The 60,948-nt window shown below is 40.2% G+C and overlaps 1 long non-coding RNA gene across 2 annotated transcripts; it reads left to right on the top strand.

Moving 5' to 3' along the window:
- Nucleotides 1-20,983: 20,983 nt before the first annotated feature.
- Nucleotides 20,984-29,115, top strand: LOC120436499. 2 transcript variants are annotated; one of them, XR_005610500.1, is made up of 5 exons: nt 20,984-21,086; nt 21,565-21,677; nt 27,824-27,878; nt 28,058-28,148; nt 28,418-29,115. It is a non-coding gene; the product is annotated as an uncharacterized LOC120436499 (long non-coding RNA). The 2 variants fall into 2 exon arrangements; XR_005610499.1 differs by having other exon boundaries at nt 28,414-29,115.
- Nucleotides 29,116-60,948: the final 31,833 nt, after the last annotated feature.

Below are 60,948 nucleotides of genomic sequence, written 5' to 3'. Positions count from 1 at the left end.
TAAAATAATTATTGTGGGTGATTTTAACATCCATGTAGATGCTAAAATGACAGTGTCAACATGGCATTTAATCTGTTATTAGACTCAATTGGCTTCTCTCAAAATGTAAAAGAACCCACCCACCACTTTAATCACACTCTAGATCTTGTTTTAACATATGAAATAGAAACTGAACATTTAACAGTGTTTCCTGAAAACCCTCTGCTGTCTGATCATTTCCTGATAACATGTACATTTACAGTAATTGATTACACAGCAGTAAAGGCCCTGGTGTGGTGCAGATGGCCCCAGCCAGCAGAACAGGACCCGTGCAGTGAGATGGCCTCAGAAAACAGCACAGGCCCTGGTGTGGTGCAGACAACTTCTGGTGGCAGCAGAGGTCCCCAAAAACATTTTCCAAGAATTTACAGAATAGTTTAAAATACTCTTAAAAAGCTTGTTAGAAAAACTAAAATCCATTTAAGATAGTAGAAGGAAAAAAACAACAACCTAAAATTCAAAGCAGACATTCAACAAGGAGACATGCTGCTGCCATCTTGGAATTCACAGAGTCAAGACTGAGCCTGATGATCATACTGAATCGCATGACAGCGGCAGGAATCTCTAAGTTCAACTGCAGATTGCAGATGCAATTATATTAATGCAGATTAATATAAACTCTTCAAGGGTCAAAATCTGCACACACATCATTCTGCTTAGTGAAGGTCAGACAATTTGTGCATTGATCTTGAGAAGTAAGACTCATTAAATAATAGTAATATAATTACACAAATGTTGAAAATTTATATTTTGAGACATTTTGTCAACAACAAAAAACCCAAGATGTGCAGGCACTGATAACTGAATCTAAAGACCTTCATTTTTGTCAAGATTTGCCTGATTTAACTGTTGTTACCCTTGCATAAGCCCCAAGAAGGGTATAACCTGGGTCAAATGTGTTATTGTGTCTGACACACCTACAAAATGAGGACTCGCAGAGTGACGTCACTATAACCTGGGTCAAATGTGTTATTGTGTCTGACACACCTACAAAATGAGGACTCGCAGAGTGACGTCACTGAAAGTGTGTTTAAAGTGTGTTTTGTTCCAAAACTGGCCAGTAGGCGGCGAAACTGAAAGTGAGCAAAAATGCTAAACACACTTAAACACACTTTTTCATAAAATTGTGATATTTCAGGACATTCGAGATTTTTGGTTTGGGAGCATGTTGGGAGCCTCTAGAACACTTTAGAAGGCTCGGAAAAATGAGGACCTCAAAAATGTCCTCATTTTTCCGAGCGTCCTCATTTTGTGAGTGTGTTATCATAAAATTGTCCTCAGATGTCACGAAAACAAGTACACACACACACACACACACACACACACACACACACACACACACACACACACACACACACACACAGAGTTTGGTGTTATGTTCTTTGGCTGCTGACTTGGCTTCTTTTGGACTGAAGTCACAACAAGAGAACGACTCATGTGAAGATGTGTTTACATCCACACAACCATGTTAGTTACACCTTAGGCTAGGAATTGTACCACAATTGCGAAATGTTGGTATTTTGGTTTCCAAGTCCTACCAATTGAATCTCCTTTTTTTCCCCAACCTGTCACCCTCAGTGTTTTAAGATCTGCCCAATTAAACAGAAAATGTGGTGAACGCAGGTTTTTTTTAGCTTATAGAGCAGCTTCGATATTTATGAAAAACAGACAACGCCATTAACTCTTCAACATTTTGTCACGTCATATTATATCACCATCAAGATCCCTGTTCACACCCACAGCGATTTCTTGCCATTTTCTTACACACCCTTTTCAGCAAAGTATGATAAATGTCTTGATGTATTGGAAGTGAAGTGGAAACTTTGCCTCCCTTATAGAAAAGGACTTGTTGTGTCATGATTTTGCATTTTTGACTTTTATTTATTCTGCTTATTCTGTTGATCCATTCTCTTTTTTCCTCAGAAAATGCTCCCAGCTTCCCTCTTTGACTTTATGCAATGTACCCAACCTTCACCAACAGCCAGATTTCTCTCTCCTTTTTTGCATCATTGTATACAGCATGCAACCATGCTTCAAATAAAATACATACCCAAATGTTGACATGAAAAAAATTTAAATGCTATGGTGTGTAATACTCCTTCGTCAGAATGGACTCTAATCAGCACAGTGAGAGGCTTGGGAAACATCAGTACAGAAGTGATTAAGAGGATGGATGTCAGAGTGTGTAGCTTGAGGAGAAAATGTGGTGCAGGTACATTACAAGAAGCTTCATTAAACCAGATTTGTGAGAGCCAGAATATGCTATTCTGCAAAGAAAGTAGTACACTCCAAGGTTTTTTTTTTTGCTTGTTTTTGTTGTTTGTTTGGCCAAAGATAACACAGTCTCACAACAATAAGATGATTTTTAAGCTCTATTAGCACAAAAAACATGTCTAATGTCTGCATGATGTGCAGTCTTTGCTTAAAATTTTGAGGAAATTGGAAAAGCAGATGAACAGTATCTGAAAGCCATGTACTTATGAAACAGGAATAAAAACCTGGCAAAAGTCCTGATAGATGCATCTACCCTTCCAGTTGATCCACCTACTGTTCACCGAAGCCTCATCAGAAATTGAAACACCGTTGTCACTGAGATGTGTGGCCTCAGGTACTTTGGTACTCTTGGGGGCTGTGGATGGCCTGGATTTGAACTTCCCACCCTCATTATCAAGTACATTTTGTGTCAAAGACATGTAGACACTCACGCTCATTTATATTTTATGTTTTAGAGTTTATTTTCATTTATATTTTTGTGTTCCCGGTGCTGTGTTTGTTTTGTCCCTTAGTTTTTTCTTACAGATGCAGCATGCTTTTCTATTTGTACTCTATCCTTTTCTTATATTTTCTCCCCTCTTCCTTTTTTCCCTTGCTTGTCAGCTTAGACATAGTGTGATTTCAGTTATTACATTATATGCGTAATATGATTAACTGAAATGAATACAAACAGCTAAAAGAAATACATGAACAGAGAAGCCTATAGAGAATAGATAGAGCTCATCCTGGAAAAGTAAAAAGTGTTTGGCACAACTGTGCTTTCAGATCATAATTCTGATTGCAAAAGACTTTATGATAAAAAAAAAAGAGAGAGAAATTGTCTCAGTGCAAGGGTGGCTGTCACGAAGCCATTCTTAAGGAAAGGAAACAGGGAGAAAAAGCTGAAGTGTGCCAATTCACATAACTGCTGGACAGCACAGGAAACTCAGTGGCAACAGGTCTGTTGGAGTAATTAATCCAAAATAAATCTCAAATTTCAATATGTACAGATGAGGTCAGGAGAGCGGTACAACAGTGAGTATCTGCTTTTAATTTACTTTTGTCATTAAGAAAATATAATATAATTTCTGTCTGCATGACTGTGGGTTAACTAGGAGAAAGCTGCTGTTATCCACAGGGAAGGCACAGAGTGGAGGTCATGAGTGTGCAATCTGCACCCACCTGGAATTAGATTTAAACAGCTGGCCAACATTAGAGAAGGGCTGCAGTTTACTTTTTAAATAGTTCACAGCGACCTCGTTCTTAGACAGAAGTATGAGTCACTTCTCATGCCTAATTTCAAAGAAGTCGCCGATGAACTGAAAAGAAAGGACCCGTCTTTTCAAATATGCTACATAAAAATGTGTCATTACCACATGTGTCAATGCTGAATCCTGATGCTCATTGCTTTCATTTCATTGACCAATCAGCAGGTGTATGTAAGAGACCTTCATTTTCCAGAAGCACAACCCAGACATGAAAAAAATGACATCTAAATGATATTAAATGTCCTACAAGCCACGAGCAGCTTCAACTTTTACTATATAAAAGAATTTGCATTCAAGCTGGTTATTGGACCTGTTTCAGAGACTTCAAAATAAATCCTGCATTGTGACCCATACGAGAGTATTCAGTGGCGCTTTATGACTTTTGCAAATTATTAGCAAATTTAGCTGAACACAGTGCTACATTTATATTTGCTCTACCTGCTTTAAGCAATAAGTATTGGGAGTTTTGCATGTGGATTACGCGGGGCAGTCAAAAACAGTCTGCAGCTGCATATAGCACCTGACGAGCCATGCGAACACTCAGCTGACTCGCTAAACTCTGCACAAACACACACAGATCACTCATTAGGCCTGTCATAAGATGGTCAACGAGGATGTCTTTTTTTGAAAAATCTGCAGGGGATTTGCTCTGTTCGTCTACCCACTAATGCTGTTATTATGCCTGAAAAGTGCAAGTGTTTGACCTTTGACCTCAGCATGCGCTTTGTGTATAAAACTCATAATGTTGGGCTAGAGGACTGACAAACAAATAGAGAAGAAAGAGGCACTTTTTCCATTCCACTGCTTTAATAAAGTAAGAATGTTTAATGCAAACTAGAAATAATGGGTGAAATGTGCTGTTACTAGCTAAAAATAACCTCTTTAACACATACCTGTACTAACCAGCCAATTTCTTAGATACACCTTTTTAACTGCTCGTTAAAGCAAGTATATAATCAGCCAATCACGTGGCAAAATACTTGGTACATTTAGGCATGTAGACATGGTTAAGACGACCCGCTGAAGTTCAAACCAAATATTAGAATAGGGAAGAAAGGTGGTTTAAGTGATGGCATGGTACCATGCAGGCTGGCCTGACTAATTCAGAAACTCTTCATCTGCTCGGATTTTCCCACACAGTCATCTCTAGGACTTACAGAGAATCATCCGAAAGAGAGGAAATGTCCAGTAAACGTCAGCTCTTTAGGAAAAAATGATGTGTGGATGCTTGAGGTCAGAGGAGAGTGGCTGCTTCAAGCAGCAGTAAGTCAAACAACAATTTGTCACATCCAAGGTATTTGCTGTGACATCCAGAATGGGGGGGAGGGTGACGCGGAAGCAGAATTTGGCATAAACAATATGAAAACATGGATCCAGCCTTTCTTGTAATTATTGGTCATGATGCTCGTGGTGTAATGTTGGAGGGGGTATATTTTTTGGCATAGCTTACCTGAGTATTGTTGACCATGTCCATCCCTTTATGAACACAGTGGTCCCATCTTCTAATGGCTGCAGGATAACGCAACATCACAAAGCTCAAATCGTCTCAAACTGGCTCTTTGAACATGACAGTGACTTCACAGTCCAATAGGGCACCTTTGGGATGTGATGTGATCTGAAATCTGCAGCAACTGTGTGATGCTCTCGTGTCAATATGGAGCAAAATCTCTGAGAAATGTTACCAGCTCCTTGTTGAATTTGTGCCACAGAGATGTTAGGCAGTCCCAAAGGCAAAAGGGAGTCCAACCTGCGACTCTATCTGGTGATTGTATATTAGAAAATGTCATTGGCTTGTACTTTTCTGCAAACATATACACAAACCATCAGTTAACACAAGCAAAGAATAATCGCTTACAATTGCCTTTACATAACTGTAATTACACTAACACTCCTGATGTGTGTGGTGTGCATTAAACAGGGAGAAAATAATGTTTGTCCTTGGTTTCCATGGGCGTGAGAGGTGGAATGTTAAGCGGCTCTACTTCCCACAGACTGGAACTTACTAACACACACACACACACACACACACACACACACACACACACACACACACACACACACACACACACACAGACGCCTACCCATAATCCCCTTCAAATGGCACGTGTGGTGTGAGAAAGCATAGGTGAAGGTCCCTCAGAGACTCTTACCCTTTGGGGTTTTATGAAAAAGTCTGCTTCCACCTACTTCACTTTTCAAGCATGCATCACACAAAGGGAAAGGAAGGTTATTCAAGGTGAAAATGTCATCATTTTAGCATTTGGAGCATCTGTTTTTCTGGAAAATTGCATTTATATTTTGCAAATACACAGTGGAAAGGGTTGATTCAAGATGGCAAGCTGAGCGTAGTCGATGAGTCAGCATTAACGCAAGCAGTTTGTTTAAAGGAAGTCTCTACGTCGGTGTAGGTCAGCGCTGCAAGCTGAACAATAGGAAGGGCCGAAGGTTAATGAATGTGCAGACTTTGCGAGGAAGATTATTCTCGCTGATAGATATATCTGATGCAATGCTTGACTTGGCAAGGCCCTCTTGAAGGAAGAACTGTGACGGAATACCTCAGGGGAACAATTAGCTCTACCATATAAGAGCTGGGCGACAGAACCAGTGAGGCCTGGGTGGAGGTCTGGAGGGTGTGGGGGGAGGAAGCGGAAAGCTTGGAAGGGAGGCTCCCCCTGTGAAGGAACCTTTTAGCCACAGCCAAGGAGATCTTTCTATGTTCTCACACACACACACACACTGCGCACATCACTCTTCTCCCCTGGTGACAGGAGCAACTTCCTCTTTCACACACACAGACAGGCCAATATCAATACGCCCACACTGTGTTTGATCTGCGCTAGGTCCACAAGAGCAGCCGTGGAGGCCAACGATCCCGATTCCTTCTGAGGAATCGTGTCTGAGTTTTTGTTAGCAGAAAACAGTGCTTGCCACGCCTTGTGAAAAACTGCTCCCTTAGCCCCAGTGCTTCATTTCAACCTTTGAATCTAAACAAACACACTTCCTGCCACGAATAAATCAGGTAAATCAAAACCATTTGGAGAACCTGACCATTCGGCCAGAGGTTCGGTATAGAGTTCTGCATTAGCATAATATGCCATTCACCATTAGTACCGCATGAGGCACGTGACAGTATTTAAAATGTCACTGTTAAGCTGATGTTTTTTAACCTAATAACACTTTATGTCAGTAGGTGCTATGTTACAGCTATATGACGTTTGAAGGGATGTTTGAGTCTGACTCACAGCACAGATGACAGTGAAAAATGGAGGTGTTTTTGAAATACTGTTCCAAACCTTCCACGGGGTAGTTTCGTAGAAACTCGGCCATGTGGTTCTGGTTTTCTTCTGAGAAGTCGCTGAGAGCACTGTCGTGCGGGGTGTTCACTGGTCGTGACTGCTGGACTGTCCTACATGCCAAAGATTGTCTTTTTCTTTTAAGATGCCAATGATGATGATGATGGCTATGCAGCTGTCCGCTGCGGTTACATATTTATTATTGAGTTTGGTCATTGGTGCTGAGATGTAAGATGGTGTGACCAATGTAGTTAGGAGCAGGTGGCGTGAGAAAGTGAAAAAGTCTGGGCTGGAGACCGAAAAGCACGCACATGCACGCTACAACTGATATAGTTCATCAAGTTTTCATCTTAGTGGCCATAGAATTTGTGAATATATCACTTGAAATTGCCTTGCGACAGACCGGCATCGTGCCCAAGGTGCCTCTTGCTCTGTGGCAGCTGGAATAGGCTCGAGCTGCCATGCGAACCTGATTTGGATAAGCGGAAAAAAATGGATGGAGTGATGGATGGATGGCAGCAGCTTGGAGATATTTTAGTCTATCCACTTCTTCTATGTTTGCACAAGTTTTTCCAGTTTAACCAGAAACTATGTTCTGGCGAGTTCATTACCAGTGTCAGTCACAGTGAGGATTGCGGCTTATTATTTATCACAGCTTGGTACTGCATATTGGCAAACAGTTTAAGTCAAGGTATCCATATAATGTCTGAACTGGAAAAAGTTGACTCAGAACCTTAATCCAATTCAATTCACTTCAATTCAGTTCAGTTCAATTTATATAACACCAAATCACAACAACAGTCTCCTCAAGAAACTTTATAGTAATAGAGGAAAAAACAAAAAAACAAAATCAGACTCCCCCTGTTAGGAATTACTTGGCGACAGTGGGAAGGAAAAACTCCCTTTTAACAGGAAGAAACCTCAGGGAGAGGCAGCCATCTGCCGCGACCAGTTGGGGGTGATGGGAGGGAGACAGAAGAAAAGACACAGTGTTCCTGTGCTAACAGAGGGTCCCTGTGCTGGAAAACCACCAGAATGACCATGATTTAAGAGGCCATGGTGATTTTAGGATTGCTTTTCATTCTCATGACATTGTAATTATAATTGTGACTCAGATATGCTATAGCAGTTCTCTCCTCCTTCTTTCAGTCAGAAGGTGCACTACATCCATTAAGGAGGCACATTTTCCATTTCACGTTCAGCTGGCTTGTCTGTCCTGTAATCTCTCTCACTCTGTTTGTCTCGCCTCGTCAAAGACAAAGGGAGAAGCCAGTCTGTTTCTGTCCTCGGCTTCTGTCTTTTCTTTCTCTTCCCTTCCCCGTCAAAAAACATCCGGCTTCTATTACCCATGTGCCTCTTCTTTATTTCACCCATTTATCATCTCTCCTCAAGTCCATGTGGTTGTCAGTGCGCCAGTCTGTTTTCCACTGGTCCAACCCACATTTGAAAGAGGGATGGCATGTTATTGTGGCTGACAGCTGGAGTGGGTTATAGTGGTTGATTCAGCTCCATAAACCATGCTGATCCAATATTAAAATGATAGCGCGTTACAATAAATATCCCATGTGCACTGTGACTCATTAACATATGGGATATGCCATTCGAAACTTGAAAGATCACATGAATGACATTCACGTTCTTTTTCAAACCCACTACCAAATAATGGTAGCTGATAACCACCAAGAACTGGTCCCTGGTGTCAGGTAGCATCTGTCTAACACCTCAGTCTTTTACAACAGTTTAACAGAGGTGAAGTTTTATATTTCCTCCTTCTTTGGGCTTCTTTTTGGATAACTTCATGCTGCCTGTAACATTGTTCTGTATTACCAGTTTGGTGGTGGATCAGTGATAGTCTGGGAAGACATATCTATGGAGGGATGGACAGACCTCTACAGGCTTGCCAACGGCACCTGACTGCCATTGGGTATCAGGATGAAATCCTTAGACCTGGGAGGGACCAAGCAGTAAAGTCATAGAGGAAAAAGTCACAATGTCTTGAAGGTGGGTTCTTATTTTACTCCCAGAAAGTTCAATATATAATTAAGGGACCCAAGAAAATAATGAATTACATTACTGAAATACATGTTTAACAGCAAAGCAAAACTAATGAGGTGAGTGTGTGGACTGACTTTACCAATGTGTGGCTGAGACCACCACAGACCCATTTCCAGACCCTACGCTGGTGCAGTGGGTCCTGGGTTCCTCTTGTTGCACAGCTATCCTGGCTCCATGTGGTTCCTGGAGGATGAAGGAAACTGTTATCATTGACTGGCCCCCAAGCAAAAGACTTCTTGCCTCACTACTTTGTAACACTGAGAACAATGCTGAGTTTGCAGGTGTGGCTATGGAGAAGCTTCATTTCTAGGCATCTGAATGTGGTTAATTTAAACTGAATGCACACAGGATCTGATTCACAGCAACCAGAGACCAAAGAAAATCAACAAATAGGGAACATTAGGCAACTTCAAGCAGAGTGAAAGAAATGACTGGTGATGCAAAGTGTGTGCATCCCGTGACAAACCTTTCTCAATTTTAAGCTTATTCATGCGGCCCTCCTCAAAAGTCCCAGTTTCTTATGTGGCTCACTGTTAAAACGAATTGCCCACTTCTGCATTAGAGTGTTACTAAGGCAACCGGAGCCTGAAACGGCCACTAGTGACCAACAGTCATTTTAAAAGTGTTAGAAAAGAGTGATTCGGTCCCTTTAAAGGAAATTTAGTTGACATATGGCACCTCAAGCGATTTAGAAAAGAGAAACTTCTGGAAGGTGTACCAAATATTTCATGCCCACTGACAAGGTACCTCTGTGCATCAGCACACCCACCATCAGTCCTATAATGACTGTGGTTCTATATGCGAGGTTGTTTTTAAAGAAATTTAAATGGGGTGAAGACTGAGAGAAACAGTCATTTGTAATTAGATTTAATAGAAGGGTGTCTGACACAGCAGGGAAAATCCAGCTACGATGAAGAGTTCTGGGAAAGGTCATTGTCTTTGATTGAGATAAGATCTGTCATGAGCTCCCTGGATAGTAATGGAAGGTTATATTGATAACACTTCACACTGACCCCTGCATGTTGTTTATCAACTGGGTTCAATGTCTGGTCTATAAACCAGAGTTTTCTTTGGCAGATTTCTTTTGGAGGACACAGTACAAGCACTTTATCTGATTAAAGCACACTGAAATAGTTGGAAAGAAAGAAATTAGCTGACTTTTGTATTTAGTTGGAGACTCTTAATAACACAACCCAGTTAGACATAAATATTTAAGGTTCTACATAGAAACAGTGTTTACTGACAGAGGCCAGTCAATACAATTTTTAAGACAGATAATAATACTTGGTCATTTAAAATCTGATATTCCGATGTATCCAAAATGAAGAAAAAAAAAGAAATAAAAAATACTGGAATATATGAGTGTCTTATATTGGACAAACTATGCAATGTCAACACTGAAAGCATGCTTTTAGGGTGCTTCTCCCGTGTCTTCTTTAATTTTTTAAGTTTCATATTTCGACAGTTATAGATGCCATTACCTATAGCTCTGCAGAAAGGTAATATTGTCCAGTAATATCGGCCTGGTGATAAAGATTTTGGGGTCTACTTACTAAAGAGCATAAATACAGTAAATAACCAAGTGTACATAATAACGGGTCTTTATTTTAAAGATGTCTTTGGGGATTAAGGTAAATCTAATATTTAGCCAAAAGAAAGCAGATGATTGCCATACACATAAGATCAGTTATTATAGCAAACGATTCAGGCAAAAGTCAAGGTCTGTTAAACAGACCAAACTGTCATACACGAGGAAATCAAGAGGACGAGGTGACAAGAGACCGCAGAAAGAGATGAACTTACAGGCAAGTTACTGAAGTGACAACCAACGAACACTGATTGACATATGACCTGATAGTAATAACATTAGGGGGTCACCTAGGTAACGGTAGCCTGAAATGTCGCAAGCACCAAACAGTCAACTTCAGAGTGATGCGCAATGTGTGAATCACGTCTAGTGTGTGCACGCCTCAGTGTCTACTATGGTGTTTCTTTTCCATCAGTTCCTGTTACTTTTTGTAATTACTAAGTAAAAGATATTATGCCCGGACGTCATTAAAATTAACTTTCATGTTGAAAAAAAAATCAGCAATTTTAACCAGCTTTAACTTTTAATTAGCCTTTACTAGCTTCTGTTGTGTTTCTGGACTTTTATGTGTGAAAATTCAAGAAAACACCTTTTCTCAGGTGTAAAAAAAGGTAAAAAATATAAATATAACTGGCTGACTTCCTCATAAAAATATTTTCCCCATAGCACCCCTAGTGGTCAAAAATACCACACAGTGCCTTTAAACAAAATACATGGAAACACTCATTATGGAGGCCTTTGTTGTCACGAGAAATGCAATATACAGTATGAATCTTATGAACTTTTAAGTTAGTAACTAATGATAAGACCCCTTCAGACATAAGTGAAAAAACTTCATTGACTAATAAATGCAAGATTTAGAATTTTAAGTTTTCTTTGTTATCAATCAATAATAATAATTGACTTTTTTCCACAAATAGAATGGCTGTGTTTATGTGTGTTTATGGGTGTGTGTGTGTGAGAGAGAGACATCAGTTTAATTTCATATAAAAACGGCAACAAGTCCTTTAAATGATTCAGCTATACTTTGCGATTTCCCCCCCTCACCTATTTATGCCTCTCTCCTTCTAGACATCTGGAGACGATTTGCACTCTGCGTGTTCATGTGTGTGTTTGTGTCTATCACAACGCTGACGCTGTAGTTTTCAGCGAGGGCAGATGGGGTTGATGGGGGGGTGCTGGGTAACGGAACGATGGAGAGAGCGAGAGCGTTCCATCCTTAGTGGTTCCACAATGAGTCAGGCCGGTTACTTCGGATACATTTGAAGAGAATGATGAAAGACGGTTAAATGACTTTGATAGTTAGCGGTCAGCTAACAGTGATTAGCGTGGGGTTTTTCCCATAACAGCCTCCTCTTCCTGTTTCATTTCCAGTTGACGGTGCACTTGCTTAATCACGCATGCAAATTCTTCTCCTGCTTTATTTATTTATTTTTCTCTCATTGCATTAGCATGTAGCAATGTCAGCAGCGGGTGCCAAACCGACGCTCTCACACTTGGATTGTGTAAGCACTGCTGCAGCAGCGAGGGCCAGAGGACGAGGTCAGCGGCTGCAGCTGTTTTTATGTCCTCATCACGAAAGCAACCATGACCTCACCACGAGTGCTGGTTCCGCCTCGTGTCGAAAATGAACCCTGCGTTTTGCAGCTTGACACTCAGCAGTCGCTCGCATATCCGCCGAATTGTTACCTCCAATTTTTCCTTCTACATGGGTGCTCTGTAAATGCAGTTTCTGTGGCGTTGAGAGTTTCGGACACACTCTTCATGAGGTGTTGAGTAATTTAAATTGTGTGGATGTCTGGGAACACTTGTCAGTCACGCTCTGCCAGATGGGTGGATCCAATCCCTTCATGTCAGATTGACTTCAAAATATTACTGAATTCTTCCTCCGTCAGTAGCCTGCTCTGAGTAGCTCTCACAAAGCCATTGCCCTCCTTTTACCCTCTGCTCACACTGATACTGTCCAGAGGCTGCTCTCTGTTTTTCCTCACCTCCCTTTAATGGCTTCTGATACTCTCCAGGATCGTGTTCCGGCCCCACTAATGCCCCCTGGACGAATGGCAGCATTAACTTAACACACCCATTTGGAGTCCTTCTCGGTCAACTGCACCAAGTTTTAATGCTAAAAAAATTCAGATTCTATTAAGCGCAGCAGATTTTCCACCGTGTCAAACGCATCGGCCTCAAAGTTCAATATATATTAGGAAAACTTTACATCTTCACATGGGGATGCTTGGGTGCTTTCCCTTGCGTGGATCACACAATCAATTCCTTTCAATCTGTGAACCAACCCTTTGACTGTGTTTATCTTGTGTTAAGTGCTAATTCCTTTCATGCACTGGGCTTCTCGACTCAAAACAGTGTGATTGGGATTTCAGGTCAAAAGTCGATTCTGCTTTTGAAATCCATCATCTGCGGTTGAGCTCTGCGAGCACCTGGCATGTGTTTATTCAAGCATTCTTCGCATTTTCAGAGGGGAACAACACGATACTGACAGAGTAAAAGCATGTGGGCAGCGTTAAAGCCGGTAACAACATACTTTAAGATCGTGCTCTTTCTGCAGCCAGCTGGTGGCAAATGAGGTTGTGAGACTGCCATTATGTTGTGCCGTGGTCACTTGCAGGCTTCGCCGCTTGTGCTGAGGACTGTGCAGGATCAGCATCTGTTGGTCCAATTTAGCTGAGAGTGAAATAAAAAAAGAACTTCCTCTTGTTGTGCATCTGAGTCTCACCATCAGTGACCTCGGGTTCAAAGGTCATATTCCTGCAGGAGGCCTGTCTGGATTAATTACAGTAGAGTAGATTATGGTGGGAGTTGATGAAAGAGGACTCTTGTAACTTGTGCTTTAAATGAGACCTCACTTTGTTGTATCTGTCAACACAGTTTCTAAGTGTTATGCCTGACAAAGATTGATGACAGGAAGTGCCATTGTGTCACCCCCCCTCCCCAAAACTGCCTTGTGCAATCTGACACACTGACACACTGACAGACTGACACACTCAGGCATGAAACCCATCAGCCAATCAGCTTTGTGTGCATTCTGTCCACAGATAAATCATTATGAGAGTCCAAAAAGGACAGTGAGCTTTTGAAGAAATGGGTCAGTGGCCTGAGGCTCTGGCCAGCCTTCAAACACAGCATCACAATTACCAGAACAGCCAAAGCATGTGAAAATACGCTTTTAAGGGAAAACTCTGTGTCCAAAAACATTTCTTACAGCAGGAAATCATAAGTTTAGGGGCCCAATTTGAAGACACAACACAGATTCAAAAATGTACTCAAACAAGAAGTGGTGCTTGTGATTAATCTATGGCTGGCGCGGCATTTCGGATCTAATCAAAATAGCATGAGGCAAAACACGCCAGCATCCTGTCCCCAGTTAACTGGGCTTATTGGATATCTGCCTTCAGCTGTTATGACTTTCAGCTTTACTCAGTGTCATCCTCTGACCTCGCTGGGTATCTGAAGTTTGACTAGCTGTTAGAATGAAAACACGGCACTTTCACACACACACATAAAAGCACATAAAAGCAGACAATCCCCGAGTGCTGCACAGGAGTACAAAAGCTTCTGCATGGCCATGACCGCTATCTCATTACATACAGTACAAACCAAACATCAGAGCAGCTACATGGTTCGTGTCAGCGAGACAGTTAACGTCAACAAAGCCACCAGCTTTGTATAAGTGAAGGTCATGTCTTTATCAGCCCTGCCATGGACTTCTGCTGAGTGTCTCTACACTCTTAAACATGCCAGAACTCATTTATGGACGGAGCATCGACAACGTCCTTACTTGTTGAGTTTGGTAAAGTTGATAAGCACAGCAGCCGTGTGGTTATTGGTGTTAACTGACATGGTGTAATATTAAAGCTCAGGAGAGGTAGCATTTGATAACAGGAGATTCTTGATGGTATATCTGTGTGAGGCTAAAAAGTTAATGGTTAAAAGTGAGTCTGCACAGGAAAACGTCAAGTCAAAGTTTATTTCTATCGCACATCTAAAACAGCCTCAGGTGGCCAAAGTGCTGGACAGGCGATTGCGTGTAATCCCTGCATAATAAAGCTCAATAATATCAGCAAATAAACAACAAATGATGATTTGTCGTACCTTTAAAACACTAGTTAACATGCCACATTGTGATTGACACAGTGCTGTGTGCAGTACCTCAACTCAAATTCTAGTAAATAATTCTGGAAAAATGTGGGAACGCTTCACTGCAAGATTACAGCTTCTGTACAAAGATATATAATTTTGTCAGTGTTTTAATGTGTGGGTGTGTTACTGGCTAGCTGACTGGACACATGTCAGCATGTATAGTTTTTAGTGCCTGACCAATATGAGAATTAAAAGAACGATATCAATATCAATATTTCGTGATTTAGAAATCCGATATTCTGATATATAACGTGATATACGGTTTCAGGCACAGAACATAAACACTTTTCCCTGATATTTACGGAGTTCTTCGTTTACCTGCATATGCTGTGCCCGAATTGTTGCGTTTGTGGCATTTGAAACACTGCCAACAGGGAACAGTGCCCTCTGGTGGACAAACTACAGAATGTCAACAATGACGGTTGAAGGGTGTTTCTCCTGTCTCTTTTTGTGCTGTTTAAATTTTTATTAACTGGCCCTGATAACTGTCCTCAGCAAACAACTAATACTGGCTGAAAATATCGGCTCGCTGATATCAGTCAGGCGACACATTTCAGAGGGAATTATTTCTCTCTGAATGTGTAGCACCATTGTATTAAACAAAACAGTGAAAAATCTTGAAACTGATAGCAATAAATGGGACATGTATTGGACATTTGCCCAAAACAAAAACACGGACTGGTAAAAGTGTATTAATGTTTATATATAAAATCACACATACAGTATATGTATGTATATATTTGCTTTTTCAGTCTTCATGCAATGTGTGTTTCAGTGTCTGGAGAACATTCGAGAGCAATAACAGGCTCACAGTCACAGAGGTTAAAAACATTCATCGTCACACACATCCTGCAGATGCAAAAACTCAGAATTCACCACATGCTGTTGAATCCCAACTATTCAAAGTCATCCACGGAGTCAAATCTATCACGTGTGGATACTCTGAAGTGATGCACTGTGAACCGGAGCTCACTGATTTAAAGCAGCAGGAGTTTGAATCGCTTCTGCTCGCGATCCTGATGCTCTATGGGAGTCCTGGAAGATTTATCTAAGGATCAGAGTGTCCACTAAACTGTAAACTATTGCTTAAATCAATGCTTCAAATCACCTTGTTAATGATTTACTGCCTAACTCATTCTCTTCCTACAGAAACCCATCTGCCCGTCCACCTCTCATGTCTTCCCTCTCGTCTGCTTTAACCTTTTTTTCAGAGGCTGGAATGTGTTTTTGTGACCCATATACTTGGACACAAAGTGTGTTGTGGGTGAGCAAAAGGAGCAAGCCAGCTGACTTGCCCATGTATGCGCTCCCAAAACTCTCCTCAACACTATCCCTTCTTCTTTTCTCCTTTTGACACACTCCTTTCCAATGCCATATTTCTGTCAATTTTCCTGTGCAGCAGGAAATCTAATCACGTAGGGAGTGTCCTTACAGATTGCTGAGGGTGAGAGGTTAGTTATGGCTGGCAGTAGTAAAACTTCACAAGATGGAAATGTGTTTTGAAAAGATGGAGGAGGTGTGGATGTGGATATGTGTATACTGGACACTGCGATTCATTTATTTAAAGTCAAATGATTCAAACTGTAATTTCCCAGCAGTGTCCTGATTCATTCTATTTTCTTTTGAGTCACCTTTTTTTTGTTTTCCTGTAATGTCAAACTAATAAGAACTTTTAAACAACATTCCCTACGAATAGCTGCTTTACGTCAGAGTGCGTGAGGTGATCAAAACGAAAGAAAGACAGAACGGAGATGCTGTTTACTCTCTGAGCTTTCTTCTTGTGAAATGCCAGATAGTGTGGGCTGAAAATGATGCACGTGTTCAGAGCTTAGAGGTGTACTGCTTCTTTAAAGGGGCATTCCACTATTTTAACATATGTAAATCCAACACTTTCACAACCCCAGGGCATCAAATACCAGTTTGTAACATACGGGTGCTTTTAAAGGACCTCATTGTCATAGTGACTGTGTGTCTGGGCTGACAGAGGTTAGACCCAAACACAAGACTCAGACGCTCAATCAGTAAACTTATAGGTTTTTTTAGTTAAACTAGAATGAAATGCAAAGTAACATAAGCAACAAAACTAGGAAAACCAAACCTTTGCATCAAAAAGGAAAAGATACTGAAAGGAAGGACACAACTATGAGGAAGAACACAAGAAAGAACAGGGGGAAGACAAGGGACAACGAGGGAGCAGGCCACAGGTGGTAACACAGCTGACACTAACGAAGGCTAATGAGACAAAGGAAACAAAACCAAACATGATACACACGAGGCAGGAGACTGTCAAAGTAAAGCAGGAAGTAACACACACTGAAAAAGAACATACGGTTACATTGTAACCTTGTTTCTCTGAGTGAGAGACTATCTCTCCACTCCGGTACATATGGAACATGTAAAGGGGTGGAGAGATAGTTTTAATATGATAGAGAACTTAAGACACACAGGCTTGACACTGGGACTGAGGAGAAACAGACACGGAGGCATGACCAGTGAGACTGAAGGAATAACAAAACACAGATGAAACTAAGACACAAGTGAACAGTTCAGAAACTATAAACACAAACTCAGAGGCACTGGAAAATGACTTGTTCATAACAAATCCAAAGTAAAACCCAAACACTGGGTCGAAAATCCAAGACCATGACTCCCATGGAGTCACACAAGATACGCTATATTGGACCGTTTTCTAAATGCGGTCCTTGGTGATTATCTCCGCCACGCAAGCAGTCGTTCATAGTACAACTCGACTGACTTTTAGGACTGATACCAATTCAAAAATCGGTTATTTTTCCATTTTCGCCTTTCAGACACATGAGACATAAACACAACATTTGTTATGTGAAGCTATTTATTTACTTGTTTACGCTCTGCTCGACTCTGCCCTCTAGTGGATATAATGTTTTATTTATCGGCAGATAGAAAAGCCGTTACACCAACAGACCGACAAATAGCTAATATCGGCTGATTCTGTCAGACAAATGGGTCAGCCTCTGTATGATAGAACAGTGATGTTTGATACCATGGGATGAGAGCGTATCAAAAAATCAGCTGTCACAAGAACTGCAACTTATCTTGTTGAAGAAGTTGGTGGCCTGTCTTCTGTGGTTGTGAAAAACCTTTGGTCTTTAAAAAAGAAAAAACCCCCCGATTATGTCACAGTGATGTCATCTGGACTATCCTGACAATACTTAACACAAAAAGGATGCCTACAACTCACCAGGCAAGGAGATCTCACATAAACACCAGTCAGATGTGTCACGGGTAAAGTAGAACTCAATACTAATGTGGCTTGGCTGGTACTTAAGTATAAAATACTGGATAATTTTGCTTCTGCTGCTTTTTTTTGGTATTTTATTTCCTTTTGCAAGTCCTCCAACTTTACCAGGATGCAACATTTAATCTCCGGACTGCTTCTTTAAGCAGGTTTGAAGCTTCTCATTTAGCTAGTTCTGCTGCAGGTCATTCACACTGCATGTTGTGTGCTGCTTCATCTGGCTGTAATTACAGTATCATCAGAATTATCTTGGTGAGCACAACATTATTATAAAATAACAGATGTGGTAACAAAAACTATCAAACTAAGACCAAGAATTCCAAAAATGTTCGCTCATATGACCCTGAATAGCAGCTGATGAGGGGATAACAGACATATTTCAATGGCTTCATCCAACAGAATCACAGGCGTGATGCTAGGTGTGTATTTCTTATAGGTCTCCATCTTGTTTTTCTAATGTATACGTGTATGTTTTTCATCTCTGTTCTCTTATTCCCAACTGACAGAGATTCCTTCCTGTCTGTCGGCACAGCCCCATTAATTCCTAGAAATTACCCCTCCACACACACGCACACACTCTTACACATACATGTAAACTCCTCCATCAGCACCTCTGATTAAAGCTTACATGTTTTTTGGCGAACACAGAAGTAAAATTCCTAGAAGCTCATCCAACTCAAACATGAACTTCAAAGGCTCTTTTGCACACCACAAATTCAAAGGAATATTATTAGATTATAATAATGTTAGTCAGATAGAAAAATGGCAGGATGGATGAGTTTATGACCCCTATGACACTTCAACTACATCATGTAATCTGTGTTCAGTGTTTAAAGAGCGAGTTTCTTATGACAGGCAGCTTGCGAAAACTAAGTATTAGGCCGTGTCTCCGTTCACGATATCCGGAAACCATACATCTCCATCAAGTAGCAGTCACAACAGGAGTTGGCTTAGATGTTTGCGCTGAGTGATGGAAAATAGAGGGAAAATAACAGGAGAGAAAGGCCGGAAAAGAAAAAAGATATGCACACGTGTGACCTCGTTCAGCTTCTCTATGCCTCTAATCTGTTCTCCAGACACGTCAAAGGAAAAGACAAAAACAGAGATGGAGAGTGAAAAAAAGTGAAAGCAGAGGGAAACAGAGGCCCTCCTGACTGAAATTTAAGCTCATTTGATTACATTGCTGAAAACATATGTGCAGACACCGGCTGTGTCATCACACTGCTTGTTTACGGAGTTTCAAGTCAGCGGGGGAGCATAAATACACACTCTGAGCCCCAGACACCGAAAAAAATGACAATAGACTTGTATGCGGTATTCCTGAGCAGCGTAACATAAAGTCAAGCAAACTTTGCTCTATGACTTCAGCCTGTAAGCAAACATTTTAGGACACACACCTCTGAGGTTACCGCTCTCACTGCAGTTAAAGGTTTCCTAGTTTTTCACTTTCTGTGAAACAGAAAACAACAAAAGTGGTTCCAGAAGTTCAAACACTTGCTGTGCCGTACAAAAATCTTGATTTCTTCATATTTTGCTATGAAAATTGGATAAAGGTCCAATGATGTATTTATACATGTGCAAACATACATCCAAATACATTACATAAGGCAAAAACGAGTTTGTACAAATCTAATGAGCTTGAAAGTCAATATTTGGTATGTCCACCATTATTCGTCAACAAAGCCTGAAATCTAAAGCAGCTTTCTTTCCCTTTCTTTAGTTAATCTTCAGGAATAGTCCTCCAGACTTCTTGAAGGACATTTAAAGCTCTTCTTTGGATGTTGGATGCCTTTTCTTCTGTGTCAAGCTGAACCCACACTGGTGAGATCCAGGATTTAGGAAGGCCGATCCATGACTGATTGATTGATTCATTTGAAATTTCATTGTGGGTTTTCTTATCTAGATTAATTAAATTCAGTTCAGGTTTATTTATATTGCACCAAATCCCAACAACATTCAGCTTAAGGTGCTTTACACTGAAAGGTAAAATACCCTATGGAATTCTGGAAAAAACCTCAATAACTAAACAACCTCCTTTGAGCAAGCACTTTGGAACAGGAGGAAACCTCAAGCAGAACCAGTCTCAGGGATGGACAGCCATCTGCTGAGGACAAAGAAGAAGAAAGAAAAGAAGAAAGACAGAACAAAACGCAGACTAAATATACATTAAATATTGCAGTTGTTCATAAACTTGTGGGGAGAGAAAAGATGTGAGTGGAGAAGAAATCCTCAGTGCAACACAATGTATCAAATGACCAGATCAGGATGCTGCTCAGGATCAGTAGCCAGAATCTAAATGCATTTTTTTTTTTACAGTTTAGTAAGAAGAAAAAATGCTAAATTACTCACCCAGAACCGGATTACGGTTAAAGAATCTGCTTTCAAACCAGCATAACCCCTGACACATGCAAATCCATAAAAATACAGTACAATGCACTGTATAAATGTGAAGGAATTGCAGGAGTTTTCCGTATTTCTTAACTACTGCAATGCATTTTAGGGGTAAGAATACTGACAGGCTTCATTTTTGGACTCTGGTGCTAGAGAAAATGCCTTCACATTTTATTTAATTAAATTAAATTATTGTGTTTCAAAAAGATTGAACATTTTTATTTAGAAAGAATTGTTAATTTATTAACTGGTGTTTTCTGTATCCACATGAGTCAGCAAAATATTCACAAACAACTTTTTTAAAATAATCGTTTTTTAGCTCTAACATGACATAAGCTTTTCATTTTAGTGAATACTAAAACTATTTTTTGCTATGATACCACCAGTTTTGCCCTCCAGTGAAGTAAAGACCAGTATTCATAAATAGCTCTCCACTTCTCTCTGGGTTTTACACAGCTGTGACTTCTAGCTAGCTAATAAGCTGAAGTCAGCTATAGATAACTGGGAAAAGTGAACACTTCATGGTTCTACTGACATATAGGCAGAAAGGAGTTATTTTAGGACTTAATAAGTTCTATAATAATACTTATATTTTACATTTACCTCTACTTAAGCCTTCAAAGGGTTTTAGCCTCCAGTTTTAGCCTCTGACCTTCTTTTAAGATGCTAACAAATGCTAAAACTAGCCTCTGATTTGGGCTGCTAAAATAAAGACTTTTGGCTAGCTGACCAGCATAGACCAATTTGCTGGTTAACAGAAAACAGTGGTAAGGTTACTTAAAGTTTAGTTTCACCTTGGCACATGTATCATTTTGTTTAAGTTATAGCACATGGAAATATTTAGTTAACGTTTGAAGACAGACATTTTTTTTCTCTGTAACTGTGTCTTGGAAAATGTGATTTCTGTAATGCTGAGCAGGTGATTTTTAAGTATGTGGCATATTTTTGTATCACTGTTGAGCTTATGTGATTAAATCATAGCTATATCTTTATTGAAGTATAATATAAGAGCAGTGCTGGTATACAGCGCTGTTATATGCCTTAAGGGGATGCTGCTGACATATTATAAACTTTTATGTCTATAGCAAGCTTTAAGCCTAACAGTAAGCAGAGATATTTGTGTGTCTTTTTCCAGCATTCAGATCGTTAGATATTATTTGAGATCAACAGCTATCGCCAAAACCCTGCACTAGAAAAATATCCCATACTTCACCTGTGATTACACACTTTGGTTTTCTCGTGCAGAGGAATAGCCAACAAAAAGAAAAACTTCACTGAGTGAAAAAGGGTGAATATACAAGCTGGTGATGATCCAGAGCAGATGAAGAAAAACCCTGATCACCTTCTCTCTACAAAAAGTGAGTTTAACGTTTTGACTGATTTAGTTTTTCAATGTATTTTATTTTAATACTAAACCACCTTATTGCAAATGAATGGTGTTCTGTGTGTGCAACTACCAAAACTCTGTTCTTTCTTGCTGGCTTTCAATGGTCCATCCAAATCCATTAAATTCAGTTTATTTGCAAGTGATTTTCCACTTCAGCTTTCTCTTTTTTAAACTTTCTATTTTTATTCATTTTATTTTTAGCTTAAAAGCAAAAAACAGCAACAAAAATCACATTTTTCCTCAGAATAGGTTCTGACCAGGCTCAGTGGCTGAGATGGAGCACTCAGGACTTGTCACACTGGTACATGAAGAGAGGTACCAAGAAGAAGTGTGGCTCCTCTTCCCCTAGCCTCTGGTGTCACTTAGTAGTAGTCTTGTCTTATTATTGTCTTTTTTGTTGTGATTTACAGTCAGTGAGTACAAGCAGAGGTTTTTGCTTGGAAAGTAACCTCGTTTTCAGAGGCTTCTCTAATACTGAATACTGAACAGCGCTGAATCAGTCCTCCCGAAGCTGCAAAACAGCACCCACTGTGCCCTCGAGTGGTGTTAAAGGACAAAGGTGCATTTAGTTTGCTGTTGCTTTTTTACCTTATTACCTGAGTGTATATACCAATCAAGCCTTTCCATAAAATGCAGACGCTGCTAAGTTTTCCATTACTTGTCATTAATTTTCCCTTGAGCTAGTTAAAACTTTCTTATGCTACTTGGTGTAGCTCACAGAACATCATCCTAAAGTTTGAATGACTTTCTGACAAAGAAACATGTATTCAGCATTTTCCTTTGAACGTAATTGGGTTTCTCTTTTTCCTAATTGGCAATTAAAGCCATGCTCTCTGCACTGGTTTAATCTGGTGCTTGCGCACACCCAAACAGAATCCTTCTTAGGACAATTCAGTCTTCCAGAAAGGACGTTTTTTTAAGGCGTAATTTGAAGAAGATTTTACGCCAGCAAGTTATAAGACTTGAACTGTAACAAATGTAACAAAAATATGTTGACAATAAATGACATGTTATCTGAAATCTACATGAAAAAAAATTACACATCCACTTTTATTTTTTCCAAATTTTTTAGAATTTGTTTTTTGTAATATTTTTAGTACTTTTTAAATTGATGATTCCTCACTTTATCACAAATCATCCATTTACACATATGATGCCAGTAAACTTATCAGTGGTTGGTTTAACAAAAGCCCGAACAATCTGAAGATCCCCTATGAGTAAGCACTTGGCAACAGTGGGGAAGAGAAACTCCCTTTTAATGGAAAGAAACCTCCAGCAGAACCAGGCTCAGGGAGGGGAGGTCATCTGCTGCGACCGGGTGGGAGTGAGAAAAGAGGAATGATTTGTTACTGTATGACTGATAAGTTCACTGGCCAGTTTTTTTCAAGTTGTATATAAATATGATTTTTAGGACATGATGTTGAGGCCAATTAGGTGAAAAGCCAAATCAGCCAGTTGTGCTTCTTCTTTTTTGTTTTTCTTCTCTGGCACGGTCTTAGTTTCAATTTCGACTTCAGTCAGCTTGCAGTCGGTGATAATATATCCTCTTTTTCTTCCTTGTCTTGTTCCCCAGTGTCTTTTTCTTGAAGTAAGTCCTTCTCCACCTCTGCTTTTTGCATTTCATTTGCAATGGTGGAATTTTGTTCTTTTTGCTCCTCTATGATCTTAACATAGGAAGCTTTGGCTTCTATCAGCTCTTGGTCAAGTGTCTCTACCATCAAATCATATAGGGCCTTGTTGGAGCAGAGCTGGGATTTCAGGTCACTGATTTCCTTGTTGAGTGTCTCCTGATCCTACCTATGTTTAACTGCCTGTTCTTTCAGTTGGTTTTCAGCTTCTATGAACTGTTGGTGGAGCATCTCTATCTGCTCTTGTTGATTCCTGCATTGGACCTCAAATTCAGCCTCCTTAGAAGATTTGAGGCCTACAAAGTCCGTGTTTGAAGCCTCTGTGGTTTGGATGGAGGACTCCATGTGCTGCTTTGTGTTAGGGTGGTTGATTTGTTCCTGCAGGGTAAGGATCACATCATCCACATTGATAATTACGGGATCCTTGTTTGTGGAAACTTCAGTTTCACTGTTGTTATCAGGCATATTACTAGAAGCCTCCTCCAGCTGCTCTATGAGCTCTTTAATTGTTTCCTCATCCTTTGTTTTGTCGTGGTTCATTTGTGCATGAAGTTGGTTCAGCTGAGACTGGTAATCTGAAGCCTTCTTGTTAGCAGCTACCAGTTTCTAATAAAGCTCATTCTGATGGTAGTGGGAAGCTTGCAGTTGCTGTCTGAGAGCAGCAGTCTCGTCCCATGGATTATACTGGACTCTGCCCTGAAGGGGTGTAAATCTGGGATTTGGCTGATGTTGCCAAGTCCCTCCATTAGGCCAAGGGTTTTGTCCTCTGAGGTTAGCATTCACATTTCCCCGAGTCTCCATATTCATGTCCTGCTTTGCTTCTTCTGAAATGGTAAAAGATTCAGGGTTTTCTCTTTCAGAAGTTGCTTCAGCGTTTTATTGCATTTGTGCTTTTTCTTGGTTTTGGTCCATCAGCCATGTTGTTTTGAGCTTCTATAGATGTAGTTGGCCCAGGATTTTGTCTTTTGGATTTTTCATGCTCATTTTTCAGTCTTTGCAAAATTCTTATCTTGAGTCTAATGACCATTTTTGTTTGTGCTTGTGCCATAATAGATGTTTCACATTTCTTTCTTCTAGGCTTTGTGTTTTCCTGCTTTTGCACATTTCTTATCTTGGGTATTACGACCATGTCAGTTTGTGTTTCTGCCTCTGTAGATGTTTCCGTGTTTGCTTCTGGATTTTTCTGTGCCTGCTGTATTTTAGGTTATCAACCGGGTTGTGTTGTGTTTCTGCCCACTCAACTAGAATTGCAGAAAAAATTAAACAAAAAGCAAACCTTAAGTTTTAATAAATGGTTGTTAAAAAAAACCTAACCAAAGTAGAAGACGACTGTGTAGTGGAAAAGTATTAGACATTCGAGAGATTCTCACTCATAATAACTTGTTTCATAATGTAAACTAGGACATGTAGAATACTTTCATATTTAGTTAAAGATATTTATTAACACTGTCCAATGACCAGCCTATTTGGTTGAGTGTTACCGAATGTCTGTAGGCAGCAGTGTTGCCAACTCCTCAGTAAGGAAAATCGCTATTGGCTGTCCTAAAAGTCGCTAGAAGTCGCTAAATGACGTCATCACCTAATTTGCATAATTGGTCACGCTAATGTAATTGTTGTTGGAGAGAGAAATAACATCGTGGAAGAGACATAAAGTGAGTAAAAAACGTCCTAAGTGCATTTAGAGTTTATTTAGAACTACAAATTAAATTTCTTTTAGCAATTATTGTTTTTTTTAATGTCACAATTCCAACCCTGCTCCTTCACCCGGGCTTGGACCGGCAAAAGTGACCCGAAATAGGCACTCTGGTGGCGTTACTTTGTGTGTGTGTGTTTATAAGTAGTTTTAAACCTTGTGATCCACAAAACAGCATAAGAGTAAAAGAGTAAAAGAAGAACTGACTGCGTTACAGCACCCGCTGCTTGTTGAGAGTAAAAGCGATATGCACTTTCACGTCTTTTTTTAGCGACTTTTTATAGAAAAAAAGTCGCTAGGGGGTCTGAAAACTCGCTAAATATAGCGACAAAGTCGCTAAGTTGGCAACACTGGTAGGCAGTGGGATCTTGGTGGTTGCCTAGAGGACAGAATATCATCTATGTTTAATTTTGAATCCAATTTTATTGCTGACACTAAGAAACAACAGGAGACTTTAATAGAGGTTGACTAACTCTTAGTGTAATATCCAATGAAGCTTAGGTGGCATAATTTCCATGCTACCATCTACTTTTCTACTCACAGGTGGCCTTGTCCTTGATGAGAAAACCAACATGAATATGCACAAAAACATATATACAATAAGGTTTACAGAAACATTTGCACACACACATACAGTTTATGCACTGCGGCCTTGGCTGGCACCAGATGATGTCAATATATGTGTGCGTGGGAAACACCAGACTAATCCTGTGGGTTCAGATGTCTGTCTCAAAGTGTAACATGAGTGATGTCAGGGTCTCGCTTCATTCGCATTAAAGTCTGGGAAAAGTGTGTGCTAAGTTCAGAAAAATTTGTTTTCTTGTCTGTGTATGTGTTCGAGGTGGTGTGGGGATTTGAGAATACCTCTCATCAGTTCATTTGCTGGCAGTGGGGAAATGGGTTTTCACAGTTGGGGCAGTTTAAAGACACAGCAAAGGTTCAAACAGAGAACATGCTGACACTGCTTTAGGGGTGGCTTATTGGTTTTGTTATATAAGTTTCCCTCTGTGGCTCTTTATCTATCTTTGTATTGTTTATATTAACGAACTAGTTGTAATAAAAGGTGCAAAATCAAAGGTTTTTAAAGCAACAAGAAGTCGTTCTGGCATTCTAGAGGCAGGTTTTGCCTCTGGGCAACCATTTTGGCAACAGCTCTGGGCAGTTATTTTCCAAAATAACTTTTAGGGTTGTTTTTTTTCTCCACTTCAAATTTTACTTCTGAAACACATGTGGAAAGTTACACCACATTACAGCTTTACTGACAGCTCACTCCAAGAGTGCCAACACTATCAGAGTTTTGGATCGTCCTACAACCACGGTAATTTCCATTATGTAAAACTTACCTGTGATGACAAGTAGAGAGGCTTCCACCAATCAGCTGAAACAGACGTGACTCACTATAGTGCATGCATCAGCAGAGCAGCATGACTGGTTATGGTGTTAATCGGCTCTTTGGGGCCAGCGACAGGACTGCTGCCATGTTTGCCTTTAAAAAATTTTCCTATATATTTCTATTCAGGATCCTTCGATGTTTCTCAAATTAGCTGTTGCTGCATCTATGAAATATAAAAACCAAAGGTAACTGTGGCCCAGCAGCTGAATTCTACTGATATAGCTTTACAACTATAAGTCAAATTAAGTCACAGTTTGGTAATGAAAATATTATCGCAATAACAACCAAGCTCCATGGTCCAGTTCAATGAATTGGATAAGTGGAAGAAAATGGGTGAATGGAGGATTAAGGCCCAGAAAATTTAATCTGTGCCATCCCTGCTTGAATGGTTTCTATTATGGATACTGATTCATGATGTGATTTAAAGTAGATTGTTTATACTGGAATTTGTTGTGTAGCCTGTCAACAATGAATTACATAGGATTGGAATAACGTTTTAAATGTACATCTAAATTTTGTTTGCCCACCCAGTCCACATGTTCTGGTACCAACTCTGGTTCCAGTTGCTTTACGATGGCATCTGTTGATAAGGAATGACTTCCACCTGCTCTAAGATATACGATAGCATAGCATGGAGAAAGTAGACTGCTAGCCAGACTCTGATAGAAGGTAATGAAATGATCTTACCAGCACTTCTAAAGCTCATAAGCACGCCATGTGTTTCCTGCTTAATCTGTACAAGAAATGTGTTTTATCGCCCACAGCTGCTTCAGGAAGTTACTGATCCTGGGCAAAATATCCATTCACAGTTTATCCAATATCGTTGGAAACTTAGAGTATAGTGACAAATTACATGGAGCAACTTGATTTACCTTTAAAGATACAGTGCAACTCCTACACTTCAAACAACAACAAAATGTGGTCAACACCAACAAGAATTACAGGATACATTTCTGCTTTTTCCCCAACCTTAATTTCCTTGTTTTAGAAATCCTGTTGGCATTCCAACAAAACACACTGGAGGTGGCAGTTTATGCTTATGAATATAATCTGTAGGAGTTACTCAGACTTTCATTTGCATTTTGTTGCCCTGTGTCTAGTCTGTGTCTAGTCTGTGTCTAGTCTGTGTCTAGTCTGTGTCTAGTCTGTGTCTAGTCTGGAAAGCTTGACTTCTTGATCGACAGCCACGATATTAATCAGTGGAAGGATGTGGTTTTAGAATTTTAATTACTAATCACACTTTTTACACACACTGCCCAGTGTCACGGACGCCCTCAAGTGCATGAGCCAGCCTAAAGTGAACTGCAGTATTAGTTGGAGGAGTTAGGGGTATTCCCTTGGAGCTGGCTCTGTGTCCTGCCAGCTGCAGCTGCTCTCTTACTTTACTCTGTCTGACCTCCCAGTGGACCTGCAAACCAAGAAGATCTGGTCTCTCCCACCTCTTTGGCTCAACCTATGGTATCTCCTTGCTCTTTTTCTATGATGTGTACTTTTTTGGATACATCTCATTTAGCGAGATTTTTACTCTCTAGTGGCTCTAACCTTGTCAAATAAAACCCATGAATCTCCTGCTTGATATATTTTTCTTTTCTATGTCATTGCATCAGTGTGTTTTTCCATTCTTTTCTTTATTTCAGTCTCTCTTGCTTCTGAGAGATTTCAGCTCCACACCACTAAGCCATATGTCTGTTCTGTTAGGTGTTGAGCTGCAAATCCCCATCAACGTGGGTGAGTTGAGACTCCATCTTCTTTCCCAGAGCTCATGGAACTATATGTTTTTTTTCCTTGCTGGCAACGGTGCATAGCAACATCCCCAAATGTTATTGTTTTATATACATTTTATGCATATATTGTTTATTTTGCATGTCTGGAACGGAGACAAGGTTATTAACTTTGATTTTTTAAACATATGTGTATAGACTGAACCTAAATGTGTAATGCCGCAGTATAGATTGAATTTCCAGCCTCCTCTCTCTTTGTGCACCTCTGTTAGATAGCCAGGACAGGAGCAGGGGCCTTGGTCCAAGGGACAGAACCAGCAGCTGGATAAACACGACATCACAGCCGTGGTCTGTAGGGTGAGAGTAGGAGTGATCTCGTCTTTGATTGATGGCTCCTCTGTTAGCGAATCCCTTAATCAGCATGCAGCTGACTCACTCGTTTGCGTAGGACACGCTGTCAGTGTCTTCATTAGCAGCGCCCACACTGCTGAAAAAAAGCACATCAACTTGTTTGAATAAGCAACTCAAATATGTTGATGTTACTTTTTAGTTTTCTGGCAGAATACTGTTGGCCCCGCTCACGCTGAGGTGGCTTTTATGCTGTTGACTCTGTTAGCATTTAAAGTTTTGCAACATGGAAAAAAAAAAATCCAAATTATTTTGGAGTAACTATGTTTCAAGCCTTATTAGCCTTATTACCTTATTAGCTTTAGAAGGCTTTAATGTTGGACGAAAAGCGTTTTGGGGCTACAGTCAAACTTTTATAGTTATAGTTCAAGGTAATTGTAGCAAATGTAGCAAAAAACTTCATAATATTCAATGACAAGGTTTAAAAATAAAAGGCAATTCTTGATTTCTGCATGCAGTTGTGGTCTGAAGCTTACATACATCAATCTTGTGGTAATGTTGTTTTTTATAATGATTTCTTTGAACCATTCTTTTTCCAGGGTGCAATGATTATGCATCATACATCTTTAATGACATTAAAAAACAAGACTCAGATGCACAAGTTTGAATTTAGTTTGGATTTTCTCTAATCCACACACGGTCAAAACTATACATACAGGGCCAAATCTACAGTACACATAAATCCACATAGACACTAATATTTGGTTCTTAATAAGTGGCGCCTCAATCAGAAGGGGGTTGGAACACCCAGTTGTGTCCCTGTTATAACTGGTTGAAATGGAAAAATCTGGAGGTATTTGTCTTTCTTCAATATTCCATCTAATTTGCGCAACGTACCAGAACCACAGGCTGTGAAATAGGCCCAGAGCACAATGCTACCACCACTGTGCTTGAGAAGTGGTACATTGTTTTTAGGTTTTAAAGCCTCAACTTTACTCCTCCAAACATACCTGTTTGGAGGAGTAAAGGACAAACTCTTCTCTAAAAGCCGTTTGGCTGGTTCATTTAGGTAGCTGATTTTTTCAGTGAAGCTTGAAAGTGTGAATTTTTGGAACAAGGGCTTATTTCTTAATTGGCAGTCTCTCAGTCCATGGCAATGTAACTTACTTTGAACAGTGACACTGGAGTTCCACCTGTTTCCAGTTCACGGCATGCTTGAGCCATACTGCTTCCTTGGTTGTTCCTCAAAATCCTGACTAATTTCCTCTTTCATGAGAGTGGCAGCTTGGGTCTTCTTCCAAAAGGCAAAGTGTTGACACAGCAGAAGAACACACCATTACACGATCAGTACAATACTGGAAAAGATAACATAAAGGTGACCTTTTGTGCTCATTTTCAGTATTCTTGAACTATACTAACTTTTCACACTTCAAAATAATCCTCATTTATTTCCTACTGGGACTTTGTGCAGCTCCTCTTAGTGGCTGCCCCTCACAAAAACAAGATCTGAACAGCAGCTGGGTGGGCCTATTTTGTTCACAGCAAGAACTGTGCTTTAAATGACCATAATGGGGATATCTGCATTCACTGATGCCACAGTCAAGTCCAAAAAAAACAAAAAACAAAAAACAAAAAAACAGGGATTACTTGAACATACACGGACATCAATATCTAAAATTGGCCGAGCACACATTTCATACTCAGCTTTTTAAGCAGTGAATGTAAATATTGTAAGAGAATCCCCAAAGCGTGCGTCTTGATTAACATATTGGCAGTTGTGTTTGGGCAGAATTCAGTCCGATTGCTCTCTCTAGTCTTTACATGGAAGATGTGGATGGAAATGGGCAGATGGTAGAAATGGAAATGAGGCTGGAAAGACATATTAATTTATGGATCATTCATGCTGTCGAACATTCGGTTTTGTACTCAGTTATAGTTAATTCATGTATGTAAACTAACCACCATAAGAACCGTGGTTGCACAACCTTAAGTTTCATCACTGTGTTTAAGCACTTAAACAAATAGCACTACAAAGAGGTGGTAGAAATACTGGGACCCTATTCATGACATTGAGTTAATGAAATGCTATAAATTTGATTGTGTAAGAGTGTTTGTGGTCAGTCTCATCAGAAACAGTGTTTTTTAGAGTCAAGTATGGGTTCAAACTCATCCAACAGTATTTTAATTATACAGTGTCTTTCAGCTGCATTGTACATTCAATGTCTTTGGTCACAAAGAATGATTGTGTCTTTTCTTTTCTTAGTATGTGATGCCCAGCATTTGGGTAAACAACACCTACCTGATGAGGTAAAACCTTCTGTCACCCTTTTGATCATGGCTGCTCTGAGAATTTCCCTCAATCATTCCTAAACCAGGACTAGAATTAGAGCCAGAATCACCTTAGAAGCTCTCTCAGAGGCTTCTTGAGATCTTTGAGATTATGATTAAGCGTGCATCAGCACCAAATGGAATAATTTGACATAATCATGTCATGCAAAAACCTGGACTGAAACTTATACAGGCCATCAAATATCAGATTTTGCAGCTCGCAGCTTGATGATGGTGGTTAGGTGGTGACAGGGACAGGAAGGTCTTAATGGCACTGAGTGCACAGATGGAGAAAAAAAGCATCTGGGAAACACGTTTGTGAGCAGAATTCATGTTGAGTTTGGAGAGGCTAACATTTACATTTAATCTTACCATTTAAGGTTCCTGTAAAGCTGCATATTTACATTTTGAAAGTGAATTAAGAGTATCTTAAATCTTTGAAAGCCTTAATTCGAGATCATTTTATTTAACATTCTGCTAAAGTTTAAGGGTCATCGACATAATTCCATTTGAGTTTGTGTGGAAATACCTCTGGGGAAGCCAGCCTTCCCACTCCAGCATTAGGCTGACCTGGGCACACAGATGGGATCATTAAACGGAGCCCAGCCCCATTCTAAACTACACAAATCTCCACATTAAAAACCAACTATTTGGCTTTATGTGAATCACTGCACTGTTACTGCTTTCACTTTTTCCTCCCAGCACCAGCCTGTCTTATGCCCTCCCTATAATGCTGTGAAATAATTCCAAATGGTTGTAAATTCATTCGTCCTTATATAAGTTTCCACAGCCTGACCTAAACTATTTATTTGAGCAGATGCTCTCCTTTGGAATAACCTTTGCAACCTGCTCCTGGGATGTGAAAGCTGTCTTTCTCATATAGTGGCAGGAAAGACCTCCTGGATTATCTCTATTAAGTTTTACATGGCTGCACTGTGTTTTATATCACCCGCATACAAAGCATGAGGCAGCTTAAAACTTGAGTTGTATGTGAACATTTAGCTAATTTTTACAGTGTCTGTGGACTCCTGCGATCCTCTCGATAGACAGCTGTGGAATGCAATGCTTATAAAATGTTTTGAAAGCCAGAAGCTGTTGTATTTGACAGCTAGCTATCGCTGTATTACATGTAAGTGTGAATATGAGGCTGACCTCGGGCCCACACTACTCTGTTTCAGAAAGATGAATGGTGAAGGTGCAACTCAACCATTTAAAATGGTTCTTCTTTGGACCTGTAATAAAGGCTAATATAATACCAATATGTTTGAACATCTGAATGCATCTAGGAAAGCAACATCACTATTAACACTGAAATGTTAATGATGATTATAAAAATAGCAGCAACTAATAGCAGGACAATATTTCTATTCCTGACACTGCGTCTCCTCCTGTTTCCATTCTCTCACCCTGGTATTACTTTTAGTTAACTGGGATTCAAGACCACGTAACGAGGCACCCCACATTTCGGCAAAAAGAAACAGTTTTTTGTTGAGACTCAGAGAAAGCACAAAACAGACTTCCTGTCTCATTAAAAATGCACTTAGTTACTACATACAGTGTAGGTTTTAGCTAAGATCAGCCTCATGACATTTCCTTATTGCACTCATGTGTCAGGGTATATGTTACAAAGTGCGTTGACAGCCCTGCATGCATGTAGAGATTTTCTGACATAATGGGTTGGGTTGGTGGGGTTGAATGCTTCTACTGCCCACTGGGTCTCTTGTACCCTGGACCATCTTAATGCACATCCTGTGCGACAGGAAGTCCACTCTGCATGGGAAATGACCTTGATTGATTGTTTTCTGTTAACAGAGAGCGAGAAAGGCGAAGGGAGGTGGAGGAAATGGGCGGGTGAAAATGAGGTAATTTGCACAATGGGCGTTAGTGTGTGTGGTTGTTAAACAGTGTTTGCAGGTCTGATACTCTGCATGCTTGCATACTTTCTGTTTTGGTTTTACAGCTTGGAAAATTAGAAACACCAGTTCTGTGTTTTTTTGTTGTTTTTAAAAAAAAACAACTTTTATCCTCCTGTTTTCACAAAACCGTATGATACGCTTTTAACTAACCCGCCCCCCCAAAATTTACTGTCTACACCTCAACTGGCACAGCCCTAGATGAATTGGTTCTTACAGTATCTGTTGTTTTACTTGACAAACCCTCTAAAAATAGCTGCCAGTGTGTTCTCATCCCACAGCGTCAAATACTGCTGTTGCGTCAAATCTATCTGGGGTCCTAGAGATGCGCACAGTCTTGAGCCATTGGCCACAACATTATTAGACCCACAGAGACAACATTCACTTCTGGATTTCTGAAAAGCAATAAAGGCTCCATTAACGGTTGGACACAGGATGGTGAAGTAATTTGGGAGTTTGTCAGCCCACTTGGGATCTCTGTTTCACTGTCTTGATCATAACTCTTAGCCAGCCTGTTTAAATGTGAAGCCAAAGGGACATTTACAAGTGTCCTTGTGCCATGATTTGGGAGTCAGAGACCAGTCGTACTGTTTTCTAAAGCCCAATGCATTAGGCACTGATATCTTTAGGAACTTTAACAAAACATCAATATTTGAGAGCCTTGGATGAGATCTGGCTGACCTAGTTGTGAAATTTCTGCCATGGCATATGTAAGAATTACGTTCACAAACAAACCCAATTTGTTAGCAAGCATTCACATATTAGTCAAACTAGGTGGGCCCTGTTTGACATAACTAAAACATCCAGCACTATTATACATGTAATATACACGTAGTCATCGTGCCTCATGTCAAACTCGCTTTGGTAAAACTCCTTCTGGTACAAAGCTCCCCTCATATTTCTAACTCTTAGATATTCTCCACAGTTTATTATGTTTGATCAGATGCATAAAAAATAAACAAACTTGTGCTATTATTAAAGTAACAAATGTCTAAGACCATTAAGATTTGGCAGGGGTACGTGCCCACAAAGTGCTGGATTTCTATTTGATGGTCCACTTGGATTCATGGCACATTTCCTACAATCAACGAGTCAAAGGTCCTCGAGACGTCTTGCAGTGTAATCCATCCCTGTGCTGTTAACCTGCACGCACCATGTGTCACTCAGGAGTCTTCATAGTTCTGCAAAGTGTCATCATTGTTGTGATGTATTCTCTCACAGGTTCTCTCAGTTAATCACGGGCATCACAACAAAGGTTTATGTTTTGTCCCGAACGTTCTTCCACATTCCCTCTCTGGGTCCGTGGGTGTCCACAGGCAGTCTGAGAGCTGAAAATGATACTGCGGTGACTAATGACTGAAATTCACAAGTTTGAGTTTGTGTGCGAGTGTATGTGTAATCTAATCTGGTCTAATGGGCAGCCTCCCACAGGACAAAGCCAAAAGCTGGCAGGTGTGTAAAACAGAAAATAAGAAATGTTTATCCCATTAGACCCGAATGGCTGAATGATTCTGAATGCACAGAGGAAGCAATTAATAATTTAAAAAAAGATTATGTACACTGTAGTTCTCTCTCTCTGATAGGCTTCCAAGTGTTTGTTTTTTTCCGATCCTTAATAAAAAAAAGTGTTCTAATGCATTTATTTATGTTTTCTGTCATTTCTCAGTAAAAACTAACAATGATTTACTTTCACTGTTTGTTTACTGTCCTCCTCTTTCTCCCAGTCATATAACCATCACCGTGACACTGACAGACCTAAAAACCTATGGAGAGTCTGGACTAAAGCCATACTTCAAAAACATTACGAGGCCTAGCTCAACTTTAAACAAACAAATGTTGACTTAACCCCAGCCTGGAAAACTGCCCAGTGTCTGATCTCAACATTAATCCTGACATTGACTTTTGACCTTTGATCTTTACTGTTCAGCAAGAGCTGGCCAGGCAGCATCCTGGCTGTGTGATGAGGCGTTCTTTTCAAAGCAAAAGGCTCTTTGTTACTACAGATGGGTGTTATTAACAGCAGGAAGCTAAAAGGAACAAAGCGAAGTGATTGGGCACGGTCTACTGTCTCCTGTGATAAATAAATGCCTCAGCATGGCCTCTTTAACAAGGACTAAGCTCATCAAAGTCTGTGCTGATTTACATGGCGTGCCTAATGTTTTGGCATTACACAGGGGAAAAACAAAACTTTGTTCTTTCTCTGTACAATTTATTAACATAATTATACAGTATGTTTGAACTGTATGCATGAGTTGCATGTAAATCTGACATCAACTGTAGGAGGAATATCGACTTTGCTTTTGCATATCTCCTGAGACGGCCCACACACCTCAGACACAGCATTAATCTTGTGGCCCATGCGTGTAAGAAGTTTTGCCCGTTGCTGGAAGTGCAATAACTTCAGGATGATCTCAGTCTTGGTAAATGGTTTTGAAACACCAAACGCAACGGTACAGCTGAAATCTCAAGGTTTTCTTTCATACAACGCAGTTAAACGGGCAATAATAAAACTGTTGACAGGATTTATTTCATGATTACTTTTACACTGTTGTAATGAACTCAACAGTAGGATTTTCTGTTACTGTGAGTACTTGCAAAAGCTCTTAGTAGAGATTTAAGGAAAAGCTAATGGAATTCAGTTCGATAAGTGAAAATAAATCAAAGCCAAAGCTTAACAAGTTAGGTCATCTAAAAAGGTCTTTCAAGAACCACAGAGCATCAAAGACTGGCATCAGATCTACGACCACTCGCAAGCAGTTGCTGTCTTTAAAACCACTTTGGTGATAAAACAGCAATAACATATAGTCAGTCTGCAATTGAATAGGATTAAATTAGCAATTACATGCAATCTCTTTTTGATAAAACTTGGATTAAGAGTGATAAATCATCAAAAATTGCAAATCTGCTGCTGTCTGTTTCCAAATCCTTTTCTGTCTACATAAACAGAATTTCACAATAACTACTGTTTGAAAGATAAATTCAGAAAGTCTTCCTAAAATAGCAACATTGTTACTGCAGGATAGCAATTTAACTGCAAAATGAAATAGGCAGTCGTCAACCTTCGCTTGCCAACTGGAACCAGTTGGCAACCAGTTGAGTCGAGTCCCCTGTTGCAAAGAGACTGTCACTGGCACAGAAAGACTCAGTTTGACGACCTGTTGTCTATGCATTTTGGCCTTAAATCACAATGAATGACGACTGTGTACACTACCAGTCAAAAGTTTGGACACACCCTCTCATTTCTTTTTTTAAAATCTTGACTTATTTTGTTTTTATTTATCTATTTTATATAGTACGTCTATGTTGAACTTATATTCCAGAAAAACAGTGTGGTTTATTTTGATGAAATAAAAGCATGTAATCATCTTTTTATCCTGTTTAAAATGCACTCGATTGTCATAGCCAACTCTTTCCTTGATTATCTGCACAATCCGACACTTTTTCCGTCCATTTTTTTTTTTCAGTTTTATTGCACTTCTAAGTACTTCCATAAGGCTGGATGATTTAGCTCATGCTTTTTCCATTTGTTCTACATTTTCCTTTCTAGGAACTTTGGGACAATACCTTCTGGGCACATTCATCCTGGAAGGGCGCTGATAGGTCATGATGTATTTCAACATAGATCAAAAATCAATCACATTTCAAACATACATATACAACCCATATTTCTAATGAAAACTTTAATCTTTCCCAGGAATCACGGCGTGTAAGAAATACTTCCCCCAACCCTCCGACCACATATGATGTATGAACGATAACAGAGAAAGTAAAATAGAAAACATGTGCTAAATGTATGTATCTCAGTCCTCATAAGTGCACAGGTCACGATAGAGCCTAATAGAAGGCAGGCGGCCTCTGTCATTCATTTTATCAGTAGTACCATCTGTACTAAACAGTTGTATCTGTACTGAGTGAGTTATTAAACAACTACAACACAAGACAGCAGGGATCCATTAACAGATGTGCAGTTTTGAATTTTGTGTACCCAAATATCCAAACTGTTCTCAAGGTCTGAGAACTGCTGGAGAAATAAACTGAGAAAAGCAATCACGGCAGAGTTTTTCAAAAATGCCTTATTGTGTTATAATCTGACATCCACCAACACACATCCACTGTTTGCTCAATATGGGTATCTAAACTTCCAAATGAACCACTCAAAAAAAGAAAAAGAAAAGAAAAAACAGATTCAGTTACCATACTGCGAGTTCATTTTCACCTATCGTTACAGATTTCTGGGCTTGAAATCTGCACAGTAAAAAGGATCGGTCACCTGATAATCGATCAGCCACAGTTCCACTAGTCTGCCTGTTGAGATGTCTGTGTGCAAGATACTGTAACCTTCCAGAAACTCGTCGTAGTTCATTTAACGGTGTGTTTGTGCATTTGTGTGAGATGAAATACAAAGCATACAGGGAATTTTTTTAGTGATTGGAAAGTTAGGTACTTTCCTGTAAGACCAGAAAGTTAATATTATGAATCCCAACCCATTTATCATCTCAAGAAAAGGTTGGTAGTATTTTAGCCAAAGTGTGGCCTTCCATTTAAGCATCTGTTTGGGGTTAAATATAAAATATTAGCGTGCCGACATGTAAATCTGAGGACATTAACATGGTAAACACTGTTCCAGGATGTTAGCAGTGTCCTTATGAGCATATTAGCATATTAGCAAATTATTGCATGTTTTTGTTAGCATTAGGCTTTAAGTACAACCAAACAGATATATTTGTACTATTATAAACCATTAGTCTTATCAAAATATATTTCTCAGCTAAACAATGATATTGGGTGATTGTTCTTTCTGTCCAAAAATGTTTGCATTCTTTAAACAACATTAGCCATTCATTAAACTACATTTGCCACATGATGGTATGTGACACAAGCGCTTGACTTAACCAGGAGACTGAAGTTTGAGTCTTATCTAAAATTATTTGATGTTTCATGGTTTGCAGTATTGTTTTCAGTTACCCTGTGGCTGAGTTAAAAGATCAGTAAACAGAGTTTGAGGTGGAATAATTGCATGAAAAATGGATGTAGCTACCGTGATGTCCACTATGGGTTTTTGAAATCCTGTTTTGAAGCCTTGAGATGAGCATTGCTGCTGTTCCCTTCTATGTTGCAGAAAAACAGATCTGACAGGGAGGGTGAGTCTGACTCGAAAACCGCAAGCTCATTGGCTAACAACTTCAGATTGACAAGTGCTTATCCAATAAGTGTGTGGGTCCATGTCAGGGATAATCCTCCAGTTTTGAAACATAATATAACCAAGATTTATAAAATAGGATTATTTTAAAAACTGAAAAGAAATAGTTTTCCCATAGATATCTATAGGACCAGAAGTCTTGTTGTAACCACAACTATCGCCATCTGTTGGCTCTTCCACATTAGCTTAATTTTTCCAGCTTGGAAGCTAAGCCCATGTTTTATACTGTTTGTGGTTAAAACAGGCTAAAATTATGTTAAACATGTTAGAGAGCTTGATTTTTAGGGTTACAGGCTACAGGTGACTTAATTTTAAAAAGTAATTAGTTGCAATAAGTGTTTGGAGAAATTACTTATGGGGTCATTTCCCTGGGAAAGGACAGTCTTTTCTTTTCTCTATTTATGTCTCATGCAGTGTTGACCTTATTTGGCATTTTCCAGGAAAAAAATACAGTGGCACTGAATATAATCTTGTTTTGGGGATAGACAGATGTTTTGCATTAGGGCTCTTAGCTGGAATGTTGGGATAAAAACTTAATGTTGAAGTTTACGACGCTTGAGAAACAGTCTATAATTTGGGAAAAATTTGGAAATAATTACCTTGTTCGTCTTCCATACCAAGGTGAAGTAGGAGTACGACCATAAATGTAACAAATGAGAGATCTTAAAACCTTAAGTTAGAGTTAAGAAGGGTGGGAAACTGATAGTGCAGCTTAGGTAATCTTAGTTTAGATGCCAGTCGTTGTTTTCCCACCAATGAAAAGCTACTCCCAACAATAAAGTCTAACCAGTGCTCTCCTGTCCTCTCTCCGTTCTGCTGCACTGATGCTGTGAAACCCTCACCTGCAGCGCAGGCCCAGAGCATTTCTGAGGTTTACTTCTGACATCCACGGGACATTCCCTGGCAGTCAGAAGCTGGCTCATCTGCGAGGAAATTACACCCAGTGGTTTGTTGTGTTAATAGATCTTGTAGCCCAGTTTCTCAGGGCACAAACTGTGTGGTCCTTCATTTCAGCTCCTCCGTCAGGTGTGGGCTGTGGCATTATTTGTTAACTTTTCTTACTCCCTTTCTCTCATGTTTCACAGAGGAATGTAACAGGCTCCATGTGATTGTACATGAAACAGTCAGTTTTAGCTACTTTTGTTCCAGTCAATGAGCAATATTCCCAAAACGGGCAGAAAAGAAAAATTACTTTAAATTGTAATTACTGCCATTAGTGACTTCAGCCTCTTTCAAAGGTCTTTGGGACCCTCTGGAGATGAACAGCAGCCATGATGTGACTTACTTGGACATGTAAAAATAATTTCCTGTCCCCTAAAAATGATTATTGCAGAGCAATGCCAACAGAGCCTGTTTTAAAGTCCAGCAACTAGAGCCATCAATTAGATTGCTTTGAATTAATTGCCAATCCTTTTTTGTTCAGCTCATTATAGTTCAACTTTATATAATTCACAACCTAGTATCCCCTAATCAATTAAGTAAATACATTTTGCTTAATGAGTGTGATAATGTTGGCATATTGATATAAGCATTTAGCTCAAAGCATGACGATTGCATACAAATCACCAGCAAATACATGCTTGTGGTTAATAAAATGAAATTTGGAATCATGGGTATTCATTTTGTTTTGTTTTTTCCAAAATAAACAAGCACTTACTGCCGTTTTCCATTGTGGGAATTTTGCACCAAGCAGCTTTAAACTGATTTTTTACCGTGACCTTACCTCACTGTGCAATTGAGATATTTTACCTTTTATTTTTGTTTTTTGGAGTCACAGCAAGACGAACATGATGTTTGAATTTTGCACAGAGGTTATTTGTTCCTTTCCAAACCTGAAAACAAGGCTTGGTAGGTGAGTTAAATACGGCAACACTGATATAAAAAAACATGCATTTGGATATCAGCATAGGCAAGTGACCAAACCCCAGACGTTCTCCATTTCTTGTCTGTAGTCTGTTTTTAGCTAGAGTATTCATGACTAATTATATTTGAGCAGACACCAGACGGAGTCCCAGTGGCGGGCAAATGAAGGAACTAATATAAAACCATTGGATATTGTCTGATGACAATGACTGGCACGCAAAACATAGATACATGTGCTGTACCAGAAGTATATAGACTGCAAGAGTCATGTGAAAAAGAAAGTTTTCACATGACTGTGCAGTCCTGTGAAAACCAAAGTACACCCCGTGAATCAATAGCTTGTAGAACCACCTTTAGTAGCAGTAATTTAAAGCTATATATTTCCATATGACATTATCAGTCACTCACATCATTGTGGAGGAATTCTGTCACACTCTACTTTGGATTGTTGCTTCAGTTCATTTAAGTTTGCATCCATTCATTTATCCACAGCTCTCTTAAAAGCCCACCATTTGACTGGGTCATTATAACACTTTACTTACTGCGTACCCTATAATGTAACCCACTGTCCGCTGCAGCTTGACATGGTGCACACATTCTCTGAACACTATAAAAAGTCATATAGCACTTTTCTACTTTAATGCATTCAAAGCACTTTTTATTACAAGTGACATTCACCTATTCTCATACATATTTAAACATGCTGTATAGATGTGTGCATGTATAAAAATGCTTATATTCTTTCTTTAGTGCCTTTGAGAACTCTAAACATCACAGCCACTACCCCAGGCACAGCTGCCCCCCCAAGGGTTAATACATATGCAGTTTTGAAAATTTGCTCATAGACTCCTTTGGTTTTTACAGATTAGTTAAATATTGACTGTTCAATATTTTTTAGTTCCACGTCCAGCATTGGTTTCCCTCAAAATGGCAGTGCAATGCAGACACACCAGTGCATAACAAAACAATGACATTGCCCTGTAGGGCACAGTCGCTGTGGGGATTCAACATTATAAATTTAGTTGAAATCATCAGACAACTGTTGATGGGTTTTTCAGAGCTAGTCAATATTTTTATCAGTGGAAGATGAAACAAAACTTTTATGATCATGTGAAAAAGGAATAAACCTCAGGCTGTCTTTATGTAATATATGATGCAGTGGCAAAAGTCCCGCTGGGTTCCAGACGGTGGCTGTTGGCGCAACATAAAGGTGGCTCTGTAAGTCTGGCTTGTTTTTAAGTGACTGCACTATGGCATTGGTGGCATGTTTAACCCCATGGGACTCCGAAATAAATCTCTCTTTTCATGATGACATGTCAGCCGTAACCGAAAGGTCTTTTTTTAGTAAATGACTTTCCTCAACGATGGCCAGCCTAAATGCTGTTATGTAATTTCACATATTTTACAGCCAAGTCAGTGTGGTGCAATTTTTGGTCCTTAAAGCCTATGAAGTTCATTATTGGTATTTGGGGCCTTGTCGGCTCTATGAAGGGATGATTCTCCGTGTTTAAATACTCTGTAGACGTGGCCCACCCCGGTAAATACGATGCCTAAAAGTGGAAACAGTGCTGCATAAAAATCCAAAGATTCCAGTGTCCGCGCCAGCAGCTTTGACAAACCTGTCTTAAAGGTGTTTTTATTTGGCCCAGTGGTGTCACTAAATGTGAGTTCGTGATTGTCTGACAGTTGGGGAGCAGTTGCACGGAAGTACCAGAAGGACCAATTAGACTTTTATGAGAGGAACTGAATTTCCAGTCGCCACATTATTAACGTAGGCATTTCATTGGAGCAGACCCTCTGAGGACAAAAAAGCTGCTCAGTAAGGGGCAGAGACACAAACACAAAGTAGGAGAGAGAGGGACAGTGTAGTCATACACAGTGTGTGTCCTGCACACAGGAAGAGCCCTCTTATGAGTTAATGCTCCCTGTAAATAATCTGAATAAGCAGCCTGTTTTCAGTGGCCACATTGGCTGCAAAACTTTTCCATAACGACAGACTGTAAACTATCGCATTATTACCTACCTAGCCAACTAACATGGACACCATTGTTGTCTGTCAGGTAGAGAATATTTGGATTCTGGCAAAGCTAAGCAAATGGTGTTGTGGTCTGTCCAGGGTGGTTTCCTGCCTTTTGTTTAGTGCGTGCTGGGAAAGTGCTGCCACAACTCTTAAGTAGTAAAAAAACTGCATGAATGAGGCATGGATGTAAAGTGTTTACTGGGCTAATAGTTATTTCAGGAAGAAATGACTTCTCATTTCATCTACAGATACACTTCCTGTACCAGGAAGAAGATCGTTTGCAATCTATTCCAAGACTAGGTTTCACTGATATCTCAGTGGGTAATTGCTTAGTTACTGTCATGTGAAAAGAAGGTTTTCACAGGATTGTACAGTCCTGTGACAAAATAAGTACACCGCATGATTCATTAGCGTGTGGAAACATCTTCACAGGAATAATGTCTGTATGACTTTATCTGTCTTTCACATCATTGTGGAGGAATCTTGGCCTACTCTTATTTGCATTAGTGATTCAGTTCATTGACATTTGCACCTGTTCATTCATGCATAGCACTCCAGTCCCTTCCACAGCATTTCAAGTTCAGGTCTGGACTTTGGCTGAGTCATTTTGACAGCTTAAATCTTTACTTTTTCAGCCATTATGTTGTAGATTTGCTACTGTGATTGGAATTAATATCTTTTTAGAATAATCTTGGCCCACTTCTGGTCAATCTTTGGCTTTTAGACAAATGCCTTCACATTTGACTAGAATACAGAGGAGTTCATGGTCAACTTAATGACTGCAAGGTGCCCAAAACAAACCCAAATCATCAACCTTCCAACAGTGTGACTGGTAATTAGCAGGAGGTGTTTGTGGTGATATTTTGTTTGGTTTTTGTCAAGTATGGTGCTGGGCATCATTGAGAAACATCTCCACTTTGGTCTCAGTTTCAGTTTCTGAAAGGTTGTGTGTTGTTCAGATGCAACTTTGTCAACTTAAGTACCTAAGCCAAGCTCTTTTTAGAGAAAAAGCAGCTTTCTCCTGGTAACTCTTCCAAACAAGTCACACTTGATGAGTCTTTTTCTAACTTTACTGTCATGACCTTTAACATTTAACATGCTAACTGAGGCCAGTTGGTAATATGTAGTATGAAGACATCTACGTACATTTAAGTATTAAATGCATTATGTTAAAACACCTGTTTGTTTCTCCATTCTCTGAGAAAGCCAAAAACTGATCTGAGGCAGGCTAACACTTGGATCTGTGTGTGTCATCAGCAGCAGACATCTGCTGAGTTGACACAAAAGCAGCAGCAGAGTTCAGAGTTACAGCAGGAGAAGCTTTTTCCCCTGCCAGCAATCTCAGATTATGATCTTAAGCTGTGTTCATACACATACTCGCCTCCCCTAGAGCGCCTTCCCTTCCCACTTTAAAATGCTTTCATCTTTTTTTGTGGGCTTTTCCTTTTCTGCCTCCTTCTTCATTCAAGAATTGGGCAACAAACATTTGTTTTAGTTGTGTAAATTTCATAGACGAAAACCAGCATAAAGACAGAAGGTGTAAACAGAAGTTTTATTTAGATTTTTTTTTCAGCTATTTCCATGTTTTCGGATATTTTAAAGTTCTTTCTTTTATGCACTTTATTAGGTACACCTGTTCACACCTGTTGACCATGTAGACATGGTCAAAATGGAGCATTAGAATTGGGATAATAGATTATTTAGATAACTTTGAATGTGGAATGATAATGATTTACTTGGATTTCCCCATACAAACATGTCTATGGTTTACAGAGAATGGGCCGAAACAGTAAAACGGTCTGGTGAAAATTTTAGGTTTTTAGGTGTGTCCGAGGTAAAACAGTATAATTTTACTATTTCCATATCATTGTATATTCAGTAATTGTGCTGCTATGAGCTATGAGCTATGAGTGCACTTGATACCAAATGCAGTGATCTGATTGATCTAGTTCTGTTTGGATCCTGATTTGAAACACTGGAAAAATCGAACTTGATCCGAAAAAATAAACGCCGTAACTTCGTCCTGCGTAATTAATTCAGCGTGAACGGCTGCATTAAGAATAGGTGAGTGTTATGGCTCGTCTATGGGTGGCCAGACCACAACGTAAGGGTGATCCATCCTCATCAGACCCCAAGCAGCCACATCGCACAATTGGCACAGTTTAATAATGATTCATTCAGAATATGTTGATTCGTTAGGCTTTTTTGACACTAAAAAGGAGCTGGTTATAGTTTTGGGGTGGACTTAACGCCAAAACAACAAACAAAAGGAGGGAGAATTTCCAAAACTTACCTATTTAAAAGAATGACAACATCTTGCCTCCCTTACTAAGAAAAACAGGAGAAAACTGTAATCAAACAAAAAGGCAGTCCACCCCTACAAACTCCTGTACATGACGAACATTGGGCATGTTTGCAAAGGTCTGCTGGTTGGGATGAGGCAAGGATAAATGAATGGCAGTCCATGGTGGTGTCATCATATAAGTCATCCCCAGCTAGTTAGCCAATCCGTATGGTCCGTCCTCTGAATCCACCAATCACGGAGAGGCACCTGCACACTGAGATTTGCATATTAGACAACACTACGACAGCAGTCGTAACAGTGAGTCTGAAAAATATTTTTAACCCATGAAACATTTGCACAGATTTTATGCACCCAGTATAAAAACGCCTTTAGAGTCCATATCCTTTGCAAGTGTCCCCCCTTTTAGTCTTGTGTCTTGCTGTTCTGTTAGAGTTACTTTCCTTTAATTTGAATATTCTGCTTTCTACGTTTTCTTACTTTTCACAAGTTCATCTATTCATTTTCTTTACTCCCTGACTATCCACCTCCGTGGTGCATTTGGATCCACTTAAGAACTCTGTTAAACTATAACAGAGAGGGAAAGAAGTGAAAAATAGGAAAAGTGCAAAATTTCAAAGGTTTCAAACACAAAAACACATTCAGCACACTTTGCAGGACTCAACCACATGTAGTTTCACGCATCATTAGTAAGAACAGAAATAAGAGGGTTATGTAAAAAAAAAAAAAAATTATCTTTGGGTAATTTAAAACAGTAGGGTAGACATATTACAACAAATTTAAAAAATCCCTCAAACCTCAAACTTGGTCTTTAACAAAAAGATCTTAGTGACATGGGGTTTGCAAACAGCTGCTAAATGCAGTTTTTAAGCCAATGTTGTGAGCAAAGAACGAACCAATATCAAAGCGCTCTGCTTATGCCTCCTGAGCTCAGATCCAGGGCAGTTAAGTATAAAATAAGCGTGAACTCACAGGGAAAGCAAAACGAGGAGGCATAGATGATGTAATTTCCTTCACCTCAGCGAAAACATGTTACATCCAACATGCAGCTGCACAGAAGGAGGTCTATTTGTCACAAACCAGGGCTGGACAAAATGTACACTGGCTTTAACAAATCACTGCATATTTAAAACGTTCTTTGATCTGTGACCTTTCCTTCCATACTCGTCCACTTTTCTGAGGTGTCTGCTACCACTTTGACCTTAAATTACAGCAACACTCACAGCTTCAAACTGGTTTATTTATGCAGCGCTGTCACGACCAAAGTAAACAGCACGCCGCGCCTCTGCCTCTCAAGGCTTGATGGCTCTCTCTACGGGCCTCTCTGCTCGGTCGGAGTCCAGCTGTGTTTCGCCGAACGTGAAGACAAGATGCTGAGGTGCTTTTGGGAAATCCAGACCTGAAACGGACCACCACAGGCTGTGAACCGAGGCCAAGGCTAGATCCCAGGCTGCCAGATGTGGGGGTGTGGAGCGGCGGCTGTGGCCATGCCTGTGGCTGGTTGCACTAGCTGACCCTGTGGATGTGTGCATATACCTATAACGACGGTTCTGCGTTCCCGCGTTCTGCTGGAAGCGAGGAGGCAGCCGCTGATTAATGTGTTTTTAGGGCGCACGAGCACAGTGTGACACAAAAAGTTTTCACAGCATACGGATGATCATGCTTGTAAAGCATATATATATATGTGTGTGTGTGTGTGTGTGTGTGTGTGTGTGTGTGTGCGTGCTGTATGTCTAACAACTCCCCCCTTACACTGCTCAACAGTGTTATTGCAGCTGGGTCCAGCCCTCCTCCTTCTCCTCCTCCTCCTCCTTTCAACTCAGGTGCTTTCCAGCCTCAGCTCTCCCTCCTCACTTCCTCCTTTTTCTTCACTTCTTCTTTCCAACCAACGTCCCGCTACTCTTTTTTCTTTTAAATCCTTTTTTACATTTGTTTTCCTTAAACTGTCCGCTGATCTTTTACCCACATTCTTTGAATTCATACCAACTGGAGAATGAGTGACGATCCCACTGAACTAGACTGCCATACAGACTCCCTGATTACCCCCCACCCTCCTGCCGCTCCCACTGGTTGTTACCCAGACAACTGTCAGATTGTGTGGGCTTACCTACTTCCTGTGTGTGAAGCCAAGCAGCAATTTGAGGGTGTGTTTTGTAGGTATGACCCTGAGTACATGCATGGGTGGGAATGCATGCACAGTTACATTTACCTCTAATGTGTGATGTCTGTGAAAAGGGATTCAGAGCTAAAGAAAAAAAATCTTATCATGTTTGGGTTATTATATGTTTTTCCAGCGTAAAATCATTTCTCTGAGCAACATTTCAAACCAAGACGTGAGCCTTCGATCACTGTCTTTGCTGTTGCACAATTCACTTCTTTGGCCTGTCGCAATTCAGGATTAGCATCTCTCTCTTATATAAAACCAAATTAAATGTGGGATTAAACTGATACTTTGTTGAGCTGCAACCCTTTCATCAGTAGAAACATTAGGTCAGTAGTTAAGATTTCGGCAAAGCCAGACTATATTTATGAGATCCTTACTGCCAGTATTTTTAAGTGTTTTATTTTCAGTATTTCTGATTGGAAACTATACTTTGGTCAGGGGTTTGTACGGTTATCTGGCTCCCCCCCCCCGCCCACTACGCTGGCTTCTTCCTTCAAATCCAAAGGCATTCCTGATTCTAAGTTGTCCGAGTCCATTTTTGATTTAAATATATAAATAAAAAAAATATAGCTGACGTGTTTGACAGTCATCAGCAATTCTTCCACCACCTCACCAATCATTTCAGCTAAAGACGTGTTAAACGGTTTGCTTTTTTTCTGCTAAACAAAACACAGGACTTCACCTCAAATGGGCTGCGGGCTAACAATAGTTGGAACAGTTCGGATTTTCCCTGGGCTGTGACTGCCAGGTGAACCGTTTGTTTGATATGAGAAAGCATGAACTCTAGATTGCAGGAAAACCGCATTTTGGACTCTTTCATATTCCTCTTGTTTGTTTAACTGGCTGCGCTGGGTTTGTTTTGGAGTGTGTCCATGACTTCTGTTGTGTATTTAAGATGCATTTTGTTAGCAGCGGAAAAGAAATAAGGGATGCATTATAAAGAAGACCTGGTGAGGGTTATGAGGTGTGGGGGAAACAAGACCACGGCTTTCTGCTGAGCTGTAACCTTTATTCAGTCAAAGTCAGCTGAGGACGCATCATATTTCCAGTAAAACTCACTTGGGAACCGTCTACTGAATGTCACTTAGAGAGAAGAGGAAGTTACGAAATAATTTCAGAGGTGCACATTTTTTCCAGTCGCACACAGGCCTGCTATGTCCCTGACCTTTAAAGTGCTAAAACCCAGTTCAGTCCAGTCATTTTATTGTCCCCATTTTATTGGGAAACCTATTTAAAGACAGGTTCTCAAGAAATGTAGCACTGAATGACAAAAACAGAGAAATCTGAACTGGGATTTTTTAGAATGTATCCAAACTGGGAATGTAGGACTAGACTGGCCACTCCCACACACTCACAGTTAGTTTACTTTAATTATGTGTCATATAATTTCCTGCGAAATCTTGGGAATTTTCTATGTTTTTTCAAAGAAAAACAAAACGAAACACCTTTTCACTTGGACTTTTGCATCAGTAAAACTGAAAAAAGTAACTGAAACTGGCACTACCAAAATATATTCCATAAATTTTTTTTAAGTGCATTATAGAATGAAAACTGTTATAACTAACTAGTTATAACTAAAGGCAGCGTCAAGACCCAAATGTTTAACATAAGTAACAGGGACTGGCAATGGCTGAAGGGCATCTATCAGGTGGGCGATTCAGCCAGGAGAGTGCTGCATTGCCAGTAAGCGAGTCAGGCTGGAAGTCTAAGAAGAGCAGAGCAGGCAAGAAGCAAGAAATTAATCTGAATAAAGGAGAACATGTTAGCACAAAACTGCCACAGCAGCAGTTCCAGAGCATTGTGACAGGACATGAGCAAAGACCTGGCTGGTAGGTACACTACAAAAAGGATTGTGCACTGTCAATAAACATGAAAATTGAGCAAAATGCAACTAAAATCTATAAATTAAAAGGCTTTGTTTGCTAACAAAATGCATTAAGATTCTATTTAATTGTGACTTTCATTTGACCAGATTCTATTTTTAATAAAAAATTTCACATTTTTCATTTTACTTAGTCAGCGTTTAGGACATCCATTTTTTGAGTGCTGATGAGTGTAACGAGCTAATGAACCACAGGTGGACATCAAAGAGACTAGAGTGACACACACACACACACACACACACACACACACACACACACACACACACACACACACACACACCAAGACCACATGACTGACAGGAGGCAGAAGGAGAGAAGCCAGGCCATAACAGAAACCAATCTTTAAACAAGATTTATATTGGAACTAAGTACAGTTATCTCACCCCATTATCATTTTTTCACTTGCTTTGAAAAAAGTAAATTCTAAAGACCAAACATGAGATTAGGTGACTTGTTGAGATGTCAGACTCAGCGTGTCTCTTTTTTCACCAGTTTTTCTAGTTATTCTGCAGCAGGTACAGGCCAGATTCCCAGGCTTTCTCTGCAGCTCGCACACTATTTTTCCAGGCTTTGATGAACGCATTAAAGCCTGTGACCCGGTGTCTCATCGTGTGGCTGACCTGCCAGTGACCAAGCCAGTGGTGAGGAGCTCCAGGGAGGCCTCTCCCCTAGCTTGCCTGGCCAGAGTGGGACTCAGCTGGGGAAGAAATGAATGGTGGGTGGGTTAGAATTTTTTTTTTTTTTTAAGCATGAAAAATTCCAGAAAGATGGGGTTATATGAGGGTTTATTGCTCATGCAGTCTCCATGTCGATGTGCCCCTTAAAAAAAGTTTTATTTATTTACCTGAGCAACCACAGAGCCTGAGGCACCCTGAGTACAGACCGTTCAATCAGTAAGGAACATTTAGTTCTTTTTTCTCCCACAGTAACCCATGGCAACCACATTGTGTTTAATCTATAATTAAGATGTGGTAAAGTGTCACTCAGCTTTACATTATTAAATCAGTTTATGTTAAGTCTGAATCAACAACCATGATGGCGTCTTGGATGAATTCAAATATTTCAGACTGGGAAGGTGTAGTTTAAACTGTTTTCATTAGTACTTACTGTACTTAAGCATACCTGCATTTAAAAATCGTGAGCTCTATATGCTTAGTAGATATCCCTGGTATGGTTATTACAGACACATAGCTATGGCTGTGAGCGCAGAAGCCCCACCCCTTTTTGTTTAAACCTTTTGTTTGTAAGCAGTAACCAATCAGGTGAACTCTGCCTTAAAGTTATGGGGGAAGAAAACTAAAAAGATGGTGGGTTGGACCAAGACCTGAGATACAAGGATTACTTTGAACTTTGAACTCATACAAAGCTAGTCTAGAGATCAAAAAGGAAAGAAATGAGCAAAACAGGTTCTCTTTTTTTCTTCTCTTTCTTTGTCTTTTATTTTCTCACGAACAATCATCGTTACTCAAACCACAATTCAAACACCTTTAAACTCTTTGATATAGTGTTCTGTTTTAAAAAGACTTTTTTTAATTTTCTTGTTTTTGTGGTTCCATGAGGAACAAGTCAGTGTATTTTTCCACAGTTGTCCTTTCTCACATGTAGGACACCTCAGGGGTAAAAGGTCAGCGTCAGATATGTTCCAACTTCCTACTGGAAATACAGCAAGGTTAGGGGAAGGAAGCAGGAAGCACATGTGAAAGCAATTCATTAGGGTTAAACTCATCAAACTACTGGATGCACACTTTGCACAAATCTATCTTCACACAAGTTTTGTACTAGAAAGCTGGCAGGTTAAGGACCACCTAATGTCCAGTGTGACTGTATATGATGTTTGCATTCTTGCATGCACCTTTGTCTGGTAAGTCCCAGTCCAGTTCAGGTCTGCAGAGCATGTGTATATACAGAGACGAAAAGGAACCACTGGTGACACATAAAATCTCTACCGGACAACAGCAACTTGCCTTGAAGTCGACTGTCACACATCCAGAAAAGAAGTGGCCTAACACATTTAAAAAATAAGCAGCAAGGAGAAAAACTAAGTGAAACAGCTGAGTGTGTTACACAGCTGTGCAGCCAAGTCGCCCTTGCTGAGGAGCAGCCGTTTCTGATCAGGCTTGCACACACTGTCAAACTCACACACGTATTTTTCATGATAATTTGTAAGATATCAACTTGGATCATTTTTATATGACTCAGTCAATCAGTCTTGAGCATAAAAATGTCAAAGTGGCACGAGCCATTCTTCCATTGCCTCAGAAAAGTCTGCACAAGTTGATACATTGCCTTGAGTCATACACAAAAGAATGTTATTGGCTGTGGGTGTGCTGAGGTTAAAAAAAAGTAATAATTCTAGGCCACATCGGTTTTGTACACATTATATCACTTTGATCGATGCCAGGGCTGTTTGTTTGTGGTTTCAGCTATTGATTTAGAGGTGAGACACAAAGACAGACGAGGTGCAAAGAAATACATACCAAAGTAAAGCAGGTAAGCACAAAAATAAACTCTATGGCTGGGTTTTTTTTCTCTTTTTACCCTCTACACAAACCACTCTCCAGGAGCCAGAACACCTCTGCTTCTTGCGTGCATTATTCTCAAGTACTGAGAGAGCCAAGAAAGTCTGACCTTTGTGCATTGAAAAGTAGTTCATTAAAAGTAGGCTGCCATGGGTAGTTTGTCTGATGTGGTGCACAGACAATAAGTCTCCAGTTAAATGTCAAACTTTAACAATGTGGATTTATGAAACGAGTACGTGGTATGCACCATGCTGCACATCAGACTATAGTCTATAACACACAGTGAGGAATTTCATTCAGGTTTCACAGTCCATTAACCGCGGGATAAACACCCTCTGACGTACACTGGCAATTGCACTTTCCGTTCCAGTATTTGTGTGAATGCTCATGCAAAACATGCCAAGAAGTAGCATGTCAAAAAACAAAACAAAAAAGCCCCAGCCCTCACCCACTGAGACTCCACTAAACATCTGAAGGCATGCTGTGGTATCTGGCATCATGATGTTAGCAACAGATCCTTCAAGTCCTTTAAGTTCGTAGGTGGGGCCTCCTTGGATTGGACTTGTTTGTCCAGCACATCCCACAGATGCTCCACTGGATCGTGATCTGGAGAATTTGGAAGCCAAGTCAACACCTCAAACTCATTGTTGTGCTCCTCAAACCAGTCCTGAACCATTTTTGCTTTGCGGCATGGTACATTATCCCATGTAGGTGGTACGTGCCAAGGTAATATCCACATGGATGAGAAGACCCAAGATTTCCCAGCAGAACACAGCCTCAGCAGGCTAGTCTTCTTCCCACAGTGCATCTTGGTGCCAGGTGCTCCTCAAGTTCGTCCATGTGATGTAAAAGAAAATGGGATGCATCAGACCAGGCCACCTTTTTCCGTTGATCCATGGTCCAATTCCGATGCTTGCGTGTCCATTGTTGTCCAATGTCCATTGCTTAGCATAAATATATGTACCAATTCATCTCACTATGGACATATTCATCAGAGATACAGTAAATTTCAATCCTTCAAAAAGCAGGTTCTGAAAATAGTTTATTAAGGTGAAATCATTAGAAGAATTTGAACATGATTAATTGATAAACAAAATTCAGTTATGCTATTTGGCAGTTAGACTTTGATGCCTCATGAAGTTTAGTATGTGTTGCCTCAGACATCCACATAGTGTGCCTATATAAGCGGCATTGCAAATACTTTTTCAATAAACCGAAAAATAATCAGGGAATAATAATAAAATCCTATTGGTAGTCATCACATATTAAGCTTTCTTTCTCTTGTTCCATGTGATATAGACGTGAGTTCTTTTCCATCAACTTGTGGTCTAATTGGCTTGAACACAATGTAAAATCCTCTAAGCATCAAACCCAAACCACAGATTTAGCAGTAGTACAAAAACTGAGTCACGACAAAAAGTTGGCTGTACATTTTCAGGTATGGTGCTGTCATTCTGGCACCTTTTTGCCAAAGTCCAAAGACTTTCTCCCTGATTTCATCTAAATATTTACAAATGCTTAGTCAGACAGGCCTAGGGTCCAGTTAGTGATCCCCCCTGGCAACCTCCTATCTCTAGGGAAAAAAGTGTATTCGCATGGTGAACATGTTAGTCGGCCTCCTTTTAAGTCTGATGCAGCAGATGGAAGCAAACAGCTTCCAAACTTCACTCAAACAAATGTTTTGGAAGTTTTAATTCAAAAGAGCTGTCTTCCAGAACAATCCTAAACTAATCCATCGTTCCCCCCGCCTACATTTTCTGTTAGCTGTTCAGCTTCACAACCACAACACTGGAACTGCATGCTAATGTTTCCTTGTCTAAACAAACGTGACCACCTCCTCATGTTCGCTCCCGGAGCTGATCCGGTTGCGACATGGATCATTTCACGTACAGTACAATGGTAAAGATAAACTGTATATAAGCAGCTTTGTAAAAATAAAGACGTAAGCCACACACACAAACACACAAGCTCACAAAACGAATGCATATGGGAGCTCTGACGCTCACGTGCCCATTGCTGGTGCTTTCGGCGGTGGACAGGGGTTACAGCTCTCTTGTGACGCCTCAGGATACAGCAGAATTTAATATAAGAGGCTGATAAGAAGCGGTTCGTTTTAAACTTGAGGCTCAATTTGAATTTGTTGAAAGGGAAGAGAAAGGTCAGGCCTGACGCACTTGGATACACAGAGAAATGGTGTATTTAACACACACATTTTTCAGGTTCTTTGTCAGCATCTCTTGGCTGTGTTGTTTTAAACTTTTGTTGGCAACCCTGCAGAGATTTATGTCCTTTCAAGTGTCAGCCTCCTTTGTTTCTGTCTTTGACTGGCTCTGCGGATTCTTTGGAAAACAGTGGGTTATTTTTCCAAAGCAAGGATGTCTTTTTTTAATTATTATTATTATAATTTTATGAGAAGACACTGAATTCTTTAAAGTTAACCCTGTGTTAACTTTAACTTAAGTGTATGATAGTGCGTACGAGAGCTTTTGAGGCAAAAGCCTAAAAAAAATTGAAAAAACACATTTTTAAGATATAACTTTAAAAAAATGCCACATGTAGCAAATATGATACAAGTAAAAACTACAAAAAAACAAAAAAAATGTCATTTATATCATGGTTCAAGCTTTCCCAAACTACCTTTCCCTGAAATGGGGCAATATCTTCAAAATGCTCATATTATGATATTAAAATATTTCATTTCAGTATTCATATTTCATCTGTTTGTGACTGAAAAGGCCAAGCTGGTAATTATATGCTTTCTGTTTGTGATAATACAGCACAAATTACGAGTCTGCTGCCATCTGCATTCGCAGAAATTCACATTAACTGCTTATATTTATTGACGAGCCAAATCCTCATAGATCAGAAAGCGAAATTCAGAAATTCCTCCATCAATGGATGTAAAATAACAAAAAGTAAGGTCTATGGCTAAAATCTTTACATGTGTAAGGATTACTTACAATCAAAACTACTCTTAGCATTGCCCTTAATAGAAGGACGTTCTGTTGCTTCTAAAGTTGTGTATGTCCACAAGCCAGAGTAAGAAAACTGTGATACTGACGGACACCAGTGCATAAAAACGTTGGGTTTTGTTGTAACACTGCCTCATTGTAACATAAACTGGGCCTTTAAAAGACTATAACAGGCACCCTTTAAAGGAGGACACAAGTTTTCCTATACGAGACAGTTTCGTAAAAACCAGACTTTACATGACGGGAATTTCTTCATGAAAGATGATGATTCAGGGCGGCCACGTTTCCCTCCCGTAAATGCATTTTCCCATGACATGTGGTGTTTAGTCACTGACCACAGAACAATACAGCTGACCAGCAGTCCGACATACACACACACAAAAAAAGCCACAGTTACACAGTGGTCCTGTCACACAACAAAATAAAAACACTCATCTCCAGCATTATCTTCCACTGGGATGCTCCCTCGTACCCGAATGGGCTCGTATGGCATGTGCCTCATGGAAAATTTGGATGTAATATAATACGCTCAGCGGTTGCCAAATGGTCACCAGGGATTGGCTCCTCATGGTGTTGGTTTACTTATTGTTGGAGAATCAAATGTCTGAGAGTATTAGTCAAGATATATGTGATACTGCATGGCTCCTGAGGAATGCGTGTGAAGCTGAGAGGCTTGGTGGACAACACGCCATAAAATGCACATTAAAGTAGCAGCATATGAATTAAAAATATAAATATAGTGGTCCAGGGATTAAAGTCAGTTTTAGTAGGTGTGTTTTTTTTATGGATCCGTGTTGAATAGTTTAGTTTCTTCTGCAACTTCCTGCAATGAAGCCCAATGAAAATCTCCCATTAAAAGCTCTGCCAACTGTGCAATCATCCATCCCCTGTATCCTGCAGGATATCAGATCCCCAGTGGGGTTATAGATCAAAATAAAACTCAGACCCAGACAAACACACACACTGAGTATTGTCCTACTAACCCACTCTGTAGCCTCTGTGCTTGTGTGTGTGCAGCCTGGGGAATGTGACTGCACAGCAGATCTGAGCCGACAGTCCTCATAGCTGACCGGGCTCCAAGCTGCGAGGCCACAGGGAAAGGCAGAGGCCAGACTCCACTGCAGTACTCTGACCAGGTTTTTACCACAGCTACAGGCAACAAGAAATACATATGTAATAATCTTGCATCACTTTGTTTCTCCTTGGCTGTCCAGAGAACCATTCTCGCGTGGCAGCGTTTGAATCAAATCAAGCCACTTTCAAGCTTTTGTACAGTTTGGTTACTATGCATGGAAAAAATGTAAAAAGTCAGGTATTGTGTACATCTTAAGTTATGGCAGCCGACATGTGTTTCTCATCAGCTGAGATATAAAGTGTATGCATGTGAGGGAATTCCTGCTCGCCCCCCCTCAGGTCCCACACTGTTGCTCGGTGCACCGTGTGAAGCGGGTCTGCTCAAAGATGGCCAGTATTAGACGTGGCATGTCTACTTGCTTGTGCGCAGACCAAACAAATACCATTCAGCAGACAAAGTGCAGGCCCGAGGATTAAAGCAATCGACTTAAATAGAATGTGCTTGTCTGTTCAGCCTGTTTCTCATTTGCTCACAAACATGGCCCTTGCTGCAGCACTCCCTCACATGTGGTTTTGTGATTATGGGGTCCTGCAGGTAGCATGTGTGCGATGGGTCTGCCAGGCTACGGGAATCCACAGGGTTGCCCAGGATTTCTTGAGACTTGGCTTGCTTTACCGTCCCTAGGTGTTTCTGCTGTTAGACGATTTAAGTAAACATAGGAAATGAACGAAGGCAGTAAATGTAGTACGAGTAGAAATCTTCTCAAATGTTTAGGTCCTTCGATGTCCCATGCAAAAAGAGGAATTGGCTCTTATGCAAGAATAAACTCTATTAAGCTGTTATTTATCAAGTCTCCCTAAAGCGGTCTGTCCCGTTCCTCCTAATTGACACGTCAGAGAGTTGCTAAAAACATCTCCACCCACACAGACGAGTCTGAGAGGAACGCAAACTGCAAAAACAGTGCATTCGCAAAACAGCCGGATTCCTTTCCTCATCTCTCTGGTATCCTTTGATACGAAACGATCGCAGACAGACTGCGTGGGCGTACACAATCCGCTCGCTGACATTATGCTATATGATTTATTGATGCTGAAGTCCAAATGATTCTGAATTGGTTTACTGTCACAGCTGACCAAAACTACAGACATGCAAAATCACCTAGTGACATTTGACAGTAATGATTAAAAAACTGGGGAGATCATATTTGAATCCACACTGAAGCAGTTATGGTACTGATGGTCAAAATGGGACTTTTTTCTGTACCTGGAAAGGTTCGCTTTGTACCTTTTACCTTGATCAAGGCGCATGTCTGATTGGTTAAAGGGAAATAAGTAATCAGGTAACACTCACCTGTATTTATTTTAATTTGAACCACAAGGGGGCAGTAGACCCAGCTGTAAACACAGTGGATACAGCTGAAACCTCTTGGCTCTAAAATGAAAAATGAATAAATAAACCCATAGACGTCCTTGTAAAAATGGTTATATTTAGCCATACGTTGAACATTATTACAGTTTTGAGCCCCGCAGATAATTTCCTCCCTTCATAGCAACTGTGCCTGCACAGGGTGACTCCTTCTTCTTATGATTTAAAGTTAAAGGTGTGACTGCTTTGATTGACAGGTGTTCAGGCACAGCAAATTAAGGTTGTCTGTTAAAACTCACTTAAGCTTAATCTGAGAGATTGTGTTTGAGCCATTTGGATGTTGTTGTTTTTTTACTGGGATTACTGCCTTCCTTTATTTTTTGCTGGGTAAATGGGGTACAAGGTTCAAACATGCATGAAAATACAATATATAAAACAATTTTAACAAGTTTGAAAGGCAATATTTAATATGAGCACCAGTCTGAACTTTCTCAGGCAGCTTTCTTGTCATGTCTTCAGGAATAGTTCTCCAGGTTTCTTGAAGGACACTCAAAGCTCTTCTTTGGATTTTTCTGCCTTTTGTTCTGCTTCATTAATGTTGAGGTCTGGGGAGGCCAACAATCTTCAGCACCACTGGCTAAAACCCAAACCATGACTGCGCCTCCACCGTGTTTTACAGATGGTTGTAGACACTCGCTGATTTGTTTCTTGCCTGAGCTCCCCAGTACATACTGACAACAGTTTGAACCAAAAACTTCATGTATCGCTCCATAAGACCTGACACTGTTGTTATACATTGTTATCTAGTTCTTGTGTAATTTAGTGTACCGCAGCTTTTTCTTCGTTTCCCTTCCGTATGAATGACCTTCTCGACAGCCACCCTTCAATTGAGACCATTTCTTACAAGGTTTCAAAACTGTTTTATCCTTGCCACTTTTTTTTCATGGAGTTAGCTAAAGAAATGGGTGGAAAAAAATGTGTTTTTCTTCTGCTTTGCTAAGTTGTCTATTATGTGTAGACACAACACTGGACAGGTGTTTTTTGAGTTAAGTGTTTTCTTTATCCCTGAATTATTTATAAGTCAGTGTATAGTGGCTTACCAAAAACAAAACAAAACAACAAAGCATTCCTCTGAAATGCTCAGGTACAAGGAGTGGACTGAAAATGAGTGATAAAGTGCCTAATGTCCAAAAGCAAACCGGGAGAAACTTACAGAAAGCTGGGAAAGCTATTGCTCAAGCCCACTTCAAGAAGTCGGACTCTGTGGAAGCAAAACATAAAGACATGAGGGGTGGCTTGAAGCTCGCTCACTTTATCTCTTAACTTAGTACACCACTGTCTAAGTTAAGAGATAAGTGCGAGATGTTGCAGTGATCACAGAGATAGACAGAAACGGTGGGACAAAGTAAGCGGGTCTATAAAAGTTCCAACCAGCCTTGGAGCCTAACAACAGCATTGATGCTTATTTAGTATGTGCGCTAAACACTTGGCCAGGTTTCACTTGGTCATCCAAATACTCGAGTGATCTTAAAGTGTCCTGCTGTTTAACTTGGTACTGTTTCCACCATAATGCCTGCACTTTATCTTGATCACATATAACATCCAAGTAGGTGGCGGAAGGTGCAGTTGTAGGTATTTCTTGGAAGCAACACATACCGCACTTGGAAAAAAGCACCAGAAGGAAACATTAATTCTTTCACTTTTTGGCAACATTCATGAAACTTAGAATTCCTGCCTGAGCTTGCAGTAACTGACGGTAATGAAAAAGAGCTTTTTCACATCCTTCCACTCCCTGTGTCCTGGAAGAAAGTCTTTCCAAAGTGCAGAACAACAAGGGGAGATGTACCCATCTGGTGTAAACACACACACCCACTCTATTTTTTGTGTTTGTTTTCTGTAAGAATTGAGACAAATGATCAGTACCACCTTGGTCTAGATTATATAGAAAAAGCAGCACACGGATACCTTTAAGCATGCACATAAGTGAGCAGAGTTTCAGTCATATTTTCCTCTGAGCATACTTTCCATATTTCCTAATGACATAAGCCAGCTCAAAGGTGTGTGTGTGTGCTTTTTCCATAACATCCCATTAGTCTCTCTAATGTCATTCCCCACCATGCTCCCAACACAAACACTTGAAAACCTGGCATGTAATCTGTTTCATGTGTGCCCTACACAGACACGGAAAACATAATCCTCTGGATTATTTGAGCCATGCTGGAACATCAGGAATCCTTTTTTAAATCCATCTGTTCCTCCTCAGCTCTACTCGTACTCTGTGTCCTCTCCTTTGATGATTTAGGAGACTTCAGAAGAAGTTGGTAATATTTTTTCTCTTCCTGAATCTTGCAGAAATGTATTCATCCTTGCTGTGGTGGCAGAAAATATCTTGCAATCCTGCTCTTGTCCGGTCCAAAACATCAGTCATCACTGTGGAAAAGCTTTTAGTCACAAGCCCACTCAAAGTGAAGCTGGAAAAGTAAACAAGGCAATTAGGAGGTAGAAAAAGGCTGAAGACAGGATTCCCGGAAAACCTTTGCATCAAAACAGGGTTTGTCCCAGCTCTGACCTGTGAGCCGCTGGACAACATCCATCTGATGTGTGTGTTGTTTTCGTATGATGATGTGGTTCTGCGGGGGACCAGGTGACACACTGTAGTTTGGTTAGATCGGTCAGCGTCTCAGTAATGCGTCTTGTTCTGTTGTCTGAATCACCTGCTTGATTCTGACTCTTTGGCTTTTACAGTAACACAAACCGTCATTTCTCAAAAGTGAACAAAGAAGTCAAACATCACATTATTGGTTTGCAAAGTGTCTTAGACACAATTGTGGATGATCTCTCTGACAAAAAGACAAATTAAATTTCTTTAAGCACACCTCAACATGGCGCCGTGGTGTGGTGGTTAACACTGTGGCCCTGTAGGTCCTGGGTTTGATTCCATGATCAGCTAGGGCATTTCTGTCTGGACGTTTAACATTCTCTCCTAAGACCTGCAGTTAGTAGTGTCTCACCTGACCTGGACATGTGTGTTACATTTATTGCAACAAAAATGTAATGAAGCCCTCTCCTTGCTTTACTTTCTGCTCAGTTTGTGCCAACAGCATTTCCTCTCCTTGTGTCTCATGTTGCGTTAAATTTGGAGACAGAAATTGGAAATCCCGGCTTCTGATGAGTCAATTTAGATTTCCAAGACTGAAAGTCGGAGAAGCTTGTGATTTTCTGCCACTGTTGTGTATTTGTGGCTTGCTAAATAATCCAACTTCGCAGATTAATGTAATGCAGCATTAGTCCCTCCCGACTGAACATACAAACAGTGGAGTCAAGGATGAGGCACAAGTGTAGAAGAGATGAGGTAATAACATTTAAAATTAAAGCAGTGTGAATTAAAACTAGTGACTTTGGCACATCATCTGTCCATTGTTCTTTTTCTTTGATCTCTGATGTCAAAGAATGTGACAGATTTAATATGTTGGCCTCCTTTCAGTTAAGTTCACATTGTAGAACAATTTACCCTTTTGATCCAGAATAAGGCGCACATACACACTACAGAATGGCAAAGTGAACCTCTTTAATGCATCATAGGTAAAATAGCTTCTGCAGGAATATAGATCATTCGGGAATCCTCCTCTCTCCTCCAGATGCATTTTAGGAACTGAGAATACCAGTCGGACGAGACAAGGAAAAGTCCAGTTGCTCACTTTGGGCAGCTTCCAATCGGTTTATCAAGTTCTTCTGTTCTTTAGCCAATGCTCCTGCATACATTTTCAATCATCCACATACTCCACTACTGATGTCTTATCTGATGCTTTAGAACAGCGGTCGCCAACCTTTTTTGCGCCACGGACCGGTTTATGCCCGACAATATTTTCACAGACCGGCAATAAGGTGTCGCGGATAAATACAACAAAATAAAACTAGTGCCGGTACCGAAAAAAAGAAGATTTATTCATAACACACGTGAAAAGACCCAGGAAAACCGAGTTAACGATAAAAACGATAACAAAATAACGCTGAAAACCGATAAAAACCCTGAAAACCATACATTTTACACCTGAGCCTCAACTCTCGCGGCCCGGTACCAAACGACTCACGGACCGGTACCGGTCCGAGGCCCGGGGGTTGGGAACCGCTGCTTTAGAACACCACACTACAGTTTAGGTTCAACAAATTGACAATCGGACCCTTTTTTCTTAGTGGACTCTTCTTGTTTGCTAAGAGCCAGAGTTAGTAACAAGTTGTATCAACAGGGATGTAGCAGGATTATCATGCCTGTTAAGTATCTGGATGGTATCCAGAGCACAAAAAGCTGTAAGTGTGTCAGAGGCCTGACACATGTTTCTGCAGATACTACGATGAAGCCTACCCAAAGTGTGCCTGTGTTGCTCGTAGTGTCACTGCCAAAACACTCGCAGTTGATCCACTGTCTTCTGATCATTCGAAAAATGGTGGTTTCTAGGCAAGTGGGTGCCAAGCATAAGCACTTTTAGCAGGTTTTGTGGTTGTAGCGGTGTTGATTTAACACACAGTTTAAGTCCTACTTACAGGTCACACCAGGAAGTCCAGGCAAATATTTCTGAACGTACAAAATGTCCTCCTCCAGCATACGTACGAGTCTTCTTACCCTGCCACAGCTGCAGCACTTGGACTTCCTCCGACACTGTGCTCACACTTGACAAATTGATACATCGCAGCCAAATCAAAACACAGAATCCGGATGCAGAGCATGCTTTGTGGTTCCTGCGCTCGTGTGATTGACGATTCCTCACGGAAAACGTGCCTACTGACCAAATCAACCACTCCCCTGAAACTCAGAAGTTGAAACATGTCCGTCAAGAAATGAACTTTGTATCATCGC

The sequence above is a fragment of the Oreochromis aureus genome, linkage group 23, assembly GCF_013358895.1.
Source record: "Oreochromis aureus strain Israel breed Guangdong linkage group 23, ZZ_aureus, whole genome shotgun sequence".
Lineage (NCBI taxonomy): Eukaryota > Metazoa > Chordata > Actinopteri > Cichliformes > Cichlidae > Oreochromis > Oreochromis aureus.
Note: the sequence above shows the minus strand (reverse complement) of the source record. Positions and strands in the feature narration are given on the sequence as shown.